Source organism: Gossypium arboreum, chromosome 10, assembly GCF_025698485.1.
Source record: "Gossypium arboreum isolate Shixiya-1 chromosome 10, ASM2569848v2, whole genome shotgun sequence".
Taxonomy (NCBI): domain Eukaryota; kingdom Viridiplantae; phylum Streptophyta; class Magnoliopsida; order Malvales; family Malvaceae; genus Gossypium; species Gossypium arboreum.
Genome location: NC_069079.1, coordinates 20,842,726 through 20,914,814, shown reverse-complemented (window position 1 = coordinate 20,914,814; position 72,089 = coordinate 20,842,726). Strand labels below are relative to the sequence as shown.

General features: G+C 34.8%; 4 protein-coding genes across 5 annotated transcripts; 2 read left to right on the top strand and 2 right to left on the bottom strand.

Annotated features, from left to right (window-relative positions):
• Positions 1-24,107: 24,107 nt before the first annotated feature.
• Positions 24,108-25,850, top strand: LOC108489405 (thioredoxin H-type). The gene is made up of 3 exons (XM_017793942.2): positions 24,108-24,304; positions 25,332-25,454; positions 25,560-25,850. The coding sequence occupies exons 1-3, from the start codon at positions 24,215-24,217 to the stop codon at positions 25,710-25,712; spliced, it is 366 nt and encodes a 121-aa protein (XP_017649431.1). The 5' UTR covers positions 24,108-24,214; the 3' UTR covers positions 25,713-25,850.
• LOC108489404 (CDK5RAP1-like protein) lies at positions 25,587-28,661 on the bottom strand. The gene is made up of 3 exons (XM_017793941.2): positions 28,277-28,661; positions 27,048-28,117; positions 25,587-26,693 (listed from the first exon to the last, which is right to left on the bottom strand). Exons 1-3 carry the CDS (start codon positions 28,540-28,542, stop codon positions 26,188-26,190), a joined length of 1,842 nt encoding a protein of 613 aa, XP_017649430.1. The 5' UTR covers positions 28,543-28,661; the 3' UTR covers positions 25,587-26,187.
• Positions 28,662-29,023: 362 nt separating this feature from the next.
• LOC108489317 (D-2-hydroxyglutarate dehydrogenase, mitochondrial) lies at positions 29,024-37,615 on the top strand. The gene is made up of 15 exons (XM_017793765.2): positions 29,024-29,194; positions 29,313-29,614; positions 29,717-29,818; positions 29,926-29,973; positions 30,263-30,333; positions 30,481-30,599; positions 31,117-31,212; positions 31,297-31,406; positions 31,506-31,586; positions 31,847-31,947; positions 36,265-36,373; positions 36,477-36,582; positions 36,728-36,813; positions 36,884-37,009; positions 37,119-37,615. Exons 1-15 carry the CDS (start codon positions 29,116-29,118, stop codon positions 37,206-37,208), a joined length of 1,626 nt encoding a protein of 541 aa, XP_017649254.1. The 5' UTR covers positions 29,024-29,115; the 3' UTR covers positions 37,209-37,615.
• LOC108489318 (folate transporter 1, chloroplastic) lies at positions 37,311-41,523 on the bottom strand. 2 transcript variants are annotated; one of them, XM_017793768.2, is made up of 11 exons: positions 41,203-41,523; positions 41,026-41,102; positions 40,701-40,777; positions 40,414-40,507; positions 39,849-39,942; positions 39,338-39,411; positions 38,831-38,938; positions 38,477-38,548; positions 38,354-38,374; positions 38,033-38,100; positions 37,311-37,911 (listed from the first exon to the last, which is right to left on the bottom strand). In XM_017793768.2, exons 1-11 carry the CDS (start codon positions 41,309-41,311, stop codon positions 37,779-37,781), a joined length of 927 nt encoding a protein of 308 aa, XP_017649257.1. In that variant the 5' UTR covers positions 41,312-41,523; the 3' UTR covers positions 37,311-37,778. The 2 variants fall into 2 exon arrangements, with proteins under 2 accessions (XP_017649257.1, XP_017649258.1); XM_017793769.2 differs by having other exon boundaries at positions 38,831-38,935.
• Between the last annotated feature and the right edge of the window lie 30,566 nt (positions 41,524-72,089).

Sequence of the window (72,089 nt, the reverse complement as noted above, 5' to 3'; positions counted from 1 at the left end):
TCAGATTAACACGGGCGTGGGCCTACATACATGGGCGTGGGAGAAGCGAACGAAGACAGAAAAAGCCATGCGACACGGCCATGTGCACCCACACGCCCAAAGGACACGGGCGTGGGCCAAATGTCAGATGCGTCCAAATTTAAAATTTACGAATCACACGGGCAAAAATTGGGAACACGGGCATGTTCTCTGGCCATGTGTCCCAAAAATCTATAAATACCTTTCACTATTCATCATCTTCTTCACTCAAAATCCCTAACCCTAGCCGCTGCAAGTCCACACGACCTCCCTACCACGCCCATGCGCCTCTTCCAACCCTATTTTTGACGCTCATTCTCCTCTTTCTAGTGTTTGTTTACTTTTTCTTTCTTTTATTTTACTGATTTCTAATGCTATTTATCATGGTAATCTACATTTTTCATGTTATTTTCATCTTTCTATCACTCAAATTTCATATCTAGACTAGTTATCATCTTTTTCATGTTGAAGTTCTTACTCATTGCATGATCTATCTGCTCCATTTGACTAGTTTAAAGTGAATATTTATGGTTAGGATAATAGAAATACTCATAACTTTTGGGTTGACATTTTCCATCAATAAAATATGCTACATAGAATTATTTTCCATTTTTATGAAACTCATACCATTATCATGCTAATGATACGCCATAAAATTAATTGTTTTTTATTAAGTTTGCTAGTAGTTGTCACAGAGATTATTAGTTTTAATTTATGATTTTTGCCTTTGTAAATTTGTTTTCATCTTACCTTGAACATTCATCACGATGAAATAATGGTTTTGCTTGCAGGTATACCATGTCGTCTTCACGAGGAAAGAAAGTCGCCATCCCTACTTCGAAGAAAATGAAGGGATCGTCTTCTTCCTCGGGTCCTACCACGGAAATTTGTCACCCTTTCCTGCAGTTCCCTATTGGGCCCCAAGAAGAACTTTTTCAGATCCTACGTGTCCGACCCTTGGAAGTGGGCCGCTGTATAGACTGGGTCTCGCTAGAACAAGTCTAACTCGCGAATGCAATTTGGGCCCTCCTCACAACCGATCCTTGGGGGCTTTTCTTTGAGATTGTCGAGCCGACAAATCTTGAACTCACTATGAAACTCTGCTCAACGTTCCATCTTTAGACCGTGATGGCCCGCTTTGATGATCCGGGAACAATCCAATTTCGCCTCAGTGGTCTAGTCCGCCAGTTGAACATCCCAGAGTTCGGAACCGTACTGGGCCTTTACACTGAGGAGTTCATGGAGGAAAATGAACTCCACGCTCTCAATCGCCACATCCATCACTCTCATTCACGGTGTTGGAACGCCCTCACCCCCGGCGCTGCCTCCTACAATCCTAGCCGCACCAAGGTATCGACTCTCCCTCCATCTTTAAGGTACTTACACGCCATTTTGGCTCACACGTTAACAGGAAGGCAAGAGAGCACTAGCGTCGTCAACACTCACGACGCCTACTTTCTATGGTGTATGTCGCACGGGTACGTCATAGACATTGCTTATTTCATTTCCCTTACCATTCAACATCAGACGGAGTAGCATAGGAAGGGGGTCATCTCTATTGGGCCCTATGTGATGCAGTTGGCTTGGCACTTCGGGCTCCTCAACACAGCAACCTAATTATCCTCCCTCACTCTCATGGGCCAGATGTCCCTACAAGGCATCTCGCACATGCTAAGTATAAGGATGATCGAGAAATGACGCGGCACCATCCTTCCTCAGTACCGTCTCGCCCAATCCATCGAGGAGGAGGCTCCCGAGGACATTACTGATGATGTCCCTCCACATCACGAGGACCACCGTCTCAGCCACCACCTCCTTCTCGTCCAGTTCATGCGGCGGCTTCATACGCTGACATCACTGAGAGCCTAACTTGATTCGAGCAACAGTGTTATCAGCTCTTCAATAACATTGATGCTACTCTACAGCAGATTTGTTAGCACTTTCACATCTCATCGCCACCCCCACCTCGCGAACCATCCAGCGATGAAGATGTTTAAAAACTTTTATTTATTATTTATCTTTATGTTTTAACTTTTATTTTAAGACTACTTTTTTTTGTCTTTCACTTTATTTTTACTAGGTTTTATAATTATTATTTTACAATTTTTAATTTCGGCTAATTCATTCTGAGTACTTAGTCTTCCTGATATATTTCCTAAAAGAGTTCTTGATTCTATCACAGTTATAACGAGCTCCAAAGCTCACTATTACTCAGGAACTTGAAACTCCACTAGGAAAGGTTCTCCACGACTGTCATGCCTTGCTCAACCACGACCATAACCAATTTAAGCTATAATATTCTTTTGGCGCAGCATTTGTGGAACCCAACCTCTACCACCACCGGAGTATCCTCCTTCACTCTCATACCGATTATTCTCCAAAACTCCAGTTCAAGGAACTCATTCATCATTCAGGAAGTTTCACTTCTCTCCCTATATTATGATTATAAATCTATCTTTTTCAATATATCTACTTTTGTACATTGAGGGCAATGTACATCTTAAGTGTGGGGGGTCTTTTTTATATCAGAAAAATCTTTGAATTTTGTTATATTTTCATGCGATCTTCTAATATCATTATTAGAATGAATTATAATTAGTCTATAATATTTATTAATATATCTTGAATTAAAACATAGGCATTTATGCATTGATTGTTTAAACTTTAAGACATTAGGGAATCAAGCATGATAAGTTGCTTTTTGAAGAATTAAAAACTTTTAAGCTTGTTTCCCCAAGTTTAGGTAATATTTTAAGTTGGAATTCACAAGTTTAAACATAAAAAGCCATAATTTTTGTGAGATCTTGAGCCTTTAGAGCATCTATTATTTCTTTCATGCTCACATTCATTATGAGTGTGTCAGTATTGAATTGTTATTCTAGAACTTTCTTGATTATGCATGTCAAGACCACACCATTTGATTTGATATGTCAAAATGATAAAGGCACTTAGGTTTAACCCACTCACTCCATAAAAGCCTACCTTCACAATTAACCCTTAGTGAACCCCCTTTAGCCTAACAACCCATTCATTGATTTACCCGCAATATTAACCCATAACTCATTATTGTTGAAATCCTCTAAATTAATTTGATCCCTATTTTTGTCGAGATTTGAGTTGGAATAGTTGCTTAGGTATGTTTTATTTTATTTTGTAATTTGAAATTTTCTTAAAAAAAAATACATGTATACATATTAGTAGTAGTGATCTTCTGAGCTAAAGAAGTTAAATTCCATATTCAGAGAAAAAAGCTCTGTTGTACGCAATTGATTACTAGTCATTTTTCTAGTTAGGAAGTTTTTCAATTCAATCCCGATTCTAACCCTTTCTTTCAGTTTGTGACCACACCCTCTAACCAAAGCTACGTTACAACCCTTTAAAGACCTTTTGATTGATGTTTCATCTCAATTTATAGTGGTGGAGATTTGATTTTCATGCAAGCCTATGGCAATGACTCTTCATTATTGACTATTGAGTGCTTCATTTATTGTCCTTAAACACCTCGAGTGATTTGAGTGAATCTTTAGTGAGGATCTGAAACTCTATGATATTTTGAATCAAAGGTAATTACTTAGACGAGGGGAGACACCTATGTTTTTATAGTAAAATGCTCAACTTGGAATGTTTGAAACTTTGATGTTCTTTCAGTTGAATTTTTAATGTATGATTACATATAGATTATTTTGAGATATTATCGATAGAAATTATAAGTTGAGAAGAATTTATTTTGATTATGAGTTGAGGATTTTGCTTGAGGACAAGCAAATGCTTAAGTGTGGGGGTATTTGATAAACCGTAATTTATACATATTTCTATCCCATGCTTAGCACATTTTATGGATGATTTTTCCTTAAAATTGGTGAATTCGATGCTCTTAATGCCTTAATTTCATGTTTTATACTTAGGTGAGCATAGGAGAGTGAAAGGAACGAGAAACGGGCCAAAAACAGAGAAAATGAGCCAACGTACGAAATCAACACAGCTTGGACTTCCTCACACGGGTAGACCACACGGCCGTGTCAATTTGGCAGAATCGAAGCACGACTCACACAGGTGGAACACACGCCCGTGCCTATTTAATAGGCTTGACCACTGCCTAAAGTAATCGAACACGGGCGTGTCACATGGGCAAGTCCCTATCGAGCCCAAATTGAGTCCAATCCAGAAAAGGCCAATTTTGAGGGTTCTTAGGCATTCTAAAGCCTATAAATACACGCTGGAGGAGGTGTAAAATGAGGCACATGGAGAAGGAAGCAGGGAACTGCTCAAGGAAAGCCGATTGGTCCATCTCAGAAGTCGGATTCATCATCAAGACTGAAGATCTTCCCTCAATTTCCCTTCAGGAGTTTTGAGTTTTTCTTTATGTTTTGTATTCATTATTCTTCTGAGATGTTACCTTTTTAGTTATGAACTAAAACCCCTAACTACCTAAGGGAAATGAAACCTAAGACAGATCTTGTTATTATTATCTGAATTGTATGAAAGCAATTACACTAAGGAGTGGGAAAGTGTTAGCTGAATCGGAAAAGAAGCTACAAAAAGAAACTGATGAAGCAAAGGACAGGAGGTAAAACCCGAAAGCAATGACAATCTAATGCCGAAGGAATATAAACCACCAATTCCATACCCAGAAAAGTTGAAGAAATACTGCATGGATGCACAATTTGGTAAATTCCTTGAACTTTTTAAACAACTACATATTAACTTACCATTTGTTGAAGCTATATCGTAGATGCCTACATACGTAAAATTTTTAAAGGAGCTCCTAACAAACAAAAGGAAGTTTGAAGACTTATCTACAGTGGAACTTAACGAGGAATGCTCGGTTATATTCCAAAACAAACTGCCAACCAAACTAAAAGATCCAGGAAGTTTTACTATACCCTGCTTAATTGGTAGTTTTAATGTTGATAAGGCACTAGCTGATTTAGGTGCTAGCATTAATTTGATGCTATATAAAATGTTTAAACAACTTGGTCTTGGGGAACCTAAACCCACTAGAATGAGTATTCAACTAGCTAATAAATCTGTTACTAGAGGTATTATAGAGAACATACTTGTAAAAGTAGATAAATTTATATTCCCTGTTGACTTCGTTGTGCTTGATATGGATGAAGATGTTGAAGTGCCTTTAATCTTAGGGCCTCCATTTTTAGCCATTGTTAGGGCTGTTATTGATGTAGGTGATGGTAAAATGGTACTTAGAGTAGGTGACGAAGAAATCATTTTTCAAATTTATGATGCCATGAGATTTTCTAGGGAACAAGATGAATCATGTTATTTTATTGACTCCATTGATCATGCTGCTCAAGACTCTTTTCAGGAAATCATACATAAGGACACGTTGGAACTATGCCAAGCCCAAGGAAATGAGATAGATGACGATGATTCCGAGACAAGTAAAATAAAAGCTAAACTAAACTTCAATGAATCTTCCTAAAGACAAGCAGAATATAAGGACATTAAAGGGAACGATGATTTTAAGCAAAAACCCTCTATTGAATAACCTCCCAAACTGGAACTCAAACCATTACCAAATCACTTGGAATACGCAGTCCTTGGAAATAAATCTATGTTACCAGTTATTATTGCGTCTAACTTGCAACCCAAGGAGAAAGAGGAATTAATCCAAGTATTAAAAGAACATAAAAATGCCATAGCTTGGAAAATTTTTGACATTAAAGGGATCAGCCCTTCTTTTTGCACCCATAAATTTTAATGGAAGATGAATATAAACCATGTGTACAAGCTAAAAGATGACTGAACCCCAACATGAAAGAAGTTGTTAAAGCCGAGATAATTAAACTTCTAGATGTTGGAATTATTTATCCTATTTCTGACAGTTCTTGGGTAAGTCCAGTGCAGGTTGTTCCTAAGAACGGAGGTATGACTGTGGTAGCCAATGAGAAGAATGAACTAATTCCAACTAGGACAGTCACAGGTTGGAGAGTTTGCATTGACTATAGGAAGCTAAATGATGCCACGAGAAAAGATCACTTCCCCTTGCCATTCATTGACCAAATGTTGGAAAGACTATCAGTGTAATACCCCCTACCCGTATTCATTGCTGGAATAGGGTACGAGGTATTACCGGAGTTTACGAATTTATTTATTTATTATTATTTTTTAGGAAAACTCAATATAATCCTTTTTACAGATATCTAACCTTCCCTGCAATATTATATCGAGACCAATCCAAATCCACCAATCCAATTCAACATATTTTCAAGATAAATTCATGCATATTTATAAAATAACGTCATCACATACCCAAAACCAGGTTTGTTAACCATACCAATGGCTAACTCTACATTCATTTCACAGAATCATTTACTTTATTAGCTTATACATGCCATTGATTTCCAAAATAAAGTTTCTTTATATACCGAAGTCCTGAGGTTGATAGTGTGATGTGTCTCTGACCAAATCTGACCTCCGAGCTCTTAACACTACAAAACAGGGAAAAAGGAAATGGGGTAAGCACTTTGTGCTTAGTAAGCTCATGTAATAAGAATTATACTCATCTAATAATTTCAATACAATACAATAAACATTCTTATATCCATTCAATGCATTATTACCCTAATATGCACAAACTCAACATTCAAGTTAGTACAATAATTTCCATGTACCAATAATATATACTATGATTGATGAGCTCATCAATACCATGATTTCCATTTTCTTGTTATTTTTCCATATTTATCCTGTTGAATTTCTTGGAATTTTCGATGGATTTTCAGAGATACACTTTTAGTGTACATTTCCGGGTCCGTTAATTCATATTCATGTGCGCACATATCCATTTCAGAAAGCACACTCCGCGAACCTCAACATTGCGGCGGGATTACCGGTCGAGCTAAATCCTCGCAATATAAACTCATAGAGTATTGTCGGGATTACCGGTCAAAGCTAAATCCTAACGACAATTACTCTAATGAGCTTGGATCTGAATTACCAGTCCAGGCTAAATTTAGACCCTAATTCGGGTAACCCGTCCGGGCAAAATCCATTTTACACATATTCTTCGGGAGGGCTATATCAAGATAGGATCACCCGTCCGGGCTAGATCCTTTTTACCGTCAATTCCTTTTCAGAGATCCATCAAATTTTCCTTTCATTCAAATGAGATTTCTTCCCATTTTATCAAATATATCAATGTTTTATTAATTTTCATACAATGAACATTCAAATCATATTCACATCAATAACATACAATCTCAAGCATTTAAGGATATAATTCAAGTTACACGAACTTACCTTGATACTTGTTTGTAAACAAAAAAACTATACTAATCCCGAACTTTTTCCTTTCCTCGATCTAGCTTTGTATTTGAATCTTCTGGATCTAAATAAATAAATTTAATTATCAATTTAATACATTTCATGTTCATATGCAACATTCTCTGTAATTCAACTATTATTTATAGTTCATTCAAAGCTGTCTACTTGAGTCATAGTCATTAAATTATTTTTATCTTGAGATACAGAACTCTAAATTAGGATCCAATAATTTTCCCTGAAACTAGACTCACATATATTCTTACCATAAAATTTTCAGAATTTTTGGTTTAGCCAATCAGTACATTTTATTCTTTAAAGTCACTCCTGTTCTGCTGTCAACAATTTTGACCCTTCTTCACTAAAAATTAATTATCTCTTCATACAAAATTCAAATGATGTTCTCGTTTGTTTTTATTAAAAATAGACTCATTAGGGATTCTATACATATAAATTTCAGCCCCTAATTGTTTTTCCTCAATATTTTATGATTTTTCAAAGTCAGAACAAGTGAATCCAAATTCATTCTGACCTTCTCTCAAAAAATTCATTATATCTCAAAATTTACAAATCCATTGCTTACACTATTTCTTCTATGAGAAACTAGACTCAATAAGCTTTAATTACATTTTTTTATTCATCTTATGATTTGATTTCTACAAGTTATGGTGATTTTTCAAAGTTAGTCTACTGCTGCAGTCCAAATTGTTTTTGTGCCAGCTGTTTATTACCATTTTTCCCTTAAGCTTTTAATAAATGATAATTTCGTCCCTACTCAATTAGCCTCTCAATTGAACTGATTTTTCTCAATTAATATTTTATTCTATCACCTTAAACTAGTTTACAACCTTTAGGAATCATAATTTCAGCAATAGACTTTAATTCCAAGCATTTTCACAATTAGGTCCTAAAAATCAATTTCTATTGAAATTACCTAATAAAATCATCTCATAAACAAATTAAAGCTTTAATTTCATTCTATTTCATCATAAACTTACAGCACTCAACCATGGTGACTTTCAATTTCATCCATGAAATCAAAAACTAATGAATTTAATAGTAGGACCTAGTTGTAAAAGTCTTAGAAACACAAAAATTACAAGAAAAAGGCAAGGATTAACTCACTTGGTGCAAAAATTATGAAATACCAGCATAGAGAACCCTCCTATGGCGTTTTTAGCTACTGGAATCGAAGAGAAATGAAGAGAAATGAAGAGAAATCTAGATATTTCCTATTTAGTCCTAGCTTTATTTAGTTAATTTTGCAATATTCCAAATTTACCCTTAATTTATCAATTTTTTTGCTGATTTAATACCCTTTCCGTCCAGCCCAAATAACTTTTGGGTCTAATTTCCTTTTAAATCCTTTCTCATTAGACTCTTAAGCTATTTAATCATTCTAGCAACTTTTACACCTATTAGAATTTAGTCCTTTTCATTTAATTGACTACCCAAACATTAAAATTTCTTAACAAAATTTTAATACCACGCTAATAACATTTCATAAATATTTATAAAATTATTTTCGACTCAGTTTTACAAGATAGAGGTCCTGATATCATGTTTTTACCCAATTTCTTCAATAATTTCTTTTTCTAACTAACCATTAAATCGGTAAAATTTTTCTATCAATATTTTCATACGATTTTCCTATCATATCAATTTTCATGCAAAAATATTGAAATAAATTTCTCTTTAAATCAGATTTGTGGTTATGAAACCACTGTTCCGATAACCTTGAATTTAGGCCATTACAACTCTCCCCCCCCCTCTTTTAGGATTTTCGTCCTCGAAAATCTTACCAGTAAAGATATTTGGGTCTTGTTTCCTCATTGCCTCCTCCGGTTCCCATGTCGCTTCCTCAATCCCGTGCTTTTGGCACAATACTTTCACCAAATTTATCTTTTTATTTCTAAGCTCTTTTGTCTCCCGTGCCAATATCTTGACCGGTTCTTCACTGTAAGTCATATCCGGTTGAATCTCTACTTCTGTCGGAGAAATAACATGTGAAGGATCTGATCGATATCGTCGTAACATAGATACATGAAAAACATTATGGATTCTATCAAGTTCCAGTGGTAATGCCAATCGATAAGCGACCGGTCCAATTCTTTCTATGATTTCATAAGGCCCGATAAATCTTGGACTCAGTTTACCTTTTCGATCGAATCGGAGGACTTTCTTCCAAGGAGACACTTTTAGGAATACCTTGTCACCGACTTGAAATTCAATCTCTTTTCGTTTAAGGTCGGCATATGATTTTTGACGATCGAAAGCTGCTTTTAGACTATCCCGAATAACCTTTACTTTTTCTTCTGTTTCCCGGATCAAATCAACCCCATGTATCTTCCTTTCACTAAGCTCTGTCTAATATAACGGTGTTCTACATTTTCTACCATACAAAGCTTCATACGGAGCCATTTTAATACTAGACTGATAACTGTTATTGTAAGAAAATTCAATCAAAGGTAGATACCTCTCCCAATTACCTTCAAACTCTAGTATACAACATCGGAGCATATCTTTCAATACTTGAATTACACGCTCAGATTGACCATTTATCTGAGGATGAAATGCAGTGCTGAAATACAACTAAGTACCCAAGGCTTCTTGCAATTTGTCCTAGAAACGAGACGTAAATCGGGGATTTCTATCTGATATAATGGAGACAGGCACTCCATGTAGCCTGACAATCTCAGATATGTACAGTTCAGCTAGTTTATCTAAAGAATAATCCATACGTACTGGAATAAAGTGAGCTGACTTTGTTAATCGATCAACAATCACCAAAATAGCATCCTTTTTCCTCGAAGACAAAGGTAACCCCGATACAAAATCCATAGTGATTTTTCCCATTTCCATTCGGTATAGTAATTGGTGAAGTAACCTCAAGGTACGATGTTCACTTTAACTTCATCGACATATTAAACACCTTGATACAAACTCGGAGATATCACGTTTCATTCCGACCACCAAGACATCTTTTTCAGATCATTATACATTTTATTACTCCCGGATGTACGGACATTATACCATTGTGAGCCTCACGTAGAATCTTCTATATGAGCTCAATTTCGAGGTACACATACCTACCTCGAATAATAAACAACCATCGAACCAATCAAATTCGAATCATTACCCGACTCACATCGTGCCCGCTTAACTTGTAACTTATCATCATTCTTCGAGCTTCACATATTTCTTTGTAAAAATGTCGGTTTAGCTCTTAATTCGCTAGATTGAACCATCATTAGTCAATGATAACCGAGTATTCATAGCTCGTAAAGCAAATAGAGATTTCTGGCTCAAAGCATCAGCTACAACATTAGCTTTACCCGGATGGTAATCAATAATCAAATCATAGTTCTTTATCAGTTCAAGCCACCTGTGCTGTCTCAAATTCAAATCTTTCTGTGTCATCAAATATTTCAAGCTTTTATGATCAGTATAAATTTGACATTTCTCACCATACAAGTAATGCCGCCATATCTTCAGTACAAATACAATAACAGCTAATTCAAGATCATGTACTGGGTAATTTCTTTCATGTGGTTTAAGTTGTCTTGAAGCATAGGCTATTACTTTACCTTCTTGCATCAAAACACAACCTAAACCATTTAATGAGGCATCACTATAAATAACAAATTGCTTACCTGGTTCAGGCTGCATTAATACAGGTGCTTTCGTTAATAGGTCTTTCAATCGGTTGAAACTTTGTTGACATTCATCAGTCCACTCGAACTTTACATCTTTCTGCAATAATCGAGTCATTGGAGAAGCTATCATAGAGAATCCCTATACAAATCTCCGATAATAACCAGCTAAACCCAAGAAACTTCTAACTTCAGATACATTCTTCGGTCGATTCCAATTGACAATAGTTGATATTTTACTTGGATCTACCCTGATGCCTTCGACAGATACAATGTGTCCAAGAAAACCCACTTCTCGGAGCCAAAATTCACATTTACTGAATTTAGCATATAACTGCTTCTCTCATAGAATTTGAAACACAATTCTCAAATGTTCTGCATGTTCTTCTTCATCCCGAGAATAAACCAAAATATCATCAATGAATACTACTACAAATCTGTCTAAGTACGATCTGAATATCCGGTTCATCAAATCCATGAATACTACAAGTACATTAGTTAGCCCAAACGGCATAACTAGAGACTCATAATGCCTGTACCTGGTTCTAAAGGTTGTTTTTGGCACATCTGACTCCTTTACCCGTAACTGATAATAACCTGATCGAAGATCAATCTTTGAAAACACAGTAGCACCTTTCAGCTGATCAAATAAATCATCAATCCGGGGTAACGGGTACTTATTCTTCATGGTTACTTTATTAAGTTGTCGGTAGTCGATACACAATCTCAAAGACCCGTCTTTCTTTTTCACAAACAGAACTGGAGCACCCCAAGGTGAATGACTTGGTCGAATAAAACCTCTATCAACAAGCTCTTGCAACTGTGTCTTTAAATCTTTTAATTCTGTAGGAGCCATCCGATACGGAGCTATGGAAATCGGAGTAGTTCCTGGAATCAAATCTATATAAAATTCCACTTCTCTTTCTGGTAACAATCTTGGTAATTCCTCTGGAACACATCGGGAAATTCACATACCACTGGAACTGCCTGTATTTTTGACTCAGATACTTTGGTGTCAAGTACATAAGCCAAGTAAGCATCATACCCTTTTTTGACATACCTCTGTGCTACCATTATTGAAATCATATCAGATAACCCCTCTGTCTGATCAGATTTAACCCAGAGCAACTCACGATTCTGACATTTTAGCACAATATATTTTTGTCTACAATTTACTACCGCATCATGCTGGGTTAACCAATCCATGTCCAATATCACGTCAAATTCATCAAATGGCAGTAACATCAAATCAGCCGGGAAACAATAACCTCTTACCATTAGTGGACAATTTTTACAAATTTTATCCACCAACACAGATTGGCCTAGGGGGTCGAGACTTTAACCATAAATTCAGTAGGTTCAACAGATAAATTTTTAATAATTGCAAGTTTAACACATATATATGAATGCGTAGAACCAGGATCAATCAATGCAGTAATATCAGTATCAAGTAAAGAAAATGTACTAGTAATAACATCGGGTGCTGAGGCATCTTCTCTGGCACGAATGGCATATGTCCTAGCAGGTGCTCGTGCCTCAGGCCTACCTGCAGTATCTTTTGTAGCTCCTCGACTACCACTGACATTACCAGATGGTCGAGGTGGTCTACCTCTCGAAATTGGATTACTCAGCTTCGATATCTATTCAGCTTTTTTTTCACCCCTTTCTGGACAATCACTGAGGAAATGGTCAAAAGAACCACATCGGTAACAAGCCCCGCTCTTTAATCGACATTCACCAAAATGAGCTTTATTACAGTACTGGCATCTCGGTTTAGGAGTGCCAACACTGCCAACACTAGTCACTGATGGAGTAGAATGCCTTGGATTAGTGCGTTGAGAACCTCGCTCTCTGCTCGAATACCCAATGGCTGAAGTAGAACGATCCTGATACTTCTTCAATTTCTTTGAAGTAGAAAACTGAGATTTTCCCATCGGTCTTTTACTAAAAATTCGAGCTTCCCTCTTAGCCTGTTTCTTTTCTTTGCTCAATTCTTCTGCTCTATAAGCTCTCTCTGCCAATGTAGCAAACTCTCGAATTTCAAGAATTCCGATCAGTAGTTTAATGTCTCCATTCAACCCTTATTCGAATCGCTTGCACATTTCAGCTTCTGACTGTACCCATTCTCGAGCATATTTACTCAATTGAAAAAATTCTCTTTCATACTCAGATACTGATCTGTTACCCTGTTTCAACTCAAGAAATTCTTTTCTCTTCTGGTCGAGAAACCTCTGACTGATATATTTTTTTCTGAACTCAGTCTGAAAGAATTCCCATGTAATTTATTCTTTCGGAACAACTGAAGCTTTAGTATTCCACCAATGGTAAGTTGTGTCTTTTAGCAGTGAGACGGCACATTTCAGACATTCTTCTGGTGTACAAGATAATTCCTCTAGAACCCGAGTAGTGTTTTCTAACCAGAATTCAGCCCGTTCGGAATCATCATCAACTGCTGCTCGAAATTCTTCGGCCCCATATTTTCTAATTTTATCTACTGGAGCTTTCCTTTTTTCGATGATTCAAGACTGTACCTTGTGGGATCTCGGAACCGGTGGAGGAGCAGGAGGGGAGCTTGAACTTCTGCACTACTGAGGTTAGTTCTTAAGTATTGATTAAACCATTCATTCATCATTTGAAAGAAAGCTGTTTTTGCCTCGTCCCCTCGACCCTCTGTCTCAGGCCTTTTACTGCTAGTTTCTTCTCATTGTACTAAAGCCGGAGCATGACTCCCAGCTTCCTCAGATTGAGCTCGGTCGGATGACATTACTATAAGAAAAACACATTTTAAATGGTCAGGAGATATCACACTATCAATAATAATTTAAATGGCATGTATAGCTAATCCCGTATTTGCTACATCGGTCCTAGAACCGACTAAACCGTAGCTCTGATACCAATAAATGTAATACCCCCTACCCGTATTCATTGACGGAATAGGGTACGAGGTATTACCGGAGTTTACGAATTTATTTATTTATTTACTTTTTTTTATTTTTTTTTAGGAAAACTCAATATAATCCCTTTTACAGATATCTAACCTTCCCTACAATATTATATCGTGACCAATCCAAATCAACCAATCCAATTCAACATATTTTCAAGATAAATTCATGCATATTTATAAAATAACGTCATCACATACCCAAAACCAGGTTTGTTAACCATACCAATGGCTAGCTCTACATTCATTTCACAAAATCATTTACTTTATTAGCTTATACATGCCATTGATTTCCAAAATAAAGTTTCTTTATATACCGAAGTCCTGAGGTTGATAGTGTGATGTGTCTCTGACCAAATCCGACCTCCGAGCTCTTAACACTACAAAATAGGGAAAAAGTAAACGGGGTAAGCACTTTGTGCTTAGTAAGCTCATGTAACAAGAATTATACTTATCTAATATTTTCAATACAATACAATAAACATTCCTATATCCATTCAATGCATTATTACCCTAATATGCACAATCTCAACATTCAAGTTAGTACAATAATTACATGTACCAATAATATATACTATGATTGATGAGCTCATCAATACCATGATTTCCATTTTCTTGTTATTTTTCCATATTTATCCCGTTGAATTTCTTGGAATTTTTGATGGATTTTCAGAGATACACTTTTAGTGTACATTTCTGGGTCCGTCAATTCATATTCATGTGCGCACATATCCATTTCAGAGAGCACACTCCTGCGAACCTCAACCTTGCAGCGGGATTACCAGTCTAGGCTAAATCCCCTGCAATATAAACTCATAGAGTATTGTCGGGATTAAAAGTCCAGGCCAAATCCCCTACAACGACAATTACTCTAATGAGCTTGGATCTGAATTACCAGTCCAGGCTAAATTCAGACCCTATTTCGGATTACCCGTCCGGGCTAAATCCATTTTACACATATTCTTCGGGAGGGCTATATCAAGATAGGATCACCCATCCGGGCTAAATCCTTTTTACCGTCAATTCCTTTTCAGATATCCATCGAATTTTCCTTTCATTCAACCGGGATTTCTTCCCATTTTATCAAATATATCAATTTTTTATTGATTTTCATACAATGAACATTCAAATCATATTCACATCAATAACATACAATCGCAAGCATTTAAGAATATAATTCAAGTTACACGAACTTACCTTGATACTTGTTTGTAAACAAAAAAAATCTACTAATCCCGAACTTTTTCCTTTCCTCGATCAAGCTTTGTATTTGAATCTTTTGGATCTAAATAAATAAATTTAATTATCAATTTAATACATTTCATGTTCATATGCAACATTCTCTATAATTCAACTATTATTTATAGTTCATTCAAAGCTGTCTACTTGAGTCATAGTCACTAAATTATTTTTATCTTGAGATACAGAACTCCAAATTAGGATCCAATAAATTTCTCTGAAACAATACTCACATATCTTCTTACCATAAAATTTTCAGAATTTTTGGTTTAGCCAATCAGTACAGTTTATTCTTTAAAGTCACCCCTGTTCTGCCGTCGACAATTCTGACCCTTCTTCACTAAAATTTAATTATCTATTCATACAGAATTCAAATGATGTTCTAGTTTATTTCTCTAAAATATAGACTCATTAAGGATTCTATACATATAAACTTAAGCCCCTAATTGTTTTTATTCAAGTTTTTATGATTTTTCAAATTCAGAACAGGGGAATCCTAATTCATTCTGACCTTGTCTCACAAAATTCATTATATCTCAAAATTTACAAATTCATTGCTTACACTATTTCTTCTATGAGAAACTAGACTCAATAAGCTTTAATTCCATATTTTTTTCATCTTCTAATTCGATTTCTACAATTTATGGTGATTTTTCAAATTTAGTCTACTGCTGCAGTCCAAACTGTTTTTGTGCAAGCTGTTTATTACCATTTTTCCTCTAAGCTTTTAAGAAATGATAATTTCCTCCCTACTCAATTAGCCTCTCAATTGAACTGATTTTTCTCAATTAATATTTTATTCTATCTCCTTAAACTAGTTTACAATCTTTAGGAATCAGAATTTCAGCAATAGACTTTAATTCCAAGCATTTTCACAATTAGGTCCTAAAAATCAATTTCTATTGAAATTACCTAATAAAATCATCTCATAAACAAATTAAAGCTTTAATTTCATTCTATTCATCATAAACTTACAGCACTCAACCATGGTGACTTTCAATTTCATCCATGAAATCAAAAACTAATGAATTTAATAGTAGGACCTAGTTGTAAAAGTCTTAGAAACACAAAAATTACAAGAAAAAGGCAAGGATTAACTCACTTGGTGCAAAAATTATGAAATACCAGCATAGAGAACCCTCCTATGGCATTTTTAGCTGCTGGAATTGAAGAGAAATGAAGAGAAATCTAGATATTTCCTATTTAGTCCTAGCTTTATTTAGTTAATTTTGCAATATTCCAAATTTACCCTTAATTTATCAATTTTTTTGCTGATTTCATACCCTTGCCGTCCAGCCCAAATAACCTTTGGGTCTAATTACCTTTTAAATCCTTTCTCATTAGACTCTTAAGCTATTTAATCATTCTAGCAACTTTTACACCTATTACAATTTAGTCCTTTTCATTTAATTGACTACCCAAACATTAAAATTTCCTAACGAAATTTTAATACCACACTAATAACATTTCATAAATATTTATAAAATTATTTTCGACTTGGTTTTACAAGATAGAGGTCCCGATATCTTGTTTTTACCCAATTTCTTCAATAATTTCTTTTTCTAACTAACCACTAAATCGGTAAAATTTTTCTATCTTTTCATACGATTTTCCTATCATATTTATTTTCATGCAAAAATATTGAAATAAATTTCTCTTTAAATTGGATTTGTGGTTACGAAACCACTGTTCCAATAACCTTGAATTTAGGCCATTACAATCAGGGCATATGTACTACTGCTTCTTAGACAGACTATCTGGGTATTTTCAAATCCCAATAGCTCTTGAAGATCAGGAAAAAATGACATTCACATGTTCATACTGTACATTTGCTTATCGAAGAATGCCCTTTGGATTATGCAATGCTCCTGCTACATTCTAGCGCTGCATGATGGCCATCTTTGATGAACTCGTAGAAGATATCATGGAGGTATTTATGGATGATTTCTCAGTATTCGGTAACTCTTTCCACCTTTGCCTTAAAAATTTAAAACGAGTTCTAATAAGATGTGAGGAAACAAACCTTGTACTTAACTGGGAAAAATGTCACTTTATAGTTCAAGAAGGTGTTGTGCTAGGACATAAAATTTCTAGTAAAGGGATTGATGTTGATAAATCTAAAGTCGAAATCATTGAAAAATTACCTCCTCCTAGTTCAGTTAAGGCTATTAGAAGTTTTTTAAGACATGCTGGGTTTTATAGAAGATTTATTAAAGATTTTTCTAAAATAACTAAGCATTTGACCAAATTACTAGAAAAAGATACGCTCTTTAATTTTGATCAGGAATGTTTAAAAGCATTTAATACTCTAAAGGATAAATTGATTAATGCTCCAATTATAATAACACCTGATTGGAATTTACCTTTTGAACTAATGTGTGATGCGAGTGACTTTGCAGTAGGTACAGTTTTGGGACAGTGAAGGGACAAGCACTTTCAACCTATTTATTATGCTAGCAAAACTTTGACAGCCGCACGGAGAACTACACCACCATGGAGAAAGAATTGTTAGCTGTGGTTTTTGCATTCGATAAATTTAGGCCATATCTAATATTGTCTAAAGTTTTCATTTATATTGACCATTCTGCCCTTTGCTACCTATTAACTAAGATTGATGAAAAACCTCGACTCATTCGATGGATTTTGTTATTGTAGGAATTCGACTTGGAAATTCAAGATAAGAAAGGAGCAGAAAATCTCGCAGTTGATCATTTATACAGGCTTGAAAATTCAAGTACTAAAGAGCTAGATGAAGTGGAAATAAATGATGCATTCCCTGAAGAACAATTTTTTGTTATTTCTGACTCGGAGGTACCTTGGTTTGCAGACATCGCGAATTTTTTAGCCGCTAACGTTACCCCAAAAGGGTTGACACATCAGTAAAAGAAACGATTCTTTACTAATGTGAAAAACTACTTTTGGGAAGATCTTTTTCTTTTCGGTATATGTGCAGATCAAGTCATTCGAAGATGCGTTAAAGAACAGAAACATTAAAAATCTTGGAACATTGCCACTTAGAACCAGCTGGAGGACATTACGGTGGAAATAAGACCGCACATAAAATACTTGAATCAGGTTTTTATTGGCCCACCTTATTCAAAGATGCCAACAGGTATGTTATTTCTTGTGACAAATGCCAAAGGACAGGTAATATCTCTAACCGTGATGAAATGCCTCAGGACATATATGCTTTCATGTAAAATATTTGATGTTTAGGGTATCGACTTCATGGGTCTATTCCCTAGTTCATTTGGAAATAAATACATCTTAGTAGCTGTCGATTATATGTCTAAATGGGTTGAAGCCCAAGCTCTGCCTGCAAATGATGCTAGAGTAGTGGTACGTTTCCTTAAAAAACTTTTCTCTCGATTTGGAACACCTAGATTAATTATCAGCGATAGGGGGACTCATTTCTGTAACGCCCAATTTAAAAAGACCCTTAAGAAATATGGAGTTTACCACCGAACAGCTACCCCTTACCACCCTCAAACTAGTGGCCAAGTTGAAATGGCAAATCGAGAACTTAAACGAATCCTATAAAAGACGGTAGGATTAAACAAGAAAGATTGGGCTATGAAAGTGGATGACGCATTATGGGCTTATAAAACTGCTTTTAAAACCCCCATAGGAACATCACTATACAAACTCGTTTATGGAAAAAGTTGTCATCTACCATTTGAGTTAGAACACAAAGCATTCTGGGCTATAAAATTTCTAAACTTTAATCCCAAACTTGCAGGTGAAAACAGGTTGATGCAGTTAAACGAGTTAGACGAATGGCGAACCTATGCATATGAAAATTCAAAACTATACAAGGAAGCAACGAAATGATGCCATGATGCTCGGTTAAAACAAAATAAAAAATTTAAAGTTGGAGATCTTGTACTATTATATAATTCGAGACTCAAATTGTTCCCTAGGAAGCTTAAATCACGATGGTCAGGTCTGTTCGTAGTCAAAATAGTTTTCCTATACGGAACCATAGAAATAAGTCACCCATCGCAAGGTACTTTTAAAGTAAATGGACATCGCCTCAAACCTTACAACGGTGAGAAATTTAAAAATGACAGGGAGGAGCTACAGCTCCACGAATCTCCTTAAGTATACTCACACAGTAAAGTCTAGCTTAGACTTTAAATAAGCGCTTCTCGGGAGGCAACCTAAGCACTAACAATATTACTTTCTTTAAATTTTAGTTTTTAAAATCTAACATACTAACCAAATCATTGAACACAGGCTTTTCAGAACCACACGGCCAGGCACACGGGCATGCCATAGGCCGTGCACATACCACGGGATGCAACACGACCGTGCGATACGGCCATGTGAAAATAGGGCAAAAATTTCTTCCTCAACACGGGATGCGATAAGTAGCCACGGCCGTGCGACATGGTCGTGGACGAAACTGCCAAAATAACATGGGTGTGCAACACGCTCGTGTTTTAAAACTGTGGGTAAACCTGTCAATTTAACACGGGCGTGCGCCTGTATACACAGGCATGGGAGAAGCAAACGGAGATCAACACGGCCGTGCAACATGGCCGTGTACACCAATGCGCCTAATTTCAAAAATTACGAAACGCACGGGCTGAACTTAGAGCACACGGGAGTGCCCCATAGCCGTGTGCCCCAATTTCTCTATAAACACCTATTATTTATTTTATTTTTATCTCTATATTTTGAAATTATTATTTTTTATTTCCTTTTAATACTATTTTATCCTGAGTTTTTATAATTTTTATTCTTCGGCTATTTCATTACGAGTAATTATGCTTCTGTATACCTTTTAAAGAGTTCCTAATTTATCATAATCAGAAAGAGCTCCAAAGCTCATCCTCGCATAGGAACTAAAAACTCCAACAGGAAAGGCTCTCCACGACTGCCATGTCCTGCTCGACCATGACCATAGCCAACTTGAGATATAATATTCTTTTGACGCAGCATTTGTGGAAGCCAACCTCTACCATCACCGGAGTATCCTCCTCTACCCTTACGCCGATTATTCTCCAAAACTCCAGTTCAAGAAAATTCATTCATCACTCAGGAAGTTTCACTTCTCTCCCTATCTTATTTTTATATTCTTTTCTATATATCTATCTTTGTACATTGAGGGCAATGTACATCTTAAGTGTGGGGGGTATTCATTTCACTATTAGAAAAATCTCTGAATGATGGCCTTGTTCTCTTAAAAAGCTCTCATATCATGTTTAGGATAAATTTTGATTGATTTATGACTTTTATTGATATATCTTGAATTAAAATATAGGTATTTATGCATTGATTGTTTAAACTTTAAGACATTAGGGAATCAAACATGATAAGTTGATTTTTGAAGAATTAAAAACTTTTAGGTTGTTTCCCTAAGTTTAGGTATTTTCTTAAGTTGGAATTCACAAGTTTAAACATAAAAAAGCCATAATTTTTGTGAGATCTTGAGCCTTTAGAGCATCTATTATTTCTTTCATGCTCACTTTCATTATGAGTGTGTCAATATTGAATTGTTATTCTAGAACTTGCTTGATTATACATGTCAAGACCACACCATTTGATTTGATATGTCAAAATGATAAAGGCACTTAGGTTTAACCCACTCACTCCACAAAATCCTACCTTCATAATTAACCCTTAGTGAACCCCCTTGAGCCTAACAACCCATTCATTAATTTACCCTCAATATTAACCCATAACTCATTATTGTTGAAATCCCCTAAATTAATTTGATCCCTATTTTTGTCGAGATTTGAATTGGAATAGTTGCTTAGCTATGTTTTATTCTATTTTGTAATTTGACTTGTTCTGAAAAAAAAAAATATATATATATATATATATATATATACATGTATACATATTAGTAGTAGTGATTTTCTGAGTTAAAAAAGTTAAACTCCATATTCTGAGAAAAAGCTCTATTGTACGCCTATGTTATTCTAGTTAGGCAATTTTTTAATTTAAACTTATTCTAACCCTTTATTTCATTTTGTGACTACACCCTCTAACCAAAGCCACGTTACAACCCTTTAAAGACCTTTTGATTGATGTTTCATCTCAATTTATAGTGGTGGAGATTTGATTTTCATGCAAGCCTATGGCAATGACTCTTCATTATTGACTATTGAGTGCTTCATTTATTGTCCTTAAACACCTCGAGTGATTTGAGTGAATCTTTAGTGAGGATGTGAAACTCTGTGATATTTTGAATCAAAGGTAATTACTTAGACGAGGGGAGACACCTATGTTTTTATAGTAAAATGCTCAACTTGGAATGTTTGAAACTTTGATGTTCTTTCAGTTGAATTTTTAATGTATGATTACATATAGATTATTTTGAGATATTATCGATAGAAATTATAAGTTGAGAAGAATTTATTTTGATTATGAGTTGAGGATTTTGCTTGAGGACAAGCAAATGCTTAAGTGTGGGGGTATTTGATAAACCGTAATTTATACATATTTCTATCCCATGCTTAGCACATTTTATGGATGATTTTTCCTTAAAATTGGTGAATTCGATGCTCTTAATGCCTTAATTTCATGTTTTATACTTAGGTGAGCATAGGAGAGTGAAAGGAACGAGAAACGGGCCAAAAACAGAGAAAATGAGCCAACGTACGAAATCAACACAGCTTGGACTTCCTCACACGGGTAGACCACACGGCCGTGTCAATTTGGCAGAATCGAAGCACGACCACACAGGTGGACCACACGCCCGTGCCTATTTAATAGGCTTGACCACTACCTAAAGTAATCGAACACGGGCGTGTCCCTGTCGAGCCCAAATTGATTCCAATCCGGAAAAGTCCAATTTTGAGGGTTCTTAGGCATTCTAAAGCCTATAAATACATCCTAGAGGAGGTGTAAAAGGAGGCACATGGAGAAGGAAGCAGGGAACTGCTCAAGGAAAGCCGATTGGTCCATCTCAAAAGCTAGATTCATCATCAAGACTGAAGATCTCCCCTCAATTTCCCTTCAGGAGTTTTGGGTTTTTCTTTATGTTTTGTATTCATTATTCTTTTGAGATGTTTACCTTTTTAGTTATGAACTAAAACCCTTAAATACCTAAGGGGAATGAAACCTAAGACAGATCTTGTTATTATTATCTGAATTGTATGATAAATATTTGACTTGTTCTTACTTATGTGTTCTTAATTCTTGTCTTGATATTCCAGGATATTGATTCAAGTTAAGCTCTTATTTAGAGGAGGAATAGACCCTGTCTAAGAGTACATTTGTCATAATTAAGCGGAGTTGATTGCGCGCCTAGAGATAGGGTGACAAGATTTTACCGGATTAGGGTGAAACCTAATAAGGGGATCCATAGATCGAGTTAATGCAACCCTAGGGAGTTAATTAGAAATATATTTCAATTATTCAACCTAGGGTTAGACGTTGTTAGTCTCGAGAGGGATAATAATATAACTTAGGGATTTCTACGGATCAAGTCAAATGAATTAATCGTCCGATTCAGAGTCAAATAACAAGTGAAGTCTAGGTGGATTTTTCCTTAGGTATTGTCTTAATTCAATCGTTTTTCCAAAAGTAATTCCCCAATTCTATTTTCTGTAAATTCTTAGTTAGTTAATTAGTTAGTTAAAACAAACCCCATTATTCTTAGGCTAGACAATAAAAAGACAGTCACTACTAGTACTTTTAGTTCCTTTGGGTTCGACAATCCGGTCTTGCTAAAGCTATACTACTGTTCGATAGGTACACTTGCCTTCATCGTGATAGTAGTCAGTTTCAAGAATGATTCATTATAAATATTTAAAACCTGTCACGAATATCATGTATCAATTGTGTTCTCTAATAAAAAAACAATACCGTTCTCCGTGTCATGGACTTCATCGTCGTAGTAAATAACAACACTAATATGTTCACTCATTTTCAATCAAATTATCTGTCAAAAGAAATTCAAAACAAAAAATATTATGCAAAAATATAATGATTCGTATAAATATTAATACGATAAATCAACTTATACCTTCTCAACTTCTTCAGTTTCTATTCTTCTGAACTTCTTCAATTTCTCTTGCTGTAACTTATGCAACAAGAGAATGAAATTTGGCTCATTAATAGTCGAAAGGATAGTGGGATGCACTGTCACCAACACTACTGAAAAGAGCGTCCAGCTGGGAGCTTTTTTAGTACTTTTGCTGACAGTGCATCCTGCGACGTTTTTCAACCCTAACTATTAGATTTCCCGTGAATCTCGAGATATTTTTTTTCAGATCCATCTTCTCAAAATTATTTTTTCAGAATCAACTGTACAGAAAAAACATTTAGCTTTAAGCTTTTTCTATACAATTGCTGGCTGTACAAAAAATAAAATAAAATCCATCTTAGCAAAATAATTTTTTCAGAACACATCACGTCAAATTTATTTTTGCATATCCCATCTTGTCAAATTTATTTTTTTCTAAAACAATACTTACCAATTAAAAAAATAAACCCTAAAACAAACCCTAATTAAATTTTTTAACCCTAAACTCTAATTTATTTTTTCAAAAACCATAACCCTACCCTAACCTTAAGCTCTAATATACAAATAACCCAAAAATCATAATCAAATATTGAGTAAAACGTGCCAACATCAATACATTTTACATTTTTACTAACACAGAGTAAAATGCACTAACATCAGCGCACTTTTGCAAACACGTGATAAAGCACTCCCATATTAGTTCACTTTTCTATATTTTTCCTTGAAAAAGTGTTCACGTCGAAACGTTTCACATTTTTTAAACTATTCTAATAAATAATTATTTTATTGACTGATTTCCATAAATAATGTTGAAAATGCATACATGTTTTTGTGCTCCCCAAAACTACCGCGAGAGTGCTGACGTTTGAATTTGGCGTGCTGTTGTTAACATTAAATAGGGAATCCCAGGACGCGATTTGTTGTAAAAATGGCAAAACCGTAATTAAAGAAAAACACTATGCCCCATTGGCAAAATCATTTTAATTTCCTTGTTTAAAATAAAGTTGTTAAAACAGAGAAGCGTTTTTTGCGTGACAATTTATTTGTTTAGTATCATTACCTGTGAAATTCTGTTCTCATTTTTCTTTCAAGAACTAAGCGAAAATGGCAGCAGAGGAAGGCCAAGTCTATGGTTGCCACACTATTGAATCATGGAACGAACAGCTTCAAAAAGGCAACGAATCCGAAAAATTGGTACTTTTTTTTAAAAAAAAATTCCAAAGCCTTTTATATGATCTTTTATTTTTATTTTATTTAGCGTTGATTTTCGGTTTTTTTTCCAGATCTGCTCTGTTTTCATTTGTTTCGTATGTATATATTATGATCTGGTTGTTCTATTTGCTGGGTGATTTGAATAATGGGTTCTAGATTTAGAATTTTAATATTAAAAAATTACCATCAGAAAAAGTTTATGGCATTAAGCTTTCCATTAAAAAAAAGCGATTTCCATCGTTGGTGAAGGTATCTCGCAGCGAATACTACCTTAATCAGTCTATATTACGAGAAGTATTATATGAAATTGTTATTCTACATCATCCTATCCCTATCCCTTTTCAATAGGGGATTATTTTTAGTATTTAAATTTTTTCTGAAGAAAAAATCTGTAAATTAGGAAGAAAAAAATCTGATTTATAATTCTCTTATTAGAAAGGGTGAATTCACAGTTTTATACAATCTATTATCCTATTTTACATGTTAAAACTTGGATTGGATGGAGATCGGGTGATTAATGTATACTGATACAGAGGCTACTTGAGTAACAAATAAATTGTTAGTATATGGACAGGCTTAATATTTATCCTCTTTGGTTGCATCTTTCCCTGTTATAAAGAACATTTACCAACAACTCAGTGGAGCAAAGCGGTAAATAAGCTCTCTATATATGTTGAGTGTATTTAGGTTTATAACTTATTTACAATTATTTTACAACAGTTGCTAGTAGTGACATAAACTGATAGGAATAAATTCGAGAGTAATGAATTTTAGGTTTGGTAGCTGTTCTTTTTTTTTTTTTTTTGTAAATAAAAAATATTTGTGTACCATATTTCTGTTAGAGCATTTGGTTATGAGTGGGTTTTCCGATACTCCCCTTTGAAATCAGATGCCATAGCCTGTTCACACCATATACTCTTTCTCCGGTAACCATTTTAAGCTTGTATATGTTTACGTTTTGCTTCATTGAACATTGTATATGAATTTTGAGCTACTATGGTAAATGAAGGTGGTGGTTGATTTCACTGCTTCATGGTGTGGACCCTGCCGTTTCATTGCACCTTTCCTGGCTGAACTAGCCAGGAAGTTCCCTTCTGTTACCTTTCTTAAGGTGGATGTGGATGAGTTGAAGGTAAACTTGAAATTGAACTTATCGATTCTATGCTTTCTGATGTGATAGATATACAGATTAAATGATCGAATTCGGGATTCTTTTTTTGTTGTTGTTGTTTTACAGGAAGTTGCTACCGATTGGGCAGTGGAGGCTATGCCGACTTTCATGTTCCTCAAGGAGGGGAAGATTGTAGACAAAGTGGTGGGAGCAAAGAAAGAAGAGCTTCAGCAGACTCTGTCAAAGCATATGGCTGTCCCCAGTACTAGTTCAGCTTGATTTTATGATAATTATTAGTTCAACTGTTTTTAATCTTTCATGTTTGGAGGAACTTGACCTCATGATTATGTCCTGCTACATCTCTTATGTTATTAGACCTTAAGTTTCTTTATCTATGGATCTTTCATTTTCTTTAAAGCATGCATATATTATCAGCGTTTTTCATTCTTTATATTATCTAGTATACGTTTCTTAAACCATCTTCTAGCGTTTTAGCTTTCAAATCTTGAAAAATTTACTTTTCATATAATAGATGACCATGTTAAAAAAAAATAAAATCATTACAAATAAATATCAATGATCTTTCTGGCATTTGTTATGCGCATATTTGATATCAAATTCTCTTGCAAAAATAACTATAAATAGCCTAGTAATTAATGTCAAATCTCTATCAAGCAATTATAGCATCATGAAAGTGAAACTGGTTACAAGACCAACCACGTGCACAGCACTAAAATGCAACCGGTTTTCAACTTCACATGCCGCAGGCAACTGTTGCTTTCTCCACGTTGTTGTAAAATGTTGTTAATTTGGTTATAGCTAGTGCCTCTCCATAAAGTGATGTTCTTGTGGACTTCGTTATATGAACTTCTACATAATCACCAAAAACTGGGTTCTGTTTGCTGTACCCTTGATTATCTCGATCTAGCAAAGGGAGATTAACAAATGAAACTCTATGGCCTCTATTGCTTTTGCCCACAAGCTCTGTATCTGGAGCTTTCCTGTTTGGTCCTTCGACCAGCACAAGTTGGATGGTTCCTACCTGAGAGTCGTAACGCTGGCCAGTAGTCTCATGGAAAGCCTTAATAAGTTCACTAAGCCTCCTTTGCTTGACTTCTTCAGGAACGTCGTCCGAGTAGTTTCTATGGGCATGAGTTTTCTGTCTCACGCTGTATGCAAATATGTATGCCATATCATAACCAACAGCCTTTATTAGGCTTAGTGTGTCAGCGTGTTCCTCCTCTGTCTCCCCACAGAAACCTGCCAAAAGAAATCCAGATAATTTTGAAAATGCAGACCAAAAACAGGTGAACTGGAGCATAAATTTGAAATTGACACTATTTAACACTAATTGACACGATAATAAGCTTCTCCAAAAGATCCAACATCACAAATCCCAGATGACATTTATATCAGTTTATTGCAACCCTTTATGTAAAAGAACAGGAAATTGATTTCAATTTAAGCTTTAAGTAATATTCCAGGCAATGTAGATGGTAGAACATTAATCTAAAACTTAACAGGGTGGTTAACTTTATATTAACTGAACTTAATAGGGTGGTTAACTTTATATTAACCGAAATAGTAAGACCAGAATAACTTAACAAACCTTACCGCATATAAAATCACTGCTTATTCCGACGTCTGGAATGATTCTGCGTATCTTCTGAACGAGCTCTAGATAAGACTCTCTACTATACCCTCGCCGCATTCTTTCAAGTACTGTGGTACTTCCTGTTTGTGCAGGCAAATGTATACACTTACAGATATTATGGCGGTCTCGCATCACATAAAGCAACTCATCTGGAAAATCTTTAGGGTGTGGGGATGTATATCTGAACCTCATCTCCGGGAACTCAGTAGAAAGTCGATCTAAGAGATCAGCAAAACGTAAGCCCATGTTTTTCACTTTGCACATGCTTTTAAACCCTTCGCTCAACGCCCAATTATTTCCAGGTTCAATTTCATTTTCACTTCCAGATGCATCATTATAACTATTCACATTCTGTCCAAGGAGTGTTACCTCCTTCACACCTTCTTTCCAAAGCTCCCCTACCTCCTTCACAATAGACTCCACGGGACGAGACCTCTCTCTACCTCTAGTAAACGGAACAATACAAAACGAGCACATATTGTTACACCCTCTCATCACCGACACAAAAGCCATAACTGCATTTTTCGAAATCCTAACAGGACTAATATCCGCGTATGTCTCTTCAAGCGAAAGAAGAGTGTTAATCCCTTTCTGACCGTAATCAACCTCTTCCAACAACCTCGGCAAATCTCTATAAGCATCGGGTCCACATACCACATCAACCATCTTATCAGCATCCAGAATTTTATCCTTTAACCTTTCAGCCATACATCCTAAAACCACCACTTTTGGCGGCCGCAACGACTGCGCCCTTCCTGAATCTACATTACTCTTCCAACACCTCTTCAAAAACCAAAAATAGTTAAGCCTTTGCCACACTTTTTGCTCAGCGTTGTCCCTTATCGCACAAGTATTAATAAATATAATCTCAGCATTCTCAGGAACTTCCACTGTTTCACTGTATCCAGCATTCTTCATAATTGAAAGCACAATTTCCATATCATTTATATTCATTTGACATCCATACGTCTCATGATAAATTCTACCTTTCGAGGCAACTTCCGAAACTGATTCGTCAGTAGGAAAAATACTAAAAATTCAAAACAAAAAATAAAATTAAGGATTTGAATTTAAAAAATATTGCTTTGTTGTGCATTTTTACACATAATTTTCATGCATAAAACACAAATGTAATATTTACGAGAAAAAGAAACAGAAAAATAAGCGAAAATAAATTGGACTGTCTTACCGGGGCGGTGGTTGAGAGGCCATGAGGGAAGACTGAGCTATGAAATGATGGAGAGTGGGGAGATCGGCGTTGAGGAGGTGGTGAGATTGTGAGAAGCTTCTGGAAACATCGAGAGCGAAGGATTTTCTGAGTGGCTTGTGAGAGAAATGGCGATGAGAATTGGAATGGGAAGCGAAAGGCTTCGAGGGGAAGAATCTTAGAGAGTTGAAACGGCATCGTCGATGGATTCTGAAGCAGCAGCCAGGTTGGCTGAAAATGGAGGCCATTGGAGCCACTTCTTTTGTGTGACTGCTCTGTGTTTGATTCTCCAACGCAAACTGGATATGGCGGCAGGGGAAAGGGAAAAGGCTCAAAACGCTGCGTTTTGGTCTAAGCGAACTGCAACGGGGATATTACGGTCATTTTGATTTTGGTGAATATATATGGTATAATTCCGTTGAATTTCATCCCTTTACTTTAAAAACATTTGAGAAGTTAGCCTTTCTACTTTAATTTATCAAAATTTAGTCCTTATGTATTAAACCAACAATTTTCATGGAAGGAATTAGAAAAAATTAATAATCCAACAATTTATATGCAATATATTATAAAAAATCAGTAGTTTAAGTTCGCGTGTTTATCAAAATTTGGACTAACTTTTTAATTTCTATAAAATACAAGGATTTAATACTAACAAATTAAAATTTAATGACTAAATTAAAAATTTCATAAAGTATAGGATGACATTCAAAGTTAGACCTTTGTGTATATATTGTAAAGAATGCGTATGCGTGTACGAATACAACTTTCGCGGATTGGATTGACACAGCGGACCCAGAAAAGGAAAAGGGAAATTGAAAATGGAGAAGTGGAGAGCTACAAGCAATCTCCGGCGATCATTGAAATCGATTCTCAACCGTCAATTAAGTTCTGTCTCAGGTTTTATCCGCTGCATTGAGCTCAACTCCTTTGAATATTTGAATCTTTCACTAGAAATTTTGAGTATTGTTTTAAGAGTTATTCTTATTGCTTAAAGGCCACTATGTTTTTTTAACAGAATTTAGATATTTAAATGAAAAAAGGAGCTGTCAATCGAGCTTCAATCTGATCAGAGATTGCAAAAGTCTAGGACAAGTGAATGCGATTCAGCACAGATGTTTCAGTTCAGCGTCGACACTTGTTCAGAGAAACCCTTCATTTTCGACGTTAAATTTCGATGACATTAGTTATTTTAAGGGGTTGCTGGGAGAAAAAAGTGTTATTCAAGATGAGGACAGACTCGAAACTGTAAATACGGATTGGATGCATAAGTACAAAGGCTCCAGTAAGCTTTTGCTTCTGCCTCGAAGTACTGAGGAGGTTCACTTTCTCAATTTTCGGTCGTCGATCTTTTTTGTATCTTCTCCGGTACTAAAATCAAGGCCTTCTTATATGTTTTTTACACCTAATTTTATATTGCAGGTGGCACAGATTCTCAGATATTGTAATTCAAGGTGTTTGGCTGTTGTTCCTCAAGGGGGGAATACTGGTCTTGTTGGTGGTAGTGTGCCTGTTTTTGATGAGGTAATGCCAATTGTTGATCAATAATCTATTGTCTGATACTTATTTCGGTGGAGGCTTTCTTCTTGTCTTTTATTTAAATGATTTTCTTTGCTGATTTAATTCATCAGGTGATTGTCAATGTTAGTTCAATGAATAATATCATAAGTTTTGACAAGGTATGCTTTTATGCTATTTCTCTGTTCGTTTCTTCCGTATTCTGTTTTTTTTTTCCCAAGTATAAACACATAAGGACCTTTCATTTTGAATCATGATTCTGCCGTTGTGGATCTTAGTTACCAGAATTCATGATGGACTTTATGAAGTTCATTCTTGGACTTTATGAACAAAGAAGAATAACACCTAGTAATACTGATCAATTAAGAATTCTGAATGAAACCACTTTCTAAAAGAAAAGAAAACTCCCCACACCATATATATGAAGGATTTTTGTATGCTATATTTCAGGTCAGTGGTATATTGGTATGTGAAGCAGGGTGCATACTAGAAAATCTTATCTCTTTCCTGGACAACCAAGGGTACTTGCTACTGTCAATGTCTCTCTTCTTTCTTGATGGACCCATAATGTTGTTTGACACTCAGTGCAGACGTTTACCCCTATATTTTATATCTGTTGATATTGATTTGTCTTCACTCATGCTAAACAAACAAATGGTTTGTTTCAGATTTATTATGCCTCTGGACTTGGGTGCAAAAGGAAGTTGTCAAATTGGTGGAAATGTTTCAACTAATGCTGGTGGCTTGCGACTTGTACGTTATGGTTCGCTTCATGAGAATGTACTTGGTGAGAAATCTGCTCGTTAATTGGACTTCGAATTCGAATTTTGTTCTTTTTCTTCAATCCCTCCTCCCCCTCCCCCCCCACCCCGGGTTCGGCCCTTAATTCTTCCTGTATAGTCATACAGAATTGAGATAGGTCTGCCAACCGGAAAGGAAAAATGCAAAAGAGCCTGCTGTTTGTTATGCATGGTACACCTGCTAATAGGAAAAGTTTAGGGTGTTTCATTTTCATCAACTAGTTATGCTATGTTATTCATATTTATTGTTGTACTTGAGAACTATAGTTGCTTAGGCAAGTCTCAAGTATTTTCAGTTTCTTCTTGGTGCTTGAAACTTATTCTCTAAAAGAAAAAGAAACATGAATCTCTGGAGATGGATTAATGTTAACGTTGGAATTATGTGAAACATCTTGAAGTTGAAGAACTGAATAGTCTAGCCACTTAACTGTTACTAATAGGTTCCAGTATTCAAAGACCTACTGTCAACTTATCTTGCAACTTATCGTTCCCATAACATTGTAGGTCTTGAAGCAGTTTTAGCTAATGGTGATGTGCTTGATATGCTTGGGACTTTGCGTAAAGATAATACTGGGTATGACCTGAAGCATTTGTTTATAGGTGGGCACCTTTAGTAGTGGCTTGAAGCAAATTTATTTTTCAGTAGTGTATTCAACTTCCTATATATTTCTTCTATTGGTGTAGGAAGTGAAGGATCTCTGGGAATTGTAACTAAAGTTTCTATATTGACCCCTCCCAAGCTGTCTTCAGTAAATATAGCTTTTCTTGCATGCAATGATTATTCTAGCTGCCAGGTTTTATCAGCTTCCAAAATATCCTTTCTTGGGATCAATTATGCTAAACTAATGCAGAATAATTCATCTGCTTACCATTTTCTTTCATCTGTTCACCAGAAACTTCTCATGGAAGCAAAAAGAAAACTTGGGGAGATTCTATCTGCTTTTGAATTCTTGGATACGGAGGCAATGAACCTGGTTAGCTTTCTGTGGCATATTGCAATTCTTTTCCCAGTCTGCGCATCATATAGCTATTCCTTTTTTGCTGTTAAAGTCCTTTTGACTTTCATATTTTGACTGGACTAAAGGGTCTTTGAAAACTGTTTCACTGATTATTAATGTATAGCCCTGCAAGGTCTAATTTTCTTTATTGTTGAAAGGAGGTTGGAACAAAAGCACTGCTATTTTTTAATATATAGTCTCTATTTTCTTCCTACTTATTGTAATATATCTGCCAGGTTTTGCATCAATTTGATGGAGTTCGGAATCCATTACCTGCCTCCATGCACAACTTCTACATTCTGATTGAGACAACGGGCAGTGATGAATCTTACAATAGGTATCTTTATTAGTTGGTTCTTGTTGATAATAGGAATCCTTTTCTCTTGTATATTCCAAGAGAAAAATTTACATGGCTATTTATGCTAAAAGAGTAGGCCTAACTAAGGAAACATAATCAATACATTAAATCAATAATCCTAATTTTAAGCTAATCTAATCCCTAAAAAATCAGTAATGAGATTAGCTGAGATAAGCTGTCAACACTCCCCCTCAAGTTGGTGCATAGATGTCACACATGTCCAATTTGCAAACCAAATTATGATAGCTTTCGTTGCCAGGTCCTTTAGTGAACATATCAACTAATTGCTTGTCAGAGGCTACATGACTTAAGCCCAAGATGTCAGCAGTCAACTTTTCTTTGATGAAGTGTCGATCAATTTCTATGTGCTTTGTTCGATCATGTTGTACTGGGTTTTGGGCAATACTAATGGCGGCCTTGTTGTCGCAATATAAGGATAATTTTCCTTTATTCGAAAACTTTAATTCCGCCATAACTTCTAATAACCACAGTAGCTTGCAAATACCTTGAGCCATGACTCTGTATTCTGCTTTAGCACTTGACTGAGCAACCACAATTTGATTCTTGCTTCTTCAAGTGACTAAGTTTCCTCCCACAAGTGTGCAATATCGAAATGTAGACCTCCTATCATTCAGAGATTCAGCCCAATCTGCATGTCTAAAAGTTTCTATCTGGAGATTACCATGTTTAGAAAAGAGGAGACCTTTTGCTGGGGCAGACTTTAGGTAGCTTAGAATGCAAAAGACAACTTGCATATGAGACTCTTGAGGATCATGCATAAACCGACTTACCAAACTGACTGCATATGCTATGTCAGGTCTAGTGTGTGAAAGATTAATGAGTTTACCAACCAGTCTTTGATATCTCTCTTTATCCACCGACTCTCCTTTCTAACTTACAACTTATGATTGCTTTCTATAGGTGATTCTATTGGTTTGCATCCCATCATACCTGTCTTAGTCAAGAGGTCTAAGATGTATTTTCTTTAAGATATGAAAATTCTTTTCTTTGATCTGGTAACTTCAATTCCCAGGAAATATTGTAAGTTCCCTAGATTTTTTATTTCAAATTCTCGAGCCAAACATTGTTTCAGTCGAGCCATTTCTTTATCATCGTCTCTTGTCATCACTATGTCATCAACAATACAATAAGAGGAGTGATCTTACCCTTGTGATGTTTCATAAAAAGGTTCTGATCGGCATTGCTTTGTTGATAACCAAAAGTAATCATAGCTTTGCAGAATCTATCAAACCATGCTCTGGGAGATTGCTTCAATCCATACAAGGCTTTCTTCAATTTGCATACTTTCTCTTGCGTTTTTGCATAATCAAATCCGGGAGGAATCTCCATATATATTTCCTCTTCTAAGTCTCCATGTAGGAATATTCACGTCAAATTGTTTTAGTTTCCAATCAACGTTGGCTGCACAAGATAACAAAATTCTGATGGTGTTCATCTTGGCAATAGGGACAAATGTCTCTTGATAGTTTACTCCATAAGTTTGAGTGAAGGCTTTAAGCAACCAATTTGGCTTTGTACCTTTCAATCGAACCATTAGACTTGTGTTTCACAATAAACACCCATTTGCATGCCACCGAATTCTTGTCTACTGGAGGAGTTACTAGCTCCCAAGTCTCATTCTTTACTAGTGCCTTCATTTCTTCAACCATGGCTTCTTTTTACTTGTGATCTTCAAATGCTTCACCCCAATCCCGTGGAATAGACACAGTGGAAAAATACAAGACAAAGGCTATATAGGTGGGGGACAACGAGTCATAAGAGATAAAGTTAGACATAGGGTGTCTAGTAAAGGATCTAACACCTTTTTTTTGGGCAATAGGTTTATCTAAATCATTAGGGGGTAACTCACCAGAAGAGGAAGATTCTAGGTTGCATGATGACTTCTTCTTTTCTAATCCTTCTTGAATACTTCTTTAAATTTGGTTTGTCCAAATGCCCAACAATCTCTTTTGAACAGTTGTTTCCCCCTGAACAATGGTGTTTTCTGGAATTAGGTTTTCAATAGTTACTGAGCTGGGTATCACTTCTCTCTCGTTGTGCTCCTCCTAAAAAGGTGATCGAGTTGTACCATAATAGAGCTTAGTTTTGCTGAATATAACATCCATACTAATGAAAGTTCTTCGTAAGGAGGATGATAACACTTATAACCTTTCTGTGTTGGAGAATACCTAATGAACACGCATTTAAGGGAAAGTGGATCTAATTTATCTGCTTTCCGGTCATGGATATAAAGGACACATCCAAATATCCTGGGAGGAACAATATAATTATTTTTACCTTGTAAAGTTTCCAAGGGACTTTTGAAATTAATGGTTTTGAGTGACATTCTATTAATAAGGTAGGCGCCTACAAGAATTGCGTCCTCTCAGAATGGTTTTGGAAGGTTCATGGAAAACATAAGAGATCTAGAGACTTCTAGCAAATGCCTATTTTTCCTTTTAGCAATCCCATTCTGTGAACTAGTATTGGGACAAGTTGTATGATGAATTATCCCATAAGACTCCAAATAAGTATCAAAATTGTACTCTGTAGTATTGCTAATTCTAAAAAATTGTATCTTAGCATCAAATTGAGTACATGCCATTTTATGAAATGATTGGAAGCATTTAAACACATCATTTTTCGATTTTAGCAAATACATCGAAGTCATCCTAGTGCGGCAATCAATAAAAGCAACAAACCACCGATTACCAAATAATGATGTATGTCGAGTTGGTCCCCAAACATCAGAATAAATTGTCAGAAAAGGAGTATTACTTCTATTATTTCTCAAAGGATAAAAAATTTTAGTGTGTTTAGCAAACTCACAAACTTCACAAAACAATGAATCAAATCAAGTCTTTGAAAATAATCCGGGTTATAACTTTTCCATAACAAAAAATATTCTTGGTTGATAATCTTGTTACCTCCAAAAAAACAAAAAAAGGGCTTGGACAGATTCACCACTGCTCTCCAACATGTATAAGTCATCATGCAATCTATCATTGCCAATCTTCTTCCCTGTTTGAAGGTCCTGGAATACACAAAATGATAAATAAAAAAAAAACACTCAATTTTGCAATTTAAGGTATTTGTGATGACACTAACAGATAAAAGGTTAACCGGAAAACGTGGAACACGTAGTATAGAGGATAGTTTAATATTGGGTATATAGTTGATGAACCTAATCCAGTTACAGAAGTAAAAGATCCATCAACTATCCTGACAATTTCTTTTGTTTGGCTTGGAAGTAGTTTAAAAAACTTTTAGAGGAACCTGTCATGTGTCTATTCTCACTAGAATTAATAATCCATGAGTCAGTATTAATATGAGTATTAAAGACATTAACTGACTTTACAAAATTGGATGTTATATTCGAGGGGTTATCATAAATAATAATTTTTTTTCTAAAAAAAATGCACCCAAGAGCCAATAACAGCAAGGAAGATCAGAGAAACACCAATAAAGCCAATGATGGTGGTCGGAGAATCAAACTCGACGGATGTAAGTTGCATGTGCTAGCGCGTGAGCAAGAATGCCGAAGTTGTGGGTGGCTCGTGAGAACAATGCGCAGGGAGTTTGGTCACTGGATTTTGAGGTTTCACCAGAGATGAGACTACGACTCTATTGAAGAGGGTGGTGAGAAAAAAAAAGGCTAAAAAATGGAGTACCAAATTGGATTTTCTAAAGTTCGGGAATTTCGAAAAATAGGCTCCCTAAATTTGGATTCTCAAGCTCTTGATATCATAGGAATCCTTTTCTCTTGTATATTCCCACAGAAAAGTTTACATGGCTATTTATACTAAAAGAGTAGGACTTACTAAGGAAACATAATCAATACATTAAATCAATAATCTTAATTTTAAGCTAATCTAATCCCTAAAAATCAGTAATGAGAGTAGTTGAGATAAGCTGTCAACAGTTCTTATTCATGTTTTGGTAATGAATTTTCTTTTTGTACATCTTTTCACCAGCCTTTATCTCTGGCAATCATAATAAGAGACGCACAATCTTAACTGAAGGTCAAATGATGGAACCTACCTCTTGAGTTGTAACTTCCTTTTGGATTTGTGGGTAATTGATGCTGTCAAATGATCTTTCATTAACCAATTTACTGACAGAAAAAATATGAATTTGGTTCTTAAGGCTTCTTCTCCTCCTAAATGAAAAAAAAAGAAAAGATTTAAGATCACTTGATGATTATACTATTTTTTGTGATTCCTTCAGATACCTATTTTCAGCTATCAGTGCCAATAATATCTACATTGAGTTCATAAATCATAAGAATTCTTGCAGGGAGAAACTTGAGGCCTTCTTACTTAGCTCGATGGAAGATGGTTTAATTTCTGATGGTGTTCTTGCACAGGACATAAACCAAGCATCCTCATTTTGGCGAATACGTGAGGTTCCCATTTTGATACCACATTTTTTTAATTGATAACCATCAGTGACACTGCCAATTTCATAAGCAAGGTTTTAACTGTAAGGTTCCTTCTCTTACATTGCAGGGTGTGCCAGAAGCATTGATGAAAGCTGGTGCCGTTTACAAATATGATTTGTCATTGCCTGTCGAAAAGATGTATGATCTTGTGGATGACATGAGAATAAGACTTGGTAAGCAAAGTTGTTACCATTTCTGTGTATAAAATATTTCTTTTCTAAGTAATTCAATGTGATTTTGTTGTTAGTAAATAACTCGTCCAGCATTTCACAGAATATAATCAAAGTCCGCTCTTTTATCTGCATGTTAAATTTTCAGGTGACATGGCCAAAGTAGTTGGATACGGTCACCTTGGGGATGGAAATTTGCACCTTAATGTTTCTGCTCCAGAGTACGATGATAAAGTAAGGTCCTTGCTTAAAACTTCGAGAATGCTCCCACAGTTTTATTTACCATCTGCAATATATTGTACAGATTTTAGAACAAATTGAACCCTATGTCTATGAGTGGACATCTAAACACCGAGGGAGTATCAGTGCTGAACATGGCTTGGGACTGATGAAAGCTAACAAGATTTATTACAGCAAATCTGCTGAAACTGTGAGCTTTCCTCTAAATAAAAAGATGCAACGAATTTCTCTGTTTGCTGGTTGTGTTTCTCCGAGTCATGGTTGTACTTCTTGTCTAAACTGAGAATCTGTTTGGATAGGTACAAACAATGGCTTCTATAAAAAAGTTGCTTGACCCCAATGGGATACTCAACCCATATAAAGTCCTTCCACACTCACTCAATTCTTAGAGCCGAGGCCGGGAAAACAAACACAACCGCGAAGTCTTCTCTATTTTTTCCACGTTCAGTGACTAGGGTTTTGAATGTGCAAAGAAAGAAGTCATGATGGAGGTTAGCTGAAATGGGCAAAGGGGGAAGAGCCGAGCAATTTCTATGAAGAATATTGGTTTGGCAGACAAAGGGCATCGCTTCTGATATGGTACATTGAATTTGGTATAATAATCAAATCGAATAAGATCAAAATGTGCAAATCACAAGTAAATGATACTAATTGCAAAAATAAGTTGGAACTTTGTTTAGCTTTTTTCTTTCTGTAATATGATATTGTATTATTTGATGTTGGTGTGTTGAATCTTTTGTAATGTGCACTGATCAAAATTGGGTTGTTTATAGGCTATATGTATTGCGGCACACAATATGTAGCTTTCCGAAAAAAGCTTATAGATAATCAGCTACCACGTATAGCTATTTCACCACTGAGTGCAAAACAATAAGATAGCAGAAAAATTATATGATCTTCGTATGGTACAATGTGAAGAATGTAAAAGAAAACTAAGAATAAAACAAAATATGCCTTCCTCAATCATTCCTTCTTTTTGGTCTTAACAATTTGAGTACATTCTCGTAAACAATAAATGTTATCGAAGAAGCAGGAACGTTTTTCAGAAGGTTTGGGGTTATCCCCTTGTAAAACCCGCGGATACCCTCGAACCTGCAAGTCCTCAGATGCAAATAAGATCAACTTACGGAGGAAAGACATTGCAAATTTTAATATGGATTAATGTTTATCCTCAGCAATAAGATGGAAAAATCGGGTTTCGGTATGTTCTCACCTGGCAGTTTCCTTCACAACATGCCAACTATTCATATATCTTGGAATTCCCTCTTTACTAGGTCTTTGCTGCAAATGATGAAGAGGTAATTTCAAATTACAGTCTTCAATAGAAACCAACAGTAAGTTGCGGATTATCTTCTCAAGTCAACTTCACTATCTATCCCTTTATTTCTTGGGGCTTGGCAGTAAAAGATACTGGTATGTGTCCGACACAGGAATATTTGACTGTCCTTGGAGGATTCCCATACTAATATCCTAACTAAAGAATTCCGATGACTCATTTGTATTCATAAATGAAAGATTTTGATTTTTACTTTACCTGTGCTCGAGTTCTAATAACCTGTAAAAAGAAAAACAAAAAGAAATCACCCTTGTAAGGCACCATGACCAGCCAGTTCAGAGAAGGTGAATAGATACAAAGGCCACTTATACCAATGAATACCTGAAATGGATATGTAATAAGAATTGCAGCAATTTTAGATGACCCCCCGAGCAGAGCATAGTCAAACGAGTTCTGTGCAAAATGGTAAAGACTGTTAGAAATCATTATCAGTTAACCACGAGGAGACAAAAAGATCTCGATAGCATCAAGTTCAAATTATCAAAGTCATGAAATATCTCATTTGTTTGAGTTTGTTAAACCATGCATGCCCAAGAACACAATAAACAGAGATACTCTGGGCATATGGCACCAGTCACGTGTTTGTACGACATCTCTTATGCATCAATCAAAAATATATTGTAAAGTAAATCCAAAGTTTATACAAACAGCCAAACAGGAATTGAATTTACATACCAACAAATTACTGGCACCTTCGGATTTCTGCTTTTTCTCTTTATAATCAACCATTATCCTACGAAGTTCCTCATATGCTGTGAACTGAATAGCTCCATGAGAAACCTGCTAAAGTCCAATTACGCAGTAAATTGCCAAAGTATAAGATTATGTCCAAAACTTATCTGGACATGGGTATGGGTAGACACGTGCTATTATGCTAAAGTCCAACTAAGTAGTACATAGCTCCGACTCTTCATTTTTCCTGAATTACTCATGTCCAAAACTTATCTGGACATGGATACGAGGATAGACTCCAAACACCAAAGGCTCTCCAAATACATGGAAAGCTGAAAAAAAGAATTGAACATGTGCGTGTTAGATACTTACATCTGAGTTAACATAGATATTACTTAAATAATTTAGTCTTATTTAGCTCTGAGAAATTCAAATGATGAAAAAAAAAAAAACCCACACATGATGTGAAAAGCAGGAGCAGAAATACGACTAAAGCAGCCAGCAAATTACCATTAACAGACCTGGACCAAGTCCTCTATAGAGTGCAGTCCATCCTTCCTCTCTCAGTATGGTTCTCAAGGCATCTGAAATAATTAAGACATAAAACAATATTGAGGAACTAGCAGCAACAGAAAAGGACATTAAATGCACCAGAAGCGATTTTGCACAGTTAAATATCCAACTGAAACCATTGAGGCACAAAAGGAGCTCATGTTGAAAAATATAAACACCTACGATCATCTATCATTTTCAAAAAGGGTTAAGTTCTCAACAATTCTGAAAATCATATCTGCTTAGTAGTGTTAAATCATCTACTGGAATATCAAATCGCACAAGAAATCTACAAAGGAAAAAGGTGTATCTTCTAAAAGTTCATGCATCAACATCTCTGCAGGACCAATGATATCAAATCATTTGCTTGCTAGTGCTTGGAGTCATAGTTAGTATGACTCACTACAGAAATGGTTATCACAGACTCAGAGCACATTACTAGCAAAATAACGTAAGATGAAGAGAAGACCATAAATGCCAGAATAACGTCGACTTTGATGAAGAGGGTTCTGGAGCTGCAATCTCGTTTTTATAAGCCAAATAGGATTTGTGCACAAGGAAACCTGAAGAACGGCACAGGATTGAAATTGTTAATAGAATACAAACTAAAAACTATATCAATTAACATAGATTAAAGGCCAATCCAACCTAGCATCAGCAGTGAGAACACGAGTACATAACTAATTTAACATCAATCGAAGGCCACAAGTTTGAAATTGTTAATAGAAAACAAACCGAAAACTATCTCAATTAACATCAATTAAAGGCCAATTCAACCTAGCATCAGCAGTGAGAATACGAGTAGCTGACTAATTCAAACCAAGACAACTCAAATAGTATCCAAATGCAGCAACATCTTGTGACATGCTATTGAAAGTTAGCATCTTAGACCATCCTAAATGGTTTTAAGCTTGGTTATTAGTAAATTTTACTGTTAAAAGAAAATTTTCTTTCAGCTGTGAACTTTGATATAATTAGTAAGTATGAACCTTCCATTTTTCCACCAAATCATTATTAGAAGTATATATACTCACCAAAGCTCCAGCCTCAGCAGCAGATGCGAGATGATGGCCAGAGCTAAGCTTCTCTTCTCTGTTTTTAGAATACCTTTGTTTAGCTCTGCCATAGCTACAGAGAATAATAATAGAACCTCAGGTTAATTGATTGTCATAAAACATTTTTCAACCAGGTAATAATCCATATATATATATATATATATATATATACACGTATGCCAACTAATGTACTGTAATCAAGCGTTTCAAAACACATAAAGCAAAAGGAGAAGCTTGTAACACGTAAATTTATAGTTGATACTTACAAGAAGAAATATAAACCCCATGAAACGGTGGATCCTAAAACTGCAGGAAGAAAGCCAGCATAAAGCCCTTTCAGACCCTACATGATCAACCCACAAATCTGTAAACCATCAAAAGAAAAAAAAAAGGGGATTTCGCAAAGAGAAACTGTAATCTCCAATGAAAGCTAGACACCAAAATAAAGTACCTAAGAGTACTAAGCAATTACGAATCAGTTAGAAATCACATAATTTCATGGTTACATGACTAATTAAGTAGCTTAAAAATGCTAATACTTGAGCAATACAATCTGATAAGCTAAAGTAAGAAGAAGAAAAAGGTGCGAACCTCTAAGCGAGTAATGGTAAAAATGGCGTGGGCGGTGTTCTTGTAAGCGGGGAAATTGGTGACTCGACCATCGTTAACTGTATAAAATTCAATCCAATCAGCGGCATAAAAGGCTGAAACATATTTGACTAAACTATGCGTATACAGAGAGAAAGGGAGATAGAAGAAAAGGAGGACCTTGAAATCTGGTACGAACGATGTCGAGAGGGTACATCGCGGCTACGGTGGCGAAACCCGCCACGGCCCCGGCGGTTGCAGTCTCCCATTGCCACTGAGATAGTGACATTTCATTCAAAAGAAAAAGGAGCGGCGGCTTGCACAAGCAAAAACAGGGTCGACCGCCGATCGCATCTCGCGCTACCGTTATTTCTGGTTCGTTTTATATGGGCTCCAAAGTTAACGTATATGTATATGTATACGTATTTGATTAATAAACAACAAAGTAAAAGTGGTCGGGCCGTCGGCCGCCACTTTGAATGAGCGGGCGAAGGATATAATATGAAGTTATGGTTATGGGTCATCTCATCAAGAAACAAAGGAACCACAATCCACTCCACCTTCTATTTTGGACTCTGACAAGTTGGCCCAAGCACAAGTGTTTCTTTTTCTTAATTGTCGACCCAACACATATATTTTGCTTCTTCTCCATCAATACATTGACTTTGGTTAATTAATAAAATAGGACCTTGCAAGTATTTGTATGGTAAAAATATCATACTAAGTACATGTATTATATTTTAGATTACATTTTATTTATCTATTTAAAAATAAGTAAATTAATCTCTATATATTACATAAAAATAAAATAATCCTTAAAATTGTGTTGTGAAATTCTCATTTTGGTGTTTCCCATATAAAGCATAATAACAAAAACATATAATTTTTACACCTTTATTCAATTTGAATCTCATTCTTTTCTTTGAAGAAAATTGATCCTTAACCTTTCACTAATGTGACACTATTTTGTTTTACAAATCTAATAAAAATTAATTTTAAAATTATAAAAATTAAAAAGTTCATCGAACCATAAATAAAAATATAATTCAGAAATTTTCAGGAAAAAAACTATTCAAAATTTAAAATATATGTACTTAAACATATAAAAATTATTTTTAAAAGTAGAACCGCAAAAGAACTTCTAAAAATTCAAAGAATCCAAAAATTATGAAAAAAAATTGTCATGGTTAAAAAATAGAAACTTAAAATCTTACTTAAGTAAGTAGTATTAAATATATGGGTAAACTACATTGCAAGTTACTCAACTATACTTAAAATTTTTGACCACTCAACTATAAAAATTATAAAATTATTACTGAAATTATCGCATTTATTTTTATCCAATTATGTTAACCATCCAATTCGTTAACTATTATTAACTTTGTCATAAAAAAATGACGTGGCAATTTTAAAATGTCATAGAAAAATGACATTACAATTCAAAAATTGACATGATAACAAACTTAACTCTCAACATTTTACACATGTCAATTTGGTCATAGTTATTTAGTAGCTGCCTCGAAGTACAGATGCCTCCATATGTTTCGAATCATGATAACCCTCAATACATCCAAAGGACTACCCTCCGAAGAGCATCGAACTGCTCAATACTAAACACATCCCTTAGGGCTTGTTTGACTAATCCATAGTGTCAGGAGGAAGCGTCCAAGTAGCATGGGCGGATTTAGGGGGGCTAGCAGGGGCCCCGGCCCCCTAAAATGTAAAATTTTTATTTAGCCCCTTAATTTTTTTGAAAAAATTTTAATTAGTAAATGTAAAATTGCACTTTGGCCCTCCCCTAAAATTATAAAAATTCAATTTAATCCTTTAAAAATTATAAAGATATATGCTATAAAAAATTAAAATTTCATTCGGCCCCCCTAAAAATTTGTTCTGCCTTCGCCCCTACTAATTAGTAGGAAAAGTGAAGTCCTTAGGGAATCTATGCTCCACTAAGATGTACTTGGTTCAATCCAATCCCAGGTTACTAACTTTCCCAAACACTAAAAGCTCAACGTGCCTTCCCTAATGCTTGGTGAAACACACTAACTCAGGGTTCGTCGTTTGGTTCAAAGGGGCCAGGCTATACAAGTTTTGAAAATGTACGTAAGAGAGGAACCCTATCCTATTGGCAACAAAAAATAAGGAACTCCATTAAGAGGCACCAAAAAGCTGCCTCGATGCAACCTCGTAGAAGTTCAACATTTCGTAAATAAACTCGTGTGGGGGTAGATGGAACCCAACTTCCAGAACGTACAAAGGTAAGAAGAACCCAAGCTTCCTATCGTGGTGCTTCAGTCCACAGGTTGTACCCAGCTCAAGTTTGTCACGGAGGATACTAAATTTGAATTCATAGTTATTTAGTAACAACCCTCCACACTACAACCGTAACAGCCTGTTTTTAGTCAAATCGGAATAGTGATTTCAGAACCACAAATCTAAATTCAAAATATTTATTTTATTATTATTTTAATGTTTACAGCATGATATAATGTATGTGTAAGAATTTTGTGAAGAAATTTTATCATTTAGATGGTCAATTTGATAAAAAGGACTAAATCGCGTAAAGTGTAAAAGTGTTGTTCTATTGGTTAAAGGTGTCAAATGCATATGAAATTTAATAATGGAGGTCCTTAAGTAGTAATTGGACCAATGATAAGGTTATTGGACATTTATTTCCATGGTTTATGTGAAATAATAATGTTTTATTAAAGGTTAATAATGTAAATTGTTAAATAAAGATTAGTTAAATAAAACAATAGTTTTTATCATCTTCCATTATCTTTCATCCACCAAAAATTAAATTGAGGAAGCCATTAACAAGCTTAAAGCTTTCAGCCCTGTATTCTTGATCATGTAAGTCCATTTTTGACTCGGTTTTTAATGATTTCTACGTTTTTGAGATTGTTGCTTTGTATTCTAGCTAGCCCGTACCTTAAATTTTGAAACTGATAAAGATTTATCATGTTTCCATTGTTTAATGCTTGAGTAACTTGATGGGTTATTATAGGTTTGGAAGGTTTAATATTAGATTAATAGCTCTTATAAAGTGATTTTTGACAAAAATGTCAAAAAGGGATTAAATTGAGAAAATGCGAAATGTGGTCATTAAAAGTGTGAATAAATTGAAAATATGGACTCCTAGTAACATTTATTAAATTTGGATAAGCATGGGTTTGTACTGAATTGCATGAATTTGCAATTTTATGTGATAAGGACTAAATTGTGAAAATGTGAAACATTAAGGGAAAATGTGTAAAATAGCCCTAATGTGTGTTTTGGATTGAATTGAATAAATAGAAGAATAAATAAGTTGATTTTTATTACTTATAGATTAAGGAAAGAGGAATTTAGACTTAGATCGGGGGAAAAAGTAAAATAATTAAATAGTCAGTTTGTTTCGTCATATCCGTACACGAGGTAAGTTCTTATAATTGAACTTAAATGTGTATCTATTTATTTGATGGATGAAATTAATATAGTATTTATTCTAATAGATAATTGTGGAGATATTAAATATAGTGTACGGTTTAAGTAAACGAGATGCTGAATAAGACCATAGCTGGGCTATGACAAATTGGATAATAAGACCATAACCAGGTTATGGATGTGAATGTAAGACCATGGCAGAGCCTTGGCAATGTATGTGTAAGACCATAGTTGGACTATGGCATCGGAAAAATCGAAGTATTTGTATCGTAAGCATTTATAAGCTAGAGTGGTTTGATAAGAAAATTGTTGAGAAATAGATAAGTATCGGTACAGGTATGTACGAAAAACTAATTCAAGTAATGAGTTAGAAGAAGTTGAGAATTATTGAGTTATGATACTGATAAACTTTATGTTAGCTCATTGTTTGATGCTTTAAATGTTAATTATGTTATCCATTTTGAAATGTTAATGAATGTTGTGATTATTTCATATTTACATACGAACTTACTAAGATTTATAACTTACTTTGTTTAATTTTCAATGTTTTATAGTTTTATGAAGCTAGCTCGGAATCGGGGATCATCAGGGACTTCATCACACTATCGGACATCTATTTTGGTACTTTTGAAGTTGTGTATATATGGTATATGGCATGTATAGGCTTGTGTCATTTTGGTATTTTTGATGAACATATATTTAGGCCATTTGAGTTCGCTTGTGATGATGAATTTGTTAATGTATAAAGATGTGTAAGTGGCTTTGTTTTGTAATAGCTCGATTTAGACCCTAATTAGAACGGTGGTTTCGGGACCACGAATCCGAGTCAGAAAAATATTTTAAAATTTATTTTCTGTGTTTATTGTGTGTGAATTAGCATGTGTGAAATTTTCGTGATTTAATTTTATTGTTTGAGTGTCTGATTAAATAAAAGGACTTAATTACGTAAATTAAAAATTTGATAGCTTAAAACATAAGGGTTGAACTATCAATGGCTTTTTAAATTGGAGTATTTATGTTGTAAATATTCCATTAGTATAATGGTTGGATGGTAATAGGCATATTTTATAACGGTTTTATATTAATTTCAAAAGGTTAAATTTGTAAAATAGTTAATAACTTATATATGTTATAATAAAACATATAATTAAATATTAATGTTCATATTCTTGTTTCATCCACCAAAATAACAAATAAAGAAAGAAAATAAAAAGAAGCTAGGGTATTCGATACTTTGGAAGTTCAATCAAGGTTCGTTTTTGCTCGGTTTTTGATAATTTTTACGATTTTGAGATCGTTGCTTCGAGTACTACAAAACCCATGCTTGAATTTTTAATTTTGGTGAATATTTTGAGTTATGCCATTGCTGAGAGCTTATGATTTTTGTTGTTTGATGATGAAATATGAAAGATATATTTTAGATTAACATATTTTGTATTGGAGTTTTTGATAATTTTGAGTAAATAGGACTAAATTGAAAAAATAATAATTTGAGGGAATAAAATGTGAAATAAATGAATTATATGGGCTTGTATAGACATGGGTAATATTCGGCCTAGCTTGGGTATGGAGAAATTTGGTGTATTTTGTGTTTTGTGCAATAGGGACTAAATTGTAAAAATTGTAAATGTCAGGGGTAAAATGATAATTTTTCCATATATGTGTTTTTGGACTAAATTTAATGAAAATATGTTTGAATGAACTTAATTTGAATATGTTTAGATCAATAACCAAAAAAATTGGATTTGGATTGGGGGAAAACGAAAGTCGTCGACTAGCTGCCCTATTCCGTTTTATAACGTCCGAGGTAAGTTTATGAGCAAATAAATGTGTTTAATTGTAGTTAAATGCTATATATATGCTTTTATGAAATGTATGAATTTATATTAGTTATGGCCGAATATGAAAAGGCTTGACTACTACATTTCCGAATTCGTTTCGACCAAGTTACAACGTCCGAAAGCCCCGTATGAACCTTAGGAATAGTTAGGATACATTTTTCATGACATAGGATTTTGATATATGTGTGCGAGTAAGACCTTGTCTGGGACAGTGGCATCGATTTGTGATTACATGTAAGACCACGTCTGGGACGTTGGCATTGTACGATATATATGTGATTATCTAAGTGTCCTATCCAATTCTGAATGGTTCATCAGGCATAGATGAGTTGAGATCGAATGTGTAAAACGAGTTAAATAGCCAGGTATGAAGTAGCTTGTTGTTACCTAAAATAAGGTAAGTGCATTCGGTCTTGAAACTATTATCGAAATGAGCCTTAAAATTTTGCATGTGTGATTATGTGTATTAGGTTACATAGTTTATATATGTATGTGGAAATATATTGTGACTATGAGTTTGTGTGTTTGTGTGTATGTGAATTATGTTGATAATAATTATTTGGCTTTGGAAATTAAATGGTAATATGATAATTTGGTGATATGAGCATTCGGTCAAGGTGACTTTTATGAATGAATATTTATATATATATTATGAACTTTATATGTTTGGATTTAAATGTGTTATAGTATTATAAGTTGTCTTGGTTTAATTCAGTTGATAATGTTATAGAGTTGTTTATCTGCTTATGACTTACTAAGCTTTAAAAGCTTACCCTGTGTTTTTATGTGTGTTTCTATTTTATAGATTTTTTTTTAGATTCAAGTTACAAGCTCGGGGATCGTCAGCAAAGTCTACCACACTATCCACAACTTCGGTATTTAAATAGTTAAACTTGAACTATGGCATGTATAGGCTAGAACATAGTTTTGAAATGTGGAATTTGGTTATGTATATAAAGCCATGCGAAAATGGCTTGCTAATTATGTTTAGGCTTGGTTTTATGTGTGCTTAATTATAATGTTTATTGAGCTTGGTTTTGATAATTCGATTATGCTTGATTGTGGGTTAAAATTGTTTTAGTTAAAATATTAAGTATTATGAATAGATGATGTTCGTGGTAGGTGTTTTACGCATTGAAAATGGCTTAATTATTATGCTTGAGTTTGGTATTGGTTAAATTATGGGTTGAGCTCATTTTGATTATCATATTATATGCTATGGATAAGAGGCATTTATGATATGTGTTTTGAGTATTAAAATTGATTAATGACTTTGGAAGTGGTATGTATGTATTGGCCTTAATAATATATATATATATATATATATATATGGAATATTTGGATAATTTGAATGTGGTTCAATCTAAGATTAGATACTTATGTGAAGTTGATTTTAATAATTAAGTTTAGTTGTTAGATATGTTCATTATATGCTGAAAATAAAATAAGGTAGTTACTTGACCGGTAATTTGGTTCTTGATTATATTAGTATGCTTTGGTTTATAATGTGGAAAAGATATATGCGGTACATAATCTATTGGATATATATATGTGTAATGGTGTTGATCATGTATTTCAGTTATAAAATAATAATGGATGTGTGTTATGGTTTATTACATAATGCTTTAGCAAATTAAAATATATGTCATTTATATGAGATGTATTTGGTTTATGATTATTGAGTGAAGTAAAAGAATATGTTTGACTATGTGGCTTCTTAATTAACCGAAATCAATAAATATGAATAAGAAAGTTTTGGTTCCTAATGGTACATTATTGGTAAGTTTTAGTTAGTTATTTGAGTTGATGATATATATATAAATATATAAATAATTATTTATTATGGAATGTATCTTTTGTAGGTAAGTAAATGATATGCGGTTGCTTGTATAAGTATGTGCATGATTTGTATAAAAATAGATTTAATATTTAGTAATGAAGTTATTAATGTATTATATGTTCGTATATGTATAAATTGTTTTGATACATTTTGGATTATGTTTTATTTGAGCTGTGTTGTAAATGACATAATTAATTTAGACTTAGTATTTGATTAAATTGTAAGCTTTGAGGCGATTAAAATTTTTATTTGTAATATATATGTGCATGTTTATATGAACTGTAAAATGTTCAGTAATGCCTCTTAACCCTAATTCGGTGACGGACATGGGCTAGGGGTGTTACATGTTTTGAGTTACGTAATTGACCTATATTGAGTAAATGAGGTTGAATTGATAATGCATGTTTGGAATGATTTAACTAAATGAATTATATATGTGAATTATGTATAGTAAAACAATTTCAGTTGATATGTATTTGAATAGGAAAATATCATTGAATTGAGTATTGAATTGGTTGAAATGGATATAGTATGATTGTGTATTGGTTGATGACTTTTGGCTGCATATTTGTGTCTTAAAATGGTACCAATTGAGCTTGTATAGGTTTGTGCAAAATGGGTGGCAAAATGGCTTGGTAAATAGCCTATTTTTGTCCACACGGGCAGGGACACGGGCGTGTGACTCAGCCGTGTGTGACACACAGTGATGTTACACAGCCGTGTGTCCCTTGGTGTTGATTTTGAAAATAAGTTAGTATGCTCCACATGGCCTCACACACGGGCGTGTGACTTGGCTATGTGGCATGAGTCAGTATACCCTACAGTTTTGGCCCGACCTAGTACATGGCTTGGCACACGGGCGTGTATGGCCATTTTTAGGGCACACGGGCTAGCCACACGGGCGTGTGTGTTGGCCGTGTGACCCAAGTCAGAGAGTTACACGGGGTTAGACACGGGCTGGGACATGGCCATGTGTTCCCATTTTGAATGTCCACACGACCTGTAATACGGGCATGTTTGGTGGCTGTGTGTCCTGGCCATACGGACATGTGTCCTCTATTTTGAGAATTTTTTTTAAAGTTTCGTAAAAATTTCATAGGTTATCGGTTTAGTCCCGAACCTCTCCCAAAGCATGTTTAGGGCCTCGTAGGCTCGTATAAGGGATAAATTGATTGATTTTGTATGATGATTGTATGAAATGATTGAATGTATGAGAAAAGTATGTTTATATGTATTGTAAGTCTGTAATGCTCTGTAACCCTATTCCGGTATTGAATATGGGTAAGGGGTGTTACAACAACAACCTCTACATATTGTTCTGGCTAGTGGTACATTCAAAGGTCCCTTCAAAGCATGCTTTCTTATCCTTCATTTTCTCTTTTTATTTTCACTACCATCAACCTTAAAGTTGGACTCGGCCTCACCCCCATGACTCCCTCTTACCATATTCGACCCAAGCAAGAAAAATGTGGGAGATGGAAAATTAAAAAGTTTGAACTTACCGAAAAGAAAAACCAACTGGACGTCGGTCAAGAACCTATTAAACCAAGTGAGTAGTAAAATGAAAGAACTAAAATCGAAAGAAAATAAGGGACTTTGAAACAAAACTCAGAAAGAAAATTAGAAAAATAGAAAAAATAACACAAGAAAACTGAAAATATTCTAAGAATTCTTAAACTTCGGTAAAATTTGAGAAGACAAAAAAGTCCAAGTTATATAGACTCCTCAGGCAAAAAGTTATCTTCAAAAAGCCACCAAACATGACTTCGATACTAATCACAACACAACACTTGGCATTTCTTAAACTTAAACGACAGGAAATTAGGTGCGTTGATTCCTAATGGTGAGTTATAACACATGATCATAAATGCACATATTAATGATGTGCAAAGTTTGGAAAATGACAATCACACATGATTTTCACACATAAAACCCACCTATTTAACTTTTAGTAACTCACCATGGTAGCATCAAAACCTTTACCACCCCGGAAGCACATCCTTCCAATGCAAAAAATTTTCAACCTTCTAGACATGTACCCTTCCATCACTTCGAAGGCAAGTCCTCCTCAACATCTCCAAAACCACCTCCTCGTGAGAACTCCTTGGAAACATTCCATAGAAGAGAGAGCTTCTGAGAAGACTGTTATATAACCTCTCCCTCGAACGTGGGGTAGCTGTTACACCCCATTATAATAGTTGGGTTATTTACTCCACGAGCAATATGAGCAAATTGTTGGTTCTAGTGTCCTAAGTGTAGTATATTCGTTTGTAAACTTGTAATTTTTTCAAGCAGATTGGTTAATAAAATAATTCATTGATTAAATTAATACATTTTATATGATGTTCTTATATGGTTTTTGCATGCAAAGCAAAATAGAAACAAATATTGACTCACTAGTTGTTTAATGTTTAAACTAATACTAAGTGGTATCAAATAGTAATATAGAAAGACATCTTGTATTAGTAGACAAAGTTAAACATGTCCTTAGTCTAATTGAAAATAAGCAAACCGATTGAAGAACTAATATGTTGTCTAACAAGTCCAATTGGAGAGATGCATTTTCTTGGGCATCGAAGCGGATGACTCCTAGAAGAAACATACGTAGGTATGACTGACTGGACTGGCAGTACATCGGACTAGACCCAAGAAGAATAGATCTTGAATCCATTTATGGATTTACTCACTTGTGACGTTCAAAGTGTGACATAGCTTAATCTTGAGTGGATGATGTGTTGGGAAATGTGCCCATATTATAGTAAACATGTAATTATTTTTTATGTATTTGAACGATGGATAAATAAATAAAGTTAATTTCATATTTCACTATTATGTCATTTTTGTTTTTGTCTTTCATGTTTTAAATGCATAGAAAAATTGTGATAAACAAATAGTAGCTTATTGATTGTCCAAGTTCAAACTGATGACAAGTGGCGCTGGAAGAACGTTTACATTGGAGAAAGACAACTTACTTCAGTGATAATTTAAACGAGTCCGTACTCCTGTAAAATAATCAAAGTAAGCATTTGATTCAAAGACTTAGAAAGATTATTATGTCGTATACAATTCCAATTAGCGAAATGACTAGTCTTGACTATCAGAGCAATTGATTGCACGGGTAGAGACATAGAGGTATTTATTGGAAGAATGATACATTGGATTGGACCTAAGATGAATTATTTTTGGATTCATTTGTGAATTAATTCACTTGTGAAATTCATAATGTGATTTATCTAAATCCTGAGTTGGTCACTGACCATGCGTATGTAACTCATGTGCTTTGATATAAGTGGAGGCTTATGCTTTAAAGATGATCGAGCCGATAGCCAGTTGTTGGGTACATGACTTGTGTATGGCATGGCTTTACTAGTAATAGTGGAATTCATAGCTCAATTAAAGAGTTAACGATATCCTCTCATTGGAATTAAGTGGATTGATAAATATGGAATGTGATCATTGGTTGTTTATTATCAAACGAGAAATTTATCATAGTCATTTGTTAACAGTGATTATATTAATCATTAAGAAAACACAATAGTGATAATGAGATAAAAGAGGATTGTATTGAGTGAATGGATTTAACTGAAAGGATTCAAGGATATCATATGAGGGTAACACACACATGATGAGGTCATTGGACAAAGTAGTTGGACGAATTGCTTTAGTAAAGAGTATACAATAAGGAGATTTCAATCATGGTACTTTTTGTAGACTGACTCCATGATTAAATAAATTACAAATTATCGGAGCAATGCTTCTGGATATAATTACAATAACTAGAACCTAATTGTATATGTCTAATTGGTCCCTCTGCTAGCTCAACAAAAGCTCAATCGAACTGTATTTGAATCAAAAGAAAATTCTATGACTTTGGAAATAATTTAATTGAGTCAATTTATTCAATTTGGAATTAAATTGGGTAGTCGTGAGAATTGTTCAACTAGAGAATTTATTTAAAAAATTTTCTTGAAAAAACAATTTTGGAAAATCTTAGTAAAGTTAATTTTGATCAACAAAAATTAAATTAATGAAATTAATTAAAATAAATATGATATTTTTTGAAAAAAATTTCTAATTCGAAAAAAGCCCATACTTGGAAGACGTGAGCTTGAAGATAGTAAAGAAGACTTCTTGGTTGAAGAGTTCATCCTAGACGAATAAAAAATGTACAATTTTGATTAAGTGTTTAGTACTTTAGATATCACAACCAAGTTTTTATTTTGGAAAAAAAATTTAAAACTCTGGTTTTTCTTTCAAAACTTATTTTCCGCTACATTTTGCAACATGATGGACTATGTATGTGTGGCTCATATTCTTTGATGTAAGTAAAAGCCTAAGCTTGAATAGATACGGAACTGAAAGCTGGTACGTTGGGTATGTGACTTTTGCAATATGTAGCACCATTCACAACAGTGCAATTTATAGCCCTAGACATGGGTAAATGATAACCACTCATTAGCATTACATGATAGATGAAAAGTAAACTTGGTTATAAGTAATTCGTCTTTATGAGGAACAACTTGATTACTATTTGATAGTAATAAACTTATCATAAAGGAAGATGTTATGGTTCCCATGAGATAAAATATGATCATATTGAGAGAACAGATTTATCTCAAAGAGATTAAGAATATCTTATAAGGTAACACACTTGAAAAGGTTATTGGACGAGCACTGATTGAGTTGCTTTCATAACGATATATCTAGGGAGAGTTCAGTCAAGATACTATAGTAGAATGACTCCGTTACTAAATGAGTTTATAATTAATAGGCGAAAAGCTGGAAGTTAATTATAAATCATTTGAGCTATAGTTGCATATGTGCAATCGATCCATCGATTAGTTTGTTGAAACCAAAAATAAATTGTATATTGAATCAAAGGAATAAAAATGGATAGAAATGGTAAAGTTAGAGAAACGGGAAACTATAACACCCCTAACCTGTATCCATAGCCGGAATAGGGTTACAAGGCATTACCGATCCATCACAACATAAATCATACATATATGCATTCATAATCAAAATTCATTTAACACATTTACATTGTCCCTTATAAAGCCCCACGAGACCTTAAAACATGCTTAAAAGAGGTTCGGGACTAAACCGATAACATAGAAAATTTTCTTGCATTTAAGGGCCACACACCCGTGTAAACAAACACGCCCATGTGCCATGGCCATGGGAGAATTTGAGGGGTTACTGACTTGTGTCACACGGCCGGCCACATGCCCATGTGCCAGCCCGTGTGCCACACATGGCCAATAGACACACCCGTGTGTCTAGGCCGTGGCAAACCTGTAAGGTATACTGACTTGATTCGAAAGGGTACCCTAGGGGACACACGACTGTGTAACGTGACCGTGTGTCACACACGGCTGAGATACATGTCCGTGTCTCTGCTCATGTGGTCAAAAATAGGCCATTTGCCAAACCAATTTGCCACCCTTTTCTCATGCACACCTAGCAACCAAAATGGTACCATTTCATTACATTTAAAGGCAGCCAAAACATGCCAATTCATACACAATTCATGCCAACTATCCTCAACTATTTCAACTACTAAATTTCATATTCAAAACATACCAAATCATTATGCCAAAATTATCAAAACTTACATAAGTTCCAATTGCATTTACTCATCATCTAATTCAAATTTCAAAATAACACCAATTCAATACCTTATTCTCATACCATACTAGGCCAAATTTACAAGGCATACCATTCACATTATATAGCATATATAAACACATTCAATAAGTAAAATTCACATCCTACAAAAAGCGAAATCAAATGGCTATAATTTCATAACACAAAATGTACCATAATGACACTAGCCTATACATGCCATATACCAAATATATGAGGCTTTAAAAGCACCAACAAAATGATCGATAGTGTGATGACGTTTCCCGACGATCCCCAAGTCCAAGCTAGCTTCGATCATCTATAAAACATAGACAAATAACACACAGTAAGCTTCATAGCTTAGTAAGCTCGTAAGTGATTAACTCAATTCATCAAATAAATGTAATTCGACAATTTTTACATTACTAAATCAAAATTGCATTAACTACAAACCTTTTTCATGTCTCAAAACATGATCCAATATAATCTCCTTGAACTTTCTCAATGTAATATTCGTATAAGTTCCGTACGTACCTGTACCACCTCGTATTAACCTCTTTCTCAACTACATCATTCATTACCCATTAAACCATTTGGAATAGAAGTCGGATACTTAAGATCTCAATTGATAAGTACCTATACCATGGCCTATAGCCAAATCAAGGTAATTTATCTCGGAGTACCTATACCATGGCCCGTAGCCAAATCAAGATAACTTATCCCAGAGTACCTATACCCCTACTCGTAGCCAAATCAAGGTATTATTCACACCCGAAGTGCCGATATTGTGGCCCAAAGCCAAATCGGTAATCAACTTATAACATTTCACAAATATCCAATTCTATTCCTAAGGTTCAACTGAGCTTTCACACCTCTCGTTTCTATCATCGAATGCATTCGTAGAGTCGTTTTCACTATTCAACACTATCCATAATCTCATTATCACAGTTTATGTGATATCGAAGCATTTAACATGCATTTATAATGAAATTACCACTTACGAACTTACCTCATACTCGGAATTAATGAATTGGAATGATTACTCGAGAACCTTCGATTTCCCCGATCTAAATCTGAATTCTTTCTTTCTTGATCTATATGTATTCAAAATTAACCCATTTAATCACCAATTCAATCAATTTCATCCAAAAACACATATTTTAGCCAATTTGCACTTTGGACCTAAACTTTCACATTTCTTACAATTTAGTCCCTATTTAAAAAAATACACAAAATTCACAAAATTAAATCCGATTACATGCTAGCCGAATTTCATAGGGACCCTTAGCAGCCCAAAACTTTCATTTATTTCACATTTCAACCTTTCAATTTGCAAATTTCACAATTTAATCCTTATTTGACTTTTTTTGTCAAAAATCACTTTACAAAACATTAAAATCTATCAACAATTATTCATTTTCCATCATCAACATTCAAAAACATCAAGCTATCATCAATGGAATTTTAGAAAATCACCAAAAAATTCAAAAATTAGAGTACGAGCTAGCTAGAACACGAAGCAACGATCACAAAAACATAGAAATAATAAAAAATCAAGCTCAAAACATACCTTAATCAAGCTATATGCTAGCGAACCCTAAAACACCAAAAATAGCTTCTTCTTCTTCAATAATCGATGGTGGAAGATGGTAACAAGGTATATTTTTTATTTGTTTTATTAATATTAACATTAATAACCAAATTACCAAATTAACCTTAATTAAAAACCATTTAAAACATTCAATTAAAGCCTATTTATATCAAATTCCACTATCAATGGTCTAATATCAACATAAGGACCGAACATTTAATCAACCATAACAATTAAACACATTTAACATATAGAATGCTACTTTTGCATTTTACCCGATAAAATTAGCTCACGAAAATTTCACACATATATAATCACATGCTATAAACACCAAAAATAATATTAAAATAATTTTACGACCTCAGATTGGTGGTCCCAAAACCACTGCTCCGATTTAGCTAAAATCGGGCTATTACAACTCTCATCTCTTAGGGATTTTCTTCCCTGAAAATCTTACTAGTGAATAGGTTTGGATATTGCTTTCTCATAGCATCTTCGGGTTCCCACGTAGCTTCTTCAACTCCGTGTCGATGCCATAATACTTTCACTAATGAAATTTTCTTATCTCTCAGCTCTTTGATTCCACGAGCTAGAATTCAGATTGGTTATTCACTGTACGATAAATCTGACTGAATCTCAACTTCGGTCAGGGAAATAACATGCGAAGGGTCAGATCGGTATCGTCGAAGCATCGAAACATGAAATACATTATGTATCTTTTCTAACTCAGACAAGAATGCTAGCCGATAAACCACTGGTACGACTCGCTCGATAATCTCATACGGTCCGATGAATCTCAGACTTAATTTTCCTTTACGGCCAAATCGAAGTATTTTCTTCCACAGAGATACTTTCAAAAACACTTTATCCCCAATTTGAAATTCAATCTCTTTCTGTTTCAGGGCTGTGTATGATTTCTGACGATCTGACGCCACTTTCAAACTATCACAAATCACTTTCACTTTTTCTTCAGTCTCTCTAATCAGATCAACCTCGTGGATCTTATTCTCACTAAGCTCAGTCAAGTACAATGGTGTTCTACATTTACGATCGTATAAAGCTTCGTATGGTGCCATCTTTATACTTGATTGGAAGCTATTGTTATACACGAATTCAATCAACGGTAAATACGTTTCCCACGTACCTTCGAACTCAAGGATGCAACATCTCAACATATCTTCGAGTATTTTTATAACTCGTTCGGATTGACCATCTGTCTGCGGGTGAAATGCGGTACTAAAATGTAGTTTTGTACCTAGTGCGTCTTGTAATTTCTTCCAAAACCTTGATGTGAACCTCAGATCTCTATCTAAAACAATAAAAATAGGTATTTCGTGTAATCTCACAACCTCAGAGATATACAACTCAACTATAACCTAGATTGTATCTTTCTTTCTTAGAGATAAGGGCAATCCCGACACAAAATCCATAGTCACTCTATCCCATTTCCACTAAGGAATCATAATCGGCTGTAATAAACCAGACAGTACCTGATGCTCAGCTTTAACTTGCTGACAAATCAAACATTTCGAAACAAATTTTGAAATATCACATTTCATGCCATGCCACCAATAAAGCTATTTCAAATCATTATACATTTTAGTGCTTCCGGAAAGAATATATAAACGACTACTATGTACTTTGTTCAAAATCATTCGAATCAACTCTGAATTTCTCAGAACACATATTCGACCTCTGAATCTCAAATAGTCATCAGCATCAACTTGAAATTTTGAATCAGGGTTCGAATCACATTGAGCTCTTTTAGCTAACATTTTATTATCAATATTCTAAGCTTCATAAATTTGCTGTATAAACAACGGTCTCGCTTTCAATTCAGCTACAACTGAGCCATCATCATATAGAGCCAACTGAGTATTCATTACACTAGAGCAAACAAAGATTTCGGTTTAATGTATCAGCAACAACATTTGCTTTTCCCGAATGGTAGTCATTACTAGCTCGTAATCTTTTAGCAATTCTAACCATCTCTGTTGTCTCAAAACAAATCTTTCTGAATCATCAGATATTTCAAATTCTTGTGATCTGAATAAACATGACATTTCTCACTGAATAGATAATGGCGCCAAATCTTCAATGCAAACACAATGGCTGTTAACTCTAAATCGTGAGTCGGGTAATTATTTTCATGCGGCTTCAACTGTCTCGAGGCGTAAGCTATTACTTTGCCTTCCTGCATCAAAACGCAGCCCAAACCATTCAAAGATGCATCACTAAAGATCACAAATTCTTTACCCGATTTTGGCTGTACTAACGCTGGAGCTTCAGTCAAAAGAGCTTTCAACTGATCGAAACTTTTCTGACATTTCTCTGACCATTCAAACTTTACATCTTTCTGAAGTAATCTCGTCAACGGAGTCACAATCATCAAGAAGCCTTTCACAAATCATCTATAATATCTCGCTAGTCTTAGAAAACTACGGACCTCAGAAACATTTCTCGAAGGCTTCCAATCCATTATTGCAGAAATCTTGCTCGGATTGACTCTAATATCCGATGCTGACACAATATGCCCCAAAAAATCAACCTCGCTCAACCAGAATTCTCATTTACTAAACTTTGCATATAACTGCTTATCACGCAGAGAATGCAATACAATTCTCAAATGCTCGACATGCTCAGTTTCATCTTTTGAATATAGCAAAATGTCATCAATAAAAATAATAAAAATCAATCTAAGTACGGTCTAAAAATCCAGTTTATTAAATCCATAAATATAGTAGGCGCATTCGTTAATCCAAATAGCGTAACTAAGAATTCATAATGACCATACCTCATTCTAAATGCGGTTTTCAGCACATCAGAGTCTTTAACTCGCAATTGGTAGTAACCCGATCTCAAATCTATCTTTGAAAACACTGTAGCCCCTTTTAATTGATCAAACAAATCATCAATCCACGATAGTGGGTATTTGTTCTTGATTGTCACTTTATTCAGCTATTGGTAGTCTATACACATTCTCATCATGCCATCTTTCTTTTTAACAAACAAAACGGGAGCACCCCAGGATGAGAAACTTAGTGTTGCAAACTCTTTGTCAGTTAAATCTTGCAACTGACCTTTCAATTCTTTTAACTCTGTCGGAGCCATTCTGGACAGAGTTCTCGATATAGGAGTTGTTCCTGGCACTAATTCAATACCAAATTAAACCTTTCAAATAGGTGGTAAACTCGGTAACTCTTCAGGAAACACATCTGGGTATTCACAGACAACTGGTACGATTCTATCTTCTTTTTAGTCACTTTCATATCAAGCACATAAGTAAAATAAGCTTCGTAACCCTTTCTCACATATTTCTGAGCTAAAGTCGCTGAAATTTTGGAGGGAAAATATTAAAAAAAATTGGTGGGAAATGGATTTGGGGTAGATGAGAGGTTGGGATAGGAGGGGAGTAAAAGTTTTGGGGGGAAAGTGAGAAGGAGTAAAAGTTTTGGGGGAAAAGTAAAAATGTTTGAGGATTTGGGGTAAAATATAAAATATTATAGTTTGATATTCGATTTATTCTAGTTATTCGAATTCGAACTCGAAATTTAAAAAAATTTGAGTTGACACGAATAACTCGATTAACTCAGATAACTGGATTTATTTAACTCAGAATTCAAAATTTTCTTTAAATTTTTCAATTCAAATCGAGTTTTGTTCACCCCTAACAGTAGCAAGTCAAGCTGAGAAAATTAGAGAGTTTTTGGAAATAAATTTACTAGGAATATCGGTGTGATAGTGGGGAATTTAGTTGGAACCAGTAAAGGGTTCGGGGTGTTTTTGAAATGAGAAATTTTAACTGGTAATAGACCTGCTCATGGGTCAGGCCACCCGGCCTGGCCCGAAGCTCGGCCCGAAATGTTAGAGGGTTTGGGCAAAAATATAGGCCCAAAAAATGGGCTTGGACAAAAAAATAAGGTCAGTTAAAAAAACGAGCCAAGCCTCGGGTAAGGCATTTTTAGCCCGGGCCCGGTTCGGCCCGAATTCACTAAAGGACAAAAAAATCTACTTTATTTTAATATTATTTTCTTGTTGTTTTCTCATTATTTTGCTACCATTTTACTATTATGTTGCTACTATTTTGTTGTTATTGTTTAAATATTGTATAAAACTTATTTTATTGTTAATTTTGTTATTATTTTAAAGACCTTTGTTAGTTTTGTTATTATTTTAGAGACAATTTGCTTGTTAAGTTGCATCTATCTTAGTGTTATTTAAGTATATATTTTTAAATTTTTTTTTAATTTGTTGGGAAATATTTATTTTGATGTTTTTAGTATTTTGATGTATTATATATATTTTAAAATTATGTAAAACTAATAAAAAATTGTTATGGGCGGGCCGGATCGAACCCGAGTTTTAGCATTTTTATTCGGGTCGGGCTTGGGCAAAATTTTAGACCCATTTTCGAGCTGGGCTGGGCCCGAGCCTAGTAAATAGGCTTAAATTTTTAGTTGAGCCCAGCCCAAACCTGGCCCGACTCAGCCCATGCATACCTCTAACTGGTAGTATTGACTAACTTGTAGGAAAATGAAAAGTAGTAGTGCAAAAAAGTGAAAATTAAAAGTTAAGTTAGTAACATAGACTTGGTGGAAAAATAATGAAGGACTAAAAAGAAAATTTTCAAAACAAGTTATGATTCATACATGGAATTTCTAGAGATGAGGAAGGACAAAATAATAATTAGTTAAATATGATATTATGAAACATAATGATTAGGGATTAAGTGTAAAGATATTTAGCATAAGGACTAGATAGCAAATTAACTATTTTAAATTAAAATCATGAGATATTTTAGTAGCATAGTGTAGAATTTGAGAGAAAGATGAAAAGCTCTCATCCTTCTCAAAGAAGCCAAAAACTTCACCTATCTATTCTCTCCATCTCATATTTTGTTTTTATTCCATTTAAGTTATGTCCTCCATTTTTGAATCCTGCAAGCTTGTTCCTTCAAATTTCTTTAATGTTTTCCTACTCAAATCAATAGAAGAGTAAGGTAGAAACCCTAGTTTCATAAAAAGAGAGTCAATATCTATCTAAGAGGAGAGAGGAAATTAAGGTTAGTTTGTGATATCAAGAATTCAAGGTAAGGGATGGAAAATTTTCATGATGTTCATGTTATTTTCTATTATTTAAGCATGAATATGTTATGTGATCATTATTTTAACAAGAAAATGTTATGTATTTGTTATAGATATGAAGAAAAAGGGAAGAACAGAGAGGACCAAATTGAAGAAAAAGTAAAAGGTGTAGCTAAGGAGTGAAGGAAGAAGAAAATTCATCATTTAAGGCTTGGCTGTGAATACTACAAAGATTTAATCCCATTTCCTTAGATATTAATAATAGGATTTGTTAATTAGATGCTCAAATATTAGATATACATGTAATAGTAATAAAAAAGGACTAAATTATAGATAATAAAATATGTTATAAGAATGTAAATGAAAGTAAAAGTGGTATAGTGAAATATATGTATTAAGATAACTATGTGTGTGTTAAAGATGTGATTATAAATGGAAGTTGTATGTGGAACTATAAGTCCAAGGACTAACTTGTAAAAGAAAATAAAAAAATTAGCATAGTTGATGTTGAGCCCAAGTAGTTGAAATATGAACCATTAGGATACTAGTGGCATGCCATTAAAAATATATATATATAGCGCGCTTACTATTTATCCTCTTTGGTGGTGTTCTATTATCCACTTCGGCTGTGTTCAGTTCTACTCCGTATGTCCTAATTGTTCTAATCAGTCCACTTTAGGTTGTGTGAACGAAATACAAATTGGTAAAGGTAATTTGAACAAGCATGATTAATGTTAAGAGTATATGTATATATATTAAATTACAATATGATATGTAGTTTATGATTAAATTCTTGTAGTACTTATTAAGCTATTTTAGCTTAACTCGTTTTCTTTTAATGCGTACATTGAATTTGAAAAGGGAAGTTAGAAGTGGTTCAAGACCTGCTCATCCCATCACATCATCGGGTAGGATAAGATTATGGTTTTATGTTTTGAAGATAGTATGGAATGTACATAGGCTTAAGGTGTATTATTTAGTTAGAAGGAACTAAATCGTAATTTTTATGAACTTTGCTTATGTTGAATGTATATAAAATTATAGTGTTTTAAATTTAGCTTCCACGAGTTTTATATTTATGAAAATGAATGTTACATCCAGTTTCCCTTTTCTAAAAAATTTAGAATAATTAAGGATTTAATTAAAAGAGACCGTTAGTTAGCGACCTCTACCGAAAATTTTGAAAATATAAAGGCTGGTTTAGACATAGTTGAGCCTCAAATCTGGTTCGGTTAGATTAGAACTAATTGGTCCCTTAGTGGGGGACAAAATGATTGTCAATGGATGGTTTTAAAATGATTGAAGACCGTACAGGAAGTTCAAGGAGACTTTTTTTTGACTTAATTTCACTTTCTTTTCTTCTTCAGTCCTCTTCCTTGGTTGCTTTACAAAAAAGGTGGTTAGGGGAAAGCTTTGCATGGAGCGATGATTATTAGTTTTGGATAGAAAGAGTAGAGTGTCTAGTGAAATGGTAAGGTTTTTATTCTTTCTGTAAACGTAGGGATTAAGAGAATGAAGATAAGAATTTTCAAAAACCATTATAAGGGTTCTGCATGTTTCTAAAAAGAATTGAGGTTTAAGTAAAAAATACTGAGTTTAACCCCTGATTTTGGTTGTTATGCTTGGCTACCTAGGAAATGGAAGCTCTAACATTTCGAAAAGTTGAGTTGATAAGATGAAGAGGTATCAAGTGAGTATCTGCACTTTGCCTTCTAGTTACAAAATGTTGTTATGAGAAATTTCCATGCTAATGCTGATCAAAATAGTAGATATTGTTGAATGGTTATCTAGCGTAGTGTATTGCATAAAGATATTTTGTACGGTATGCATTATTTGGAAAAGAAATTACCAATGCGTTAGACGAATTTAGGAATGGGAAAAAGAGGTTGAGTCTGTTAGGTACCATCATATGGTGTTGTTGAGTATAGCTATGAGAAGCGAAGCTTTGGGCGTTACGGAGTGGACAGTGTGATGTTCTAGCATTAAGGTTAGGGCAAAGAATGGAGGAATTGATGGGATGCAACAAGAAAAGTAAACAAAATATCGTGGCTAGTCTCGGAGGCTATACTCCAAAATTAGTAAGACCATAGCTAAAAGATGTTATGACATCATGATAAAAATGAGTAAGACCAAGGCTAAAAGATGCTGTGGCATCATATGAAAGTGCACCATAATGGTAAATAGAATTAAATCCATGGCTGAAAGGTACTATGATATCCTTTGATAGTCTGCCGAGACAATAAACACAGGGTTATATTGTGTAAGACCATAGCTGAAAGACGCTATGGCATTCTTTGATAGTCCACCGGGACAGTAAACACTGGGTTATATTATGTAAGACCATAGGTGAAAGACGTTATGGCATCCTTTGATAGTTCATTGAAACAGAAAACACGGGGTTATATTGTGTAAGACCATAGCTGAAAGATGTTACAACATCATAGATAGTCTGTCAGGGCACTAAACACAAGATAGTCTAATGAGACATTAAACATAGGATGGTCCAACGAGACATTAAACACAAAATAGTCCGCTGGGACAGTAAACGTGAGAATTTTGAGGTGTAAGACTATAACTCGACTATGGTAACCAATAGATTCTATTGGGACACTAAACACAGGATAGTTCACCAGGATAATAAACACGAATGGTCAACTAGGATAGCACTAGTGGTGATCAAGCAAGGATCAATTATGAGAGTTGACGTATTAGTGGTGCCTAGTGTATAGGCTATTAAAGTTAGATTAACTGAGGATTATAGATAAGGATTCGCCATTAAGAAACACTAGAGGACGCTATGAGAAACCCTATATGCTAGTGGTTTGTCATGAGAATGCAAGTTAGTCCATAAAGAAAAGAGGGGTTAGTTAGAGCTCATTCATAAAGAAGGATAAACAGGATGATAGCTATGGCTGTCAAGACTACTCCTCTTCAAAGGGAAACCATTGAGTATGTAACACCCTGAATTTGGGCCTAGAAGTTTTGGGCCTTGAGCATGGGAGCAGTTGAAGGCAGCTTATAATATTTTGTTGTACATGTAAATTTCATTAATGAAGGCTTGTTTTAGTGGTTAAGTGTGCTGAGAAGTGTTGGAGAAGTCCTGGGTTCAAACCTGGACTTTAGCAAAAATTTTGGTTTAAGGTGAATCAAACCCTAGGTGTAGTAGGTAGGCCTTAAGAATATTGTTGGAGAAATTGTGCCACAAAAAGCCTTGTGGTCTAGTGGCAAAGTAGTGCCACATAAGAGGCAAGAAGGTGGCGTCAGAGAGTTGGTAAAGAGGTCCAGGGTTCGAAACTCATGGCAAGCAAAGAGCATTTATTTTGCTAACAAGGGGTGGCAAGAGTTGGTGTTGAATTTGAACTCTGATGTTGGAGGGATCCCACATCGGGAAGTTAACATAAGAGTGGATGCGAAGCTGGCTTTAAATAGAGAGAATCATGAGGAGAGTAAAGGTACCTTTCTTGGCTGATCCCTTTTGCTTTAAGGCGTGCTAGTTTGGGTTGGGCGTCGGCTAAGAGTGCTCGGAGCGCGGATTAACTCTAGTCTCCTATCAGGTGTGTATTTCTCACTACTCTAGCTGTAGGATGGGTACTTCGGGCTGCAATGGGCCGAAAGGGGCCATGTGGGCCCAATAGGCCTATGGGCCCAATTGGATAAGTTGTTTGATTGTGTAGTAAATATTGGACTAGGCTAGGTGACTCTCATATCTGTGGCTAGATTTGGGCTAAAAGAGCCACACGAGCGTGTAGGCCCATTTGGGCCAAGAATGGGCTTTAGGCCCATTCGTATTGTTATCCCTGTTTAGAATACTTTAGTTTATCAAAATGCCCCTGATTTGTGAAATTACTGAAATACCCTCGACTTGTAAAATTACCAAAATACCCCTAGTTCGTAAAATTATCAAAATACCCCTGTAGGGTAGAATTACTGAAATACCCCTGTAGGGTAGAGTTACCGAAATACCCTTGTAGGGTAGAAATACCGAAATAACCCTGTAGGGTAGAATTACCAAAATACCCTTGTAAGGTAGAAATACCGAAATACCCCTGTAGGGTAGAATTACTGAGATACCCTTGTGGGGTAAAATGACTGTTTTGCCCTTGTGGGCAAGTGACTAACTTGGATTGTGTGGTTGATGGATTTGATTGTGAATATATGTTGGTGATATGAATGACTTGATTGTGATATGTTTGATTCAAATATGGGCATGATATTCTGCATACATGACATGTTGCATAGGTGGGGTTTTATATAAATGGAGGAAGTGCGAAAAGGGCTTTGCCCCAGTTATTAAAAGAGGCTAGGCCTCCAGTTATATGATAAAGCAGCTATGCTGCCAGTGGAGAGTTTGGTTGGGTGGGTTAAGTTATTCCCCACATGGTGTGTTGGTTGGTACGGGTGGAGAGCAGCGGATGGTGGGTTGAGTAGTCTCCCCAAATGGGCTTGCATACATCCATTGGTATTACATGTGATATTGAAATGGGCATATGGGCCATACCATTTACAGTAAAGGCTTCGGCCCAGTGATATGATTTATGAAAAGGCTTCGGCCTAGTAACCGTTAAACGAAAGGCTTCGCCCAAGATATGTCAAGACCGAATAGGGCTTTGGCCCGATTGTACCGACATGTGTTATTCACTCGTTTGTTTGTTATTGGGATTACACATCGAGTTTTCGTGAACTCACCCCGCTTATTAACCTTTCGTAATTTCCACTTTAGATGGATCGGAGCTGCGAGGAGCTCGGAGATGGCCACATTACTGTTTCTGTTTCTTTTAATTGCAATTAGATTTCGTTTTGGGTTTTTTTTTATGTAATAAGGCCGTCGGTGGGTTTTAAGTTTTAATTTGGATTGTGATTTCTTATACTAAACTGCTAGTCTAGGAAAACTCGAGATTTCAAAATGGCATGATTTTTCTAAGGAATACGAGCTTCCAACAACAAAGTTTTCAAAATGAATCCGCGATTTTAAATGAGGTAATACACCAAAGGCAAACAAATTGGTAAACGTTTTGATGAACTGTGGTTTAATAATAAATTTAGATTCAGTAATGGATTTTCACCGGAAAGATCAAATTTGAAAAATGGTTTGATGTGACGCAACAGATTCGGCCATAACGTCTAGGCTGGGTTTGGGGTGTTACAGAGTATGTACCAGCCAAATGGCTAGTTTTGTAAGAGACCAATATGAGGGAGAGATTGTGAACACAAATAACCACTCTAATAATAGTCGACGAGATACTGAAAGCCAGAGCGACCCGCAATTGACAAATATGTTACACTTTCGAGCATGGTACCTTAAATAAGGTGGATTACAAGAAAGAAATCCAACCACTATTGGTCCTAATAAGGCCTTAATCTGCCAGAGTGTCGGGTTATTCACTAGTCATCAGGGGCGAAGCCAGAAAAATTTTTTAGGGGGGCCGGATGAAATTTTAATTTTTTTATAGTTTATATCTTTATAATCTGTAAAGGACTAAATCAAATTTTTATATTTTTAGGGGGATAAAATGTAATTTTACCTTTACTAATTTAAAATTTAAAAAAATTTTAAAGGTCTAAAATGTAATTTTACATTTTAAGGGGGCCGAGGCCCATGCCAGCCCCCTAGCTATGCCCCTGCTAGTTATTCCACAAGATGGGATAATAGTAAGTCCTTCGAGACTAGGGTAAGAACAAAATCCACCCTGGATTAAACAGATTTGGAATGATCACCAATGGGGAGAGAATATAAGTAAAAGAATGATAGAGTCCTTAAAAATGTTGAGACAATCGAGGAATCGTCAATGCTGATTGAAAGTTGATAGGAATACTTATGGAAAGTTACAAGAAGCTAGTCGTGAAAAAGTAGGAATCCACCAAAGATAACTAATGGACGTAAGAATTCCAGGTAGTGATTGCCTTGTGAATACTTTGCCATTAAAGATAAGCGTTTGATAGACATGGAATATACGTTTAGTCCCTTTCAATTGGAAACCTTTACAATTGGGGAATATTATTGGTTGTGGTAGTAAAGAAGCTCACTCAGTTCCTTTGAACTTACATGATCTAGTTTATGTATGCAGGACTTGTTGGATCCTGAGGAAGGACCCAGCCAGACAGTAGTAGATCGTGGAGTGATAACCTATTGGTATCAAGCACATTGAAGGGGGAAACCCCTAGATACTCCGCCTAGGGGTCGAACGAGTTGTAGTTAAATAGATCTTTTAGTATCTGTAGTTGACACAATGAAATTTTATTTTATTTTGTTTTTAATTCATTGTAATTTTTTTAATATCAATAGGTAATACAATATGATTGCATCTTGCAAGCCTATAAGTATGTTAAAGGATCTAGTTTAATTGTGGCACCCTTTACCTAGACTTGATGATTGGGTTGGGTTGGGTGAAGGTGTTACAATTTAAGTGGTATCAGAGCATGATTTAGTTGGTCCTTTGGATATAGGAATTGGAAGGAGTATCCCTTATGTGCATGACGGTTGATCTGACTGAGTCCTAAGAGTCATTGTTTAGTTAAGTTAATATGTGATATGAATGGATACGGTCGCCAAAATTGATAGATGGTGATGACATTAAAAATAAATGATTCAAAAAATGAATAAAAGGAAAGTACAATTAGGTAAATATACTGGTTGAAAGTACAATTACTGGAGAAATGAAAAATTCAATAAATAAGAGATACAAAGGGAAGCAAATATTTTTATTCGCCTGGTAGGCTGCTGCCTCAATGGTGTCTTCACTTTTTCTTGGCTAGTTCCTAGGAAAAAGTAGGAATGATCAAGCTAGATGCTTGAAAATGTGGAAGCAGTCAGATTCCTCCTGTCAACCTCCTTGTTGGATCTGGAAGAAAGGTGAGATCTGCAATTGAAGGACCCTTAGTAGCAGGAAAACTTAGCCATAAGTTTGAAACCTAGCAAGGAGGACCCTTACATTAGGTTTGAAAGGGGATTAAGTAGGGAGGATAAGAAGGAGGTTCGTTTGGATGCCAGATTTGGCATCTGCCGAAGGATTGAGTGGCTCCTTATTTTGCAATTGCATCTTTTCATTAGGATGCAGATTCTACCCATATCCTATTTGCAAGCCTTCAAATGCTTGAACTTAAACCCTCGGGGAGGAGAGGTGAGTGATGCTGAAGTAATCTTTTCTTGATGTTATAGTAGGAGTCGTGATAAGACAAGCCTTGGAGAGGAACGAGAAAGTTAATGAAAGGAACTCCCCTTGTTTTTAAGACAAAAACCTCCCTCATTCTGGGTTGACTGGAAATAGAGATGTGTAACCCCTCGTAACCAATCATTTCCTCTAGGGAAGAAAGAGGCGGTTACTAGCGTGCCCCAATCGACCCTTTCGTTGGTTCACTCTAAGAACAAAGATAAGAAAGGGAAAACGAATTTCCCAGAGGAACATGTAAACCACCACGTTATAGTCGATAGGTGTATCCCTATAATTTAGGAAATTATTGCCTTGCATGTGCCTTGTATTAAGGATTTAATCTGTGGTTAGGCAAGGTGTAACACCCCTAACCTGTCTCTGTCCCCGAATTAGAGTTATGAAGTATTACCGATCAATCAAAAAAACAGTTATCATTATATGATTAAATAAATTAAACTTATTATAAACCAATCAATCATATGCATTTTGTCCCTAAATTGACTTTCAAGGCCTTAAAAATAGCTTAAAAGCAATTTAGGACTAAACTGAAAGAATTTAGAAGTTTTAAGAAAAAGATGCAAAAATGTGAAAACAGGGGTCACACGATTGTGCGGCCAGGTGGTGTGACATAGCCCAAGTCGTGTAACATTCGAACAAAGGGACACACGCCAGTGTCCCAGCTCGTGTCCTCACTCATGTAACTCACTGAGTAGGGTCACACGGTTGTGTCGTAGGTTGTGTAACTCTTTGAGTTGCCACACACAAACGTGTGCCAGGCAATGTGCTAGGCCGTGTAACTCACTGACTTGAAACACTAAGAATTTTCAAATGACACATGGCCGTGTGACAGTCTGTGTGATCCCAGAAATTGACCTAAAATCAAACCATTTCAAGTCCAATTAATAACTAACCATTCATACCATTTGGGCACACATTCAAGAGATTTAAACCTCACTCAAACAAATATAAGCATGCATTTCAAACACCCTAATCCATCTAACCAATATACCACTCAAAGGTAGCAGAATTGTATCAAAACATCATTTGCGAAAACAAGTCAATATTGGCATATTCCAAGCATACCAATCTAGTTCCTTAAGTATTAAATAACATCACATATGACCACTTTCATATCACCACAAACATACTATCCATGACCTTATACACAAGCACATAAAAGTGATCAAATTGACATAACTTGGCAATATATTAAGGTTCATCAAACCAAACATAAACCTCAAAGCATATACATACCAAATCAACATTAACACATTCATAAACTACTATTATAAAAGTTCCTATACATGGCATTATTAACGTTGGCCAAAATACTCAAAAACTACCAAAATGATTACTGGATGATGTGATAGGTCTCTGACGAACTTCCAGCCGATCTAGCTTCATATTATCTATAAAACAAAGGAAAGTAACTACATAAGCAACGAGTGCTTAGTAAGCTCGTATAAACTTAAACATAACTTGCCATTTCATTTATACAATTCATAGATTAAGCATAAGTTATTACCAATTCCATAAGCTTAGTATAAGCCTATACAACATCATCAAACTCACAAGTTAGTGCACTTAGCCACTGTACAAATGAATTCAACAATAAGATAAGTAGATTTCCATACATAAACACCATTTAATTCATCAATGTTTTCATAAGATCATGATTCATCCCAATTGCATACTTACCTTTTCATTTCCTTTTCTTACCCGTTGAATCAACTAGAATTACATCGAATACTCGGGAATGCTCACCCATAGTGTGCCTTTCCATATAACCGTAACCTTTCTTTTACATTAATGCTCACACGAGATGTGAAATAGGCCTGCTTACATGAGTTATGGGTCAGAATGTAAGCTACACGATGCTGCTCACACGAGCTATGGAGAATCTACAACAAATGCAGGACCTTATCCATCGGTAAAACATCTAAGACCAACACCCAAAACATGAAATCCCTAATGACATGTCATTTGTATCTTAAGAATTCTTAAGGTTCAAACGGGACTCATTATCCGTCAATTCATCATAGCATTGATACATTTACAATTTTAGATTCATTTATATTATATAACATATGAAATAATAAATTTAACTAATACTAATACGATCATGGTTCATACGAACTTACCTCGATAACAAGGATCATAGAAGTAGAAGTCGAACTAATCCGAAGCTTTAGCTCAGTTCAAGTCTGATTTTGGTTTATCTTGATATAAATAAATAATTTCATTCAATTAAGTACTTCTAGTATTCAATTTAATCCATATTTCATATTTATGAAAAATTACAAAATTACCCCTAATACTTTGACCTTTCATAATTTAGTCCTTAAGCTCACAACTTAAATATAACTCATTTTAGCCTAAATCCAGCTTAACCAATGTTACAAGGGACCTTGAGTCAACCCATTATTACCAAAATTTCACAATAAAACCGATAGGTTTACACTTTTAACAATTTAATCCATAATTACAATTTCACAAAAAATCACTTAACAAAACATGTTTATTTCATAACCAAGATAAATAATCTATCAAATAAATTCAAAACCTATTCAAAAATATCCATGGAAAGTCCCTAAACCTTTAACAATTTTGCAAATTAACCTCCAGGCTAGCTAGATTAAGCCAAAACAAACTCAAAAACATAAAAATCATTAGAAACGAAGCTTGAAAATCTACCATGCATGAAGAAATCAAAACCGAAGCTCTCCCCGCTTTTCAATGGTGAATTTTGGTCAAAAAAATGAAATGAGGAAGATGATAACTTTATTTCATCTTTTCTTTACTTAATTTTCTTTTTAATTACTAAATTACTACTTTACCCTTATCATTAATCAATAATTTGAATAAAACCTTATCCATGCACATCCACTAACTCTTTAAATGGTATAATTACTATCTTAGTCCATTAGGTTAAAATTTCATAGCCATTTGACCCCTTTAACAAATAGAACTCAACTTTTTCACCTTCTACGATTTAATCCTTTTCACCTAATTAACCATTTAAACTTCAAATTTCTTAACGAAATTTAATACAACCTTAATATAATCCCGTAGAAATTAAATAAATATTAAAATAATAATTCACTCGTAAAAAATGTGGCCTCAAAACCATTGTTTCCAACACCATTAAAAACGGGTTGTTACAACTCTCCCCCTAAAGGAATTTTCGTCCCTGAAAATCGTACCAGAAAATAGGTCGGGTATTGCACTTTCATAGCTTCTTCCGGTTCCTAGGTAGCCTCATCAATTCCATGATGTTTCCAGAAAACTTTAACTAAAGCTATGCGTTTATTTCTTAACTTTTTAACTTCTTTGATCGGTTCTTCACTGTACGACATATTTGGCTGAATCTCAACATCAACAGGTGAAATTACGTGTGAAGGGTCTGATCGGTACCGCCATAACTTTGATACATGAAACACATTATGTATTTTCTCTAACTCAGATGGTAATGCTAAACGATAAGCCACTGGCCCAATCCTCTTAATGATTTCATACGACCTGATGAATCATGGACTAAGTTTCCCCTTTCGGCCAAAATAGAGAACTTTTCTCCAAGGTGATACTTTTAGAAATACACAATAATTAATAAATTAATTGTAAAAGAGTTATCATCTTCACAGGGACTATGTATGTTAATAAATTAATTGTAAAATTAAAGTTAACAATTTGGTGAGAAAAACACAATAATTTTTGAGTGGTGTAATGTAAAAATAAATAAATAAATAAATGCAAAATGATCCCTAATGCAAATTAATCTAAGTATGATGAATGAATAAAATGGATGAGATGGACTTAGCAGCAGAATTCATAAGATTTCAAAAACAATAACATGAATAGGCTAGGATAATCACATCAATTAACTTAGTTCATTCTGATCATATTAAAAATGTTTTGGAAAAATATTACATGGCAACTCGATTTTTCATAAGCATGAAATCAATATTAAGTCCTTTCAAAATCTTTTACTTAGAAAAAACATGCATATTACTGATCATATTTAACTAGTGGTTTCTTAGAATTCATGTGAAGTAATAGGGATTGGATTGGTTTGAAACAATTTAACCACATAAACCTAAAATCTATGCAAGGTAATAGAGCTCGGTCAAGTTATTACGAACATTAATTTATTATGGGTCAGATATAAATTAAGCATGCACTTGTCAATTATTATGTCTATTAGCCACCATCTGGGTCGGATTAAGCAACTAATTCTAATGTATTCAATCACATTTTAATGAATGAAATACATGCATGATTTTAATTGAAAACATGATTGATTGAGGCACGGAACATCAGAATATGATTGATATAAACTTTATTGAATTGTTGCAATCATGTTATCTAAACAGAATTAAGCTACCATTGTTGATGAAAAACAACAAAGAAATTTGCAAACATATTGAATAATTAAGAAAGAGCAAAAAAAGGAAGAATAAACTATTTGATAAGTGTGGTAACTAATCGTGGAGGCCTCCTCCAATTCTCCCA

What these genes read in the sequence shown, in the direction of transcription:
- LOC108489405 (XM_017793942.2), top strand. Translation starts at nt 24,215, where the DNA reads ATGGCAGCAGAGGAAGGCCAAGTCTATGGTTGCCACACTATTGAATCA. An exon ending in GCAACGAATCCGAAAAATTG is followed by an intron (nt 24,305 to 25,331) that starts GTACTTTTTTTT and finishes TGGTAAATGAAG; the next exon opens with GTGGTGGTTGATTTCACTGC. An exon ending in TGGATGTGGATGAGTTGAAG is followed by an intron (nt 25,455 to 25,559) that starts GTAAACTTGAAA and finishes GTTGTTTTACAG; the next exon opens with GAAGTTGCTACCGATTGGGC.
- LOC108489404 (XM_017793941.2), bottom strand. Translation starts at nt 28,542, where the DNA reads ATGGCCTCCATTTTCAGCCAACCTGGCTGCTGCTTCAGAATCCATCGA. An exon ending in GCCTCTCAACCACCGCCCCG is followed by an intron (nt 28,118 to 28,276) that starts GTAAGACAGTCC and finishes TTGAATTTTTAG; the next exon opens with TATTTTTCCTACTGACGAAT. An exon ending in AAGCAGTGATTTTATATGCG is followed by an intron (nt 26,694 to 27,047) that starts GTAAGGTTTGTT and finishes TTCTTTTGGCAG; the next exon opens with GTTTCTGTGGGGAGACAGAG.
- LOC108489317 (XM_017793765.2), top strand. Translation starts at nt 29,116, where the DNA reads ATGGAGAAGTGGAGAGCTACAAGCAATCTCCGGCGATCATTGAAATCG. An exon ending in CCTGAAGCATTTGTTTATAG is followed by an intron (nt 31,213 to 31,296) that starts GTGGGCACCTTT and finishes CTATTGGTGTAG; the next exon opens with GAAGTGAAGGATCTCTGGGA. An exon ending in ACAGCAAATCTGCTGAAACT is followed by an intron (nt 37,010 to 37,118) that starts GTGAGCTTTCCT and finishes CTGTTTGGATAG; the next exon opens with GTACAAACAATGGCTTCTAT.
- LOC108489318 (XM_017793768.2), bottom strand. Translation starts at nt 41,311, where the DNA reads ATGTCACTATCTCAGTGGCAATGGGAGACTGCAACCGCCGGGGCCGTG. An exon ending in TTGGTCCAGGTCTGTTAATG is followed by an intron (nt 38,939 to 39,337) that starts GTAATTTGCTGG and finishes ATTGGACTTTAG; the next exon opens with CAGGTTTCTCATGGAGCTAT. An exon ending in TTATTACATATCCATTTCAG is followed by an intron (nt 38,375 to 38,476) that starts GTATTCATTGGT and finishes TTCTTTTTACAG; the next exon opens with GTTATTAGAACTCGAGCACA.